The following is a 72,089-nucleotide window of genomic DNA, read 5'->3' on the forward strand; positions in this document are numbered from 1 at the left end:
AAAGTCATTTGACACTTGCCCATTTTTCATGCTTCCAGCATATCAACTTTGAGACCTAACTGTTCACTTGCTGCCTGATACATCCCACACCTTGATTATTGCCACTGCAATGTTATTCACTTCACCCATCAGTGGGTTTAATGTTATGGCTAATTGGTATAAAGCATGGATGATAATAACACAGTGCTGCCTCATCAGCTGTGACACCTGAAGGATATTAATGCCGTCTCCACAGAGGAGTATCAAGGCTATCTCCTTTGGAAACACATACATCTTATTGAGAGATCACGGAACAACTGGCTACAGGTACAGTATATCCTGATAATAAGGACATACAGGATGAGAGACAGGGGAAGGGATATGAAAATTCAAATAAGGGATACATCAAAACCCCAAGTAACTGGCTCTCTCTGCTGTGCTTAGCGCTGCTTGCTAATTATTAGAATTAATAATTAGGAAACTACATTACATTTACATTTTATGGCCCTTATCCAGAGCAACTTACAACTGAGCAGGGGAGGATTAAGGGCCTTGTTTAAGGGCCAAGCAGTGGCAGTTGGTGGTGGTGGGATTTTGTTTGATTCTTGCGAATAAAAGCACAAGGTATGATGTCATTTGTCACATCTTATCAAACAAGATTTGAGCACAGCTATTTATATCAACTATTCAAAATATGCTGTTATCAGAATTATATCACGTCCCACCAGTAATTATACATGCATGTATATATGTTATACAAGCTTTCTTGTAGTTTATAACCAAGCCTTTTGTTCTACACTGTAACTCATCTAGTTGTTGAGCAGTGAGATTCATTTGTTGATCCACTTCAGCATAGCTACAGTAATGCTGTTAGATGATTCTATTGGCTTTAATCAGCAGCATCTACTCCAACAAGCCTCTCTGTAGAGCAGTTGCCATCCTTCACATGGTGCTTGCTGATTTAGCAGAATGTCAGGACCTCCCCAACTCGAAAAAGTTCATCAGATTAAAAAAGAAACACATAAAATAATGTATGATTAATAATTAATAAGTGCCACAGCGAGACCCATTCAACCCTTTTGCTTCTTAATAATTAATTTCTGCAATTAAGCAACTTAGTGTGAGCTGAGTGTAAGAGCTCATGCAATATTCATAACAATTCATATGCAGTATATTCCTTATGGAGGAAATTCTTTCCACAGCAGGATTCAATATAAAGACATTTTTATTTGGTTTATTTCATTTCCTCAAACAGTGGGTGGGAGCGTTTCTGTGTCCTCTATGTGTACAGTGACACATTATGCCTCTGATGTAATTTCTGTGAAGTAATCGAAAATGAGCATTAAAGTGTGTGATATGCAACAAAAGGGAAACATTGTAAAGGCGGATCCTTACATCTATAAGTAGGAGAAACGGAGGAGAAAAAGAAGTCTATGCATATTTTGTGATAAATTATACATGATGTTCATCCCAGCCTAGGAAGCTGTGGATGGGGCCTAGAGAAAATGGGACATCACTGATACTGTGGACACACTCACACATTTAGCTTTCATCTTCGTACATGATTCGAACAGAGCAAACTGGCGATCAAAGCTAATGTGCCACTGGGCAGTGACAACTTCACAAAGCCCATAATGAGAGCAGCAGCCAATACAGACAGTTCAGTTTCTTCTGTCAGTAATGGCAGAAACTCCATCCAGTGGATTTTGTACATAATGTTCTCCATATCTGAAGCTTTTGGAGCAAACCCAAAGCTCTTTAATCAGCTCCTGTTTCTCAGTTTCTCCAGCTCCTGTGTTTATTCTCTAAAGACTTTTGGGAAAAATTTTCAAATTAGTGCTCTAATTTATTTGTCAATATGCGTGATCCTGCATTTTGGAGGTTTCGTGGTTCCTCAACTGTGCGTGCTCTAAGAATTGATTTCATGTAGAATTTGACTTTAGTAGTGAGAAAGACTTGTCATTTGTATGTATACATTTGGTATACTGTGATGTATACTGTGATGTATAAAAATATGTTTTTTATATTGTCTACTGCTAACCTTTAATTTCTTCATCTTAAATAATTGTTTTATCCTGGTCATGGTTGAGGTAAATCTAAAGTCAATCCAAAACAGTGAGTGCTCGCCAGTACCACTTACTATTGGGTTGCCAGTCCTTCACAGAACTTCATGCGTGCACACATTCAAAGGTATGGGTAATGAGCTTATTGTCCTTTCTGCATTTTTGGACAATAGGAGAAAACTGGTGAAACCCAGTGGAACAGAGGTACCCCACATAAATGAGAAAAACATGCAAAACCCACATTAACCCAAGCTCAGGGTCAAACCCAAGACCATAGATCTGTGAGGCATTAATTTCAAGGTGACCACTTGCTTTGCTTTTCTCAGAAATGAATAAAGATTAATGGATCAATGATTAAAACATGCAATGTTTCTGTACTGTAAAGTTATTAATGGGTTATTGGGTGCAGACAATAAATTACTAGAAGAAAATTAAAGCTTTAAATAAAAGCAGGAGATGTTGCGCTAATCAAATGTCTAAATGCCTTGGTTTCACCAATGGACTTCATATAAGCAGCCTTTTATTAATAGCACATAATTTACAGATTCATATTTTAGAGACTACACAGATGAGTCATAAACAAAACAGAATAACAGCTATAAATCATGCACTGTCACCCTTTCACCAATGCTAAGCAGGACGATTCATCATATGTTCGTTTGATGAAGAAATCATTAAGCATTGCATTACAGCAGAAGCAACATAATACTCGATATGCACAGTCACAATTTAGGGTCTCATCCTAGGAATAAAAAGCTTTTTTGTTTTGTTTTTTTTATTCCAAACTAATCACAATATTTTACAATTAGACTGTCAAGCAGTCATAACACATAAGAGGATCCCTGTTTCATGTCAATAGTTTTTAAAGCAACATGCACAAATCCAATATTAATGCACAAAAATAACTGTGTGACCTGGCCACAGTCAAAATGCCTTAAGAGACATGGATGGAGGCCATCCAGTGATCCTACCTAATGTCGAAAAAGACCAGCATATTGTTTTCATGCAAGGATTTAAGACATTAAACCACAGACAATGAGTTCAACACAGAGGAATGAAGATAGTCTTAATACGTGGCTTATGCTAGAGTATATACCTCCAAAATGATTGATAAAAAAATCTGATTTCCATGCTGACATACAGTTAGCATGGCAATCTTTAAAAAAAAAAAAAAAAAAAAAAAAAACAACATTTATAGAATTATAATGGTAAACTATACAAGATACATAGCAATGTGAAGTTAAATATGCCATCAAAGCAGGGCTCTCAATAGCCAGAGAGTAAGTCCAAAAATTGCATGCTTCAACCCTTCCAGGTGCGTGACAACCCAAAAGTCTCTCCAATCGAGCTGAAATATACGAGAGGATGAAAGAAATATGGCTAATAGCCGTTCTGAAATACAAAAACCAGGCAAGATGTAGTAGCATGCTGTGAGCTTTATATGACTCTTATATGATTGCCAACGTCCATCTGAGACAGAGCGGAACTGCCTCACTTATGCTACCCTGTGGAATTCAGCATGGACAATAGCCATGGGCAGAGCTAATAACATTTTTTTCTACACACAGTTGTAACTTATTAGGAATAAATTGCTAATACAAGATGCAAGATATAAAGCTTAGCAGCGGTTTGCACCATCATACGGAGGAACTGGTCTATTAGTAATGAGATCCGAGCTAGGAAATTCACTTTAATGAAGCAATCCACAATTTCTCAATGGTGTCTCATTATACAAAATGGATAGTCAGACCAAACAGGAGATATATTATAATAACTACACATTTTAGACACAAGAGGAAGTAGGTTTCATGTGTAGCCTGGATGTATCTGGATGAATTAAACACACGCACAGTAGAGATTCAATAGGTACTAGATAGTATCTATAATGACTGGTAGCTTTTCACATTTCACCCATTAAATTAGGGTTTGGAGACATGCAAAAAGACATACAAAGGTCATGCACGGCGTATTAGTGGTCTTTTTATAGCTTTATCTTAGTCGGCTGCTTGAATCTACCCTTGACATCTGTGAGCATATTCCATACAGCATAGAGGACATGTCTTTGCTACTAATTTACAAACATAAATCAGAACCTAATTTTCTGAAAGAAATCTAAGTGCATTTTGTATTGCGTGTTCCTCATTCAGTCTCAAGTTACACTTTAAAAGCAGCTTGTGAAACAACACATTTTTATGCAAATTTTAACTACAGTACGAATCAGTACACTATAGATAGATAGATACAATGTTGCAACAATTATATATATGTTGCGATTAATATGTATATATCATAATATTATATATGTTGCAATTAATAGTTTTTTGCTTTTTATAGTTAGTATTTACATTTTCCTTTTTAATGAATAAGCAACAAACACAGCAAAATTCTCAAATCTGTTTTGTGCCACCTTAAAATAGTGTTTGTTCTCACTACAATCATATCAGGAGCGCTTTAAACTAAAAAATAATTATGTGTTTAGATCATATTTATTGGAAAGTATTGAGCTGAGGGGAAAGGGAAATAAACAACCAAAAATCTTATCAAGGGAGAACACATAGTATATAGCTTAAGTGTCTGTGAAACATGAAGCATAGATAGATGGGCTTTAGTGTCCTAAGTGGGTCAATGGTCCATTGAGGAAATCTGTGCATCTCTGTCTGATTAATGACTATCCTCTTCTTAATAAACAGTAATTGAATGGTAGTAGCTGTATCTACTTTGGGTGAGTGGGGATGAGTGGGAGTTCCCATTTCTGAGGTTGATTATAGTTGACCTTGTGTGGAAAAGGGCTAGACTAATCTGGGAAACTGTGGTGAGGGAAAAAAAAAGATAAATGAGCAGATATTGTATTGGCAGAGAAAGAGATGATCAATGGGGTAATCAATATGTATTTGATTTTTTTTTATCACAAAACACCATGGAAGAGGATGGTGATTGATCAAACTTGAGTTGCCACTTTGCCACTGGCATATCTAACAATATTAATTAAGAATTAATTAACCGTTTAGTAGATTGATAAATCAGCTAGTGCTGTAACAATCATTACTCTCTTACAGGATAGATAAAAATTGTGTGATATTCTTGAATTATAGCAGTACACATCGTATATTCATTGTAGAAGGTTAAGAAACATATATAAATCCATGGGGGGTTTTTTGTTTGTTTTTTTAACCGGACAACAGAAGTGAAAAGCACTAAAATTCAAACTCCAAGCATCAACCATAACTTAATATTAAATTATGTATTATCGTATATGGGTTAGCCTTTAATCAGAATAGAATCAGAATACTTTATTGGTCCCATATGGAAATTCCTGGGGTGCATTTTCCCACAGTAAAATTAAAGTAACGTAAATAAAATATGCATATTAAGTTACATAATATATATTTGTGAAATGAAAGGACATGTGTAGCAGCAGTGAAACAAATAGCAAAAAAGCCAGACTACAATGATAGTTATACATGTTATTGTACAGGTAACAATTATTTATTATTACTATTGCACTAAAATTATTGCACACAACTGTCCAAGATATTGGCATTATTTTAGCATGGCATGAACATCTATTGCTATAACTATATCAGTGTCACCTACATCCATATCGTGGACCAGCTGTTTAACACTGAGAGAGGAGTTATATAGTTTAATGGCTACAGGTTGAAATGATCTCCTGTGGTGCTTTGTCTCCACTCTCAGTCTGCTTCCCCAGCATGCTGCAGCATAAAGGAGAGCACTGGCAACAACAGTCTCAATAAACATCCCCAGCATCGTCCTGCAGATGGTAAAGGACCTCGGCCTCCTCAAAGAAAAATGGTGACTTTATTAACCTAGAATGGACTAAGAACACTGAAGGACTTTACAGGAACGTTGAGTACTTCAGTGTTCTTAGTCCATTCTAGTTTATTGTCTATGTACACCCCCCAGGTATTTGTTGTCCTCCACCATCTCCACCATCTCCACACTGACACCTTGAATGGAGACAGGATTCAGAATTGCCTTCCTCTTTCCCAGGTCTACAATCAGCTTCTTTATCTTGGCCAAATTTAGCTGCAGAAAATGTCCTCACACAATGTGACAAAATTCTCCAACACTGTCCTGTTATCCTTCTCTTTACAGTCACTGATACCTCCCTTTACTGCAGAGTCATCTGAGAACTTCTGAAGATGGAAAGACACTGTCTGGCAGTTGAAAATGGTGGTGTAAACAATGAAGAGGAAGGCAGAGAGCACTGTCCCATGTGGGGCCCCAGTATTACTGTTTACTTTTCCTAACACAGTCATGTAGTCTACCTGCATTAACCTGCATCCTGTAACAATAGGGACTTTATTACCCATAATGCACAGGAGAGCACGGAGTGATGATGTATGTGGTGGGGACAGAAGAAGAAAAAAGTATGTTCACCATGTGAGTTGGACATGACGGTGTACTGTGTGTTTATTAAGCAAGCACATCGATTATAATACATGGTGTCAGAAGTGAACCCCACATCCCTGTCAGCTTTTACCCAGACATGCCGGCCTGATGGTGTCAAAAGCACTGGAAAATTTAAAGAACATGATCCTCATAGTTTCCGTTGGTTTACCCAGGTGTGAGTATGAACGGTGTAGCAGATAGATAATGAGGTCTTCAACTCCCAGCCGAGACTGGGAGTTAGATAGATTTTGGAAAAAAGAATGAATAGAAAATGTATTTTCTATGAACATTACATATTCATTTGATGTGGTTTTGATATGTGAATTTCTTTTCTGCTTTATACAGTTTTAAAGGGGGATTATATAAGTTCCTATTAGGTCAAACTGGCCTGGTCATCTTCCACTGAGATTTTATTAACAAGCCATTTCTGCACACAAAACTGCCCATCAGAACTGTACCCTTTTTCCCTGTTCAGGTGTTTAATGTAAACATCTGAAAACTTGCAAACTAAATGCATTTATTAAGCTTTTGAATTGAATGAACATATGTACAGATGTTCATAATAAAATGGCAAATAAGTGTATATATGGGTACAACTTTTTTGTAAAGACTGCATTTTTGTAATAACAAGATCATAGCAATGCAACTTTATTTGGAGCTACCAATAGTTTGTAATAAACAATCAACTGTCCTTCTTCTCACATGTCGCTAATGTGGCTCGTTCCTGTAGATTTTTTCTCTACAACATTCGAAGGATTCAACCATTTCTGTCCACACAGGCTGCCCAGATGCTTCTTCAGTCTCTTGTCATTTTGAGACTTGACTACTGCAGCTCTCTGCTGGCAGTTCTTCCTCTGAACGCTATTCGTTCACTGCAAATGATCCAAACACAGCTGCATGACTTGTGTTCAATCTGCCCAAGTTCTCCCACACCACCCCACTGCTGCGCTCCCTTCACTGGCTTCCAGTAGCTGCACATATCAGATTCAAAACACTGATGCTTGCCTACAAGGCCAAAAATGACTTACCTCAGAGACTTCATCACACCTTGCACTGCACCACGCTATCCGAGATCCTCCAGCACTGCTCGACTGGTACCACCTTCTCTCAAAATGAGAGGTAAGTATACTTTAAGGCTTTTATCTGTTCTGGCACCGAGGTGGTGGAATGAACTTCCCCTAGATGTCCGTACAGCAGAGTCCCTGGCTATCTTTAAGCGATGGTTGAAGACCTACCTCTTCCTGAAACACTTAAATTAGCACTTTGCAAGTTTACTTTGTAGAATTCAAGAGTAATATTTATATTAAGTTTGTAATTTAGCGTACCAGTGTAGATTTATTCATTGCTAGAGACTCAAAGCACTTTTGTACGTTGCTCTGGACAAGGGCGTCTGCTAAATTCCGCAAATGTAAATGTAAATGTTATAAAGTACACTACAGTATGTCAGGCAAGCATTCACCCACAAGGACTTTATGCTAATGCCACAATGTACATATTACTGTCAAACTGCTGAAACATTGATCTATAGTCATATATCATGATACCGGATGTTCATAGAGGCACCAATATTGTTCAAGTCAATATGTGGGCATGGGGAATACACGCCTTCAACAAGAAAATATTTATTAAGCATTGCAGAATGCCAAGCAAACACATGTAATGGTTATTATTCCACACTCCCTATGTGTGCTCCCTACTCGATTAGTACTTGCATGTCTGTAATGGATTGAATGAGTAGGACCATTGCAGGCATCTAAAGGCCAACTCCATCTGCTATTAAATCAAATATTGTTTTGAGTTGCAATGATGAGTCGGCCAATTAGCTGGCTTAGGAGTGAAGGGAATTGCCACTATTATACCCTTGCCATTCAGCAGATCTATAGCACCACAGATTCAGCCATCTGCGAATGTGACTAAATGTGATAAGTAATGAATATGACTATTGATGAGGCCTTTAACAAGGTAATAACCATGGTCCCTGGTCAATAATTATTTCAATACGAATATCTTTGTTATAAGAATGCAGACCACAGCAAAAATTACCAACTTAAACAATACCCCGTAGTGTAATTGTCGTTGTCTGGAATTATAGTTTTCATTAAACAGAATGCTACAGGTTATTGATTGTTTAAATAAGACTCAATATTCCCTCTATTTCAATGTGTTGTGAAATTGCATAGCATTGTAATATTCACTGTTGTATATGTTTATTAAATTGTAAAAGTCATGCCATGGAAATACACTGGACAAAATTTCCAATCCAGGATAAATGTAGAACCCAGGATTACATGAATACAACAGAGTACGAAGGATTGTAGATAGATGTATTTCGCACTATATAGAATACAACTACAAAAATATAACCACTTTAATTAGTTTGCCCCAGACTTGACAGAGCGGTGAACATTTTTTCCCAACTCGACTCCAGCCTTTTAACTTACCCGTATTTTAAAGCATTAACATTAAAATCTTCACATGGCTAGTGCACTTTGTATGTAGTGTTTATCTTAAACAAGCTGTACAGTATGATGTGCATTTTTATGGTATCTATACTTTCAGCATGATCTTAAGTGTGGCACCTACACCAGATCTCTCAGTTAGAAGGTAGTAAAATATTATAGTCCTATTGCTTTGTATGTATGAACATTCAGTTTGTGTATATTGCATAAAGCAAGGTCACAAATGTGCAGAATTGATAGGTAGATATGTAGATTCAGCTACTATATGATGAAATCCTCTTCAACCTCGTGCAGCAACTAATTTCTTCCTTTTGTCTTTGGCGTAGAAAATGTTGTCCTCTGAGAAGGATAATTAATCACCGTTACGTTTGGGGTCTGTGGATTCTGCCATTCTATGCTATCTCACCTTCTTTTATTCCTGCAGAGGTAAATGTGATCAATGCCCCTGTCAAACTGATTATTTGTGTAGAACCTAAACAAGGAGAGTGGCTATTGAAACATTTGTTTCCCTTATGATGCTCCTGAGAAGTTCATTTGAAAGTCAATGTCCAAGGTGTCATGTTAAATTTTCTAAAAGGTCAAGATTCCAGTCTTTGCTAAATTAAATAGGACAAGGTACTGTAGGAATCTGTAGCAGTAAGGAAAAATGTCTGTTCAATAAGATGATTGACTAGAATAAGCCTTCAAGTAGCAAGCACTGAATTGATTCATTTTCACTAGAGTTAAGACTGAATTGACAAATATGTTTAAAAATACACGTAGGTCTGTTTACAGCACCTGCAGTAATACAAAACGACGTTTGGATCACTACACATGTTTTGGTGGAGGCTCACAAAAGGTATGTTGGTGGGATTTAAATTTTTTTTTCAGACATTTCCTTTTTCCTTGTCAGGGGTCCAGTAAGGACCTATTTCCTGGAATTACCCTAGTAACAGGGCACTAAACATATACATATTCTTACGCTCATTCATACAGGATGTTGACAAAGGAAGAACATGCAAAAGTACACCCAGACAATAACCTGAATGCAGGATCAAATTGCGATAGCGAAGAGTGATGAATTGCCAATGCTACTGCATGCTTACTGTGACCCCAGAACTATTCATTTAAACCAGTTTTGTATTCATTTACATTTACACTTACAACTTACAACTAATAAGTTGAAAGTTAAGGGCCTTGCTCAAGGGCCCAGCAGTGGCAACTTTGTGGTTCTGGGATTTAAACCTTAAACATTTGTCCAATTTCTTAACCACTGAGCTACTCTACCTCATGTAGTCATATTTATCTTATCATTAATATACCTATATTCATTGTGTGATCTTATCAGATATTAACATAAGAATGTCATGTCATATATGGGCATTATGACTATTCTCATTGTGGAGTATAATGTATTTGATTAAACGTCAGTTAAATTGTTAACTATAGCTGTACTCAAATGTACAATATAAGGCAATCCTTTTTTGTTTTTGTGGTGCACAGAAAAAGTATAATTTGGTACCTTTGTGTCAGAGAATGCATTCAGTTCATGTTCTTTTTTTTTTCTTTTCTGAAATGCCATCTACATTCTTCACTGCTCCTGACATTCAAAGGTAAGACGATCTCTTCTAATGATAGGCTGCTTCGATATTTACTCCTCCTCCAACTGGTAACGTCAACAGCACTCACAAACATGGCATACTTTATTACCCCTCTGCAGCTGCAACTGCTGTACTTAACAGGAGGCCTTTGCTTTTTTTCTCTTTCACTTTGTGCCATTAGCGATGGCATTATGAGAATGTGCTGCCACATGGGATGATCATGTGTCCAGAGCACGAGCTGGAGGAGAAAAGGAGCGCTTTTATAATCCTTACTGCAGACATCCCTGCCGGCACTAATGTGAGCTTGGGGTGGTTGAGAGAAATTCAACTCCATCACCAGGACTGCTGGCTCTGCTCTTATGCGTGAAATGATGGCAGGTTCGAAGCGGCTGCAATTACACACTGAATGACCTCATAGGATTTGGGCGAGGTGATGCAAAGAAATGCTTATGATATTTTCTGTATGTCATTAGTGCTGTCAAACAGATTAAACAACTGCAAGGTCATCCCTTAAAAATAAAAAATAAAAAAATGTATTGATATGTCCTGTTATCAAAGTGCTTATATAAATTGTTAGAATTATACGTATACGTATATAGAGTGAGTATTAGACTTGATGCTCATTTGTCAGTCAGCTCCCTATTGAACTGTGTAGAGGCTTTTTAGATTGAAAGTGCAGATAAGAAAGTGGATTAATTAGACTTTTTGTCTTTGAAGGAAAAATATTTTGTATTTTGTTCACAGCGCTGCTGAGAATGTATAAAAAAAATATATATATATATATATATATATATATATATATATATATATATATATATATATATATATACACACACACACACACATGCATGTATGTATATATATATATATATATATATATATATATATATATATATATATATATATATATATATATATATATACATATATACATATATATATATATATATATATATATATATATATATATATATATATTTATTATCTGTCTTATCTGTCTTTCAAAAGTAGTTACTGTCAATAAACAAATCAATTATTACTTTACATTTGCAGTTAGATCTGGCAATTTTGTCTTATTCCCTTTTTTATATTTTATTATGTTTATTAGATGTTTTTCATATGGAGGCATTGCCTTTTTACAGCTCCATGTTTCTGAGTTAAATCCTGAGTTTAGCTTTACTGTCTGCGTTTCATACAGAAGGAGATTATTACAGTGTATTCTCTCCTCTGCATGCCTGTTTCTGTTTTTTCTAGTATTCTTGGAGATTTTCCACATGTCAAAATGATGCTGTACTCTAAGTTGCCCCTAGTTGTGAATAAGTTTCAGAATCTGTGTGCAGAGTGTATTCCTTCCTGGCACCTACTGTTACCAACACACCCCATGATGATCCTATCAACTTTTATTACTGTTTTTAATAATACATCTGTCACATTGTATGATATGAAAAGTGCCATATAAAAGTTTTGAAGCTTTGCACAAGTTTATATTTTAAAATCACATTAATTACATAACATAAGTAATCTATAGAGATCTGTCATCAGATTTACTGTAATTTCCACCATGTGTACCTTACGTACAAGGGAAGAGCCCTTCCCTACCCTTACCTACCTACCTACAAGAAATGCTTTCTCTCTCAATTTCTCTTCTTTCTCACAAACACACACACACATTCGCATAGAGTGAACCACTTTTTCCAAAATGTACAACATAAAACCCTAATTTTTATTCCTGCAAGAGGAGTTGGGATTTAAACTTTCACATTCACACTGTGCAGTAAAAAGTTTGAGGATTTTAAAACAGACCTGCTGTTTGGCTTTTTTTTCTAGAAATGATATAAAAATCTACATTTGACATCAGGACATTAATCAGCAAAAGTACAACATTTAAAAAAAAAGAACACATCAACCAAAGTTCACAAGCTTTATTCGCAGTGATTTCATCTACAATTTGTCCATTTCTAATCCAAAAAATACTGTCTTTTTGGAACTAAAACTGGTTATCCCTCTTTCTTCCTTCTTTCTTTTCTTTTGACCTCAATATTTCACATGCTGAAATTCTTTGTGGCTCTCCAGTGACTGATGCGGCATTGAATTTGTCTGGTTTTAATACATGCCGCACACAAGCTATCAATCACTAGAGGGTTCAGCAAACTGATCATTTATTAATGAAAAAAAGCAGCCATGAATTTCTAACTGCATTCGTCTAGTCATCTTATTTATCATACCAGATCAAACAAAGGGAGTCGAAATAGGCTTAAAAGGGGAGGCGGTTGTAGGGAATAACTTATTTGTAGGCAGACAGTGGAATGTTATTAATGAATAGAAAAAGAGTAGGGAACTTGAATGGAGGAAGCGAGAGAGAGCTCGGTAGGGAGAGGAGTTATTGGGAGAATGATGCTTTGACAGCAGGATGCATGTCTGCATTAATTCTCCCACAAAAGGCAATTTCCCTCCAACTGGCAGTGCATATCCACCATAGGTAGCAAGGTGAGCTCTTTTTGTCCCAAGTGAGGGGAAGAGAAGACTTAATGTATTATTTTTTTTCTGCGGCTCAGCTGCTGTTAGTTGACTCCATAGAGAGGCTGCTCTGGGGCACTTCACTGATCTTCGGCTTCCACTAGAATGCACTCCAGGCTGTGGAGTTTGCAAACCCACTAACACAGGGTCTGGGGAATAACTGAATATTTGGTTCCCTTTTCAATACTGAGCAAGAAAGAAATAAAACAACAACAGCCCAATGGATAATTCAACAGAAATATTGGGCTTATCTAAGTTCAGCAAGAGTTCATCAAACACTTCCTGAACAAACAGAACTGAACAAATACTGCACAAGGCACCTTTTTAGCCGCTTGTGTACACGGAAAAAAACTTCAAACCCACAAACCCACAACTAAAGTCATATACAGGTTGATACCATTTGTTTTATAAGCATTTGAGCAGCCTATTATTTATTGATTATAGATTTATCTGAACAATATCTTGGATGGATTTTCATCCAACACGAATCAGAGAAGATTATTTTTTTAAGTAGATTACTATGGTCTGAGCCCTGTAGGCTGCATGTGTCTTTCTGTCAAAACTGTCTAATCACAGCGAGGCTCAGACTGACAAAGCATCAGTTATTCTGCTTCAGCAGCAGAGCTACTTTTGGCAGTCTGTATGATGCAACAGATTTTAGGCATAGTATGCCAACTAGGATATAGGTAGGCAATCATAAACGGATTTCCTGTCGACAGAAAGACTTCATGGTGTTTATACTTCACTATTTAAACACAACCACACAATGTTATGTGGTACAGTAAATAATGTTCTTTATTCATCTTTTATCACTGCTTTGTTTTGATTAGGGGGGCAAGTGCACAGATTAGGAAGACCTCTCACACACACATACACACACACACATTCTATTTTCAGTAATGCGATATAGTAATGTCTGCACAAGGTCATAACTCAGAAATGCATGTCTTGATTGGAAATTTGGTTTCTACTTAGATAAACCGAGCAGACATGCCAATTCAGATTCACATATGTATACACACACATGCACCTAGAGGCTATTCAAAGAAGTTAATGTATTTGCTGGTATGTTTTCTGACATGAGAAGTAAACTGGAGAAACCAAAGTAAACCATCTAGAGCCACGGAAGCCCTGAAACCCTGAGCAATGGAACTTCGAGGTATTTAAATGTAGCACTATTAATATTCTTATATTTAAAAAGAAACATTAAACCTGAAATAAAATAATAGCAGAGAAATATAAACCAAATCAACTTGCTTGGGTAACATATTTAACAGTACTACATACAAAACCGCCCCCCTTTAAATGTAAAAAATAAGCGGGATGCAATAATTTGCTAGTCTCATAAACCCATACTTTATAAACAGTAAAAAATAGAATGCATATCAAACATTTAAACTGAGAAAATGTACCATTTTTGAGAAACATTTGAAGTTATTTTAAATTTGATTGCCCCAACACATCCTCAAAAAGTTGGGACAAGGCAATGTTTGCCACTGTGTAGCATCATGTCTTCTAACAAGAGTCTCTATACATTTGGGAACTTAGGCGACCAGTTCCTGGAGTTTTGGAAAGCTCAACATTCCTGGTCTTCTTTGTCATATTTTTTCATTTCATGAGTCACCAAATAATAAAAGGTCTGGACTGCAGGCAGGCCAGTTCAGCACCCAGACCATTCTATTATGAAGCCACACTAATGTAATAGATGCAGTTTGTGATGTAAGCATTGTCTTGCTGAAACATGCAAGGCCATTCCTGTAAATACTTTGTCTGGATGGAAGCATTTGCTGCTCTGAAACCTGTATATATGTTTCAGCATGGATGGTGCCTTTCCACATGTGCAAGCTGCCCATTCAATGGGCACTAATGCACTCCTGTACAACCAGAGATGCAGGCCTTTGAACTGAGTGCTGATAACAAGCCATGTATAAGCCTCCATCTTAGACTGGACGATGTAGTGTCTGTTTCTCTCAAAAAAAAATTATATTTGTCTGACCAAAGAACAGTTTTCCACTTTACCTCTGTCCATTTTATATTAGCTTTGGCCCAGAGAAGACTGTGTCATTTCTGCATCATGTTCACATATAGCTTCTTCTTAGCTTGATAGAGTTTGAACCTGTATTTGTGAATGCCACTGCAAACTGTGTTCTCAGAGAATGATGACAATGTTTCTGAGCCCATGCAGTGATTTTCATTATTAAATTTGATCTGTTTTTAATGCACTGTTTTTCGCACAATTTCTCCATATTCTTCGAATCATTCAATGATTTTATGTACTATTGATGATGATATATTTACAATCTTTATAGTTTTATGCTGAAGAACATTATTCTGTAATTGTTCCACAATTTGTAGAGAGAATGTTTTTGCAAATTGGTGAACTTTTGTCCACCTTTACATCTGAGACACTCTGATGCTCTAAAACACACCTTTAATACCCAGTCATCTTACAGGCCTGTTGTCAGTAGACCTAATTAGTTGCAAACTGTTCCTCCAGCTGTTTCTGTTTAGTAACACTTACTATTTAAGCCTTTTTCTTGCCCCGTCTCAAGGTTTTTTAAAAGTGTTGCAGCTATCAAATTTTATTATTTCTATTTCTTAAAATGGTACATTTCCTATGTTCTGTTGTGAATAAAATGTGTTTATGAGATTTGCAAATCATTGCATTCTGTTTTAAAGTACATATTTCCACAGCATACCAATTCTTTTAGACTTGGGGTTGTATAATTGCCTCGTGCAATCAATGTTTATGTTTTTAAGAACACATTCTTTACCCCTCAAAACCATGTCCGAAATCTCTTATTGTAATGCTGCTCTAAATCCAGTATATCACTTTTAAAATGCAGGATCAGGATTAGCGCAGGTAACAGCAGCTCCGGGGTCCCTAACCCTAACCCTAACCCTAACCCTAGAGTTCTCCTGCTGTATAACTGAGCCCTTCACTCTTCTTAGCCACACCAGCCTGGCAGGAGGCAGCCAGATGAGCATCAGCAGCAACCCACCCAAACTTAAACCTAAACCTACAGCTACCAAAAAACAGGAGGCTTGTGTTGACAAGTCTGAAAAGGTCAGGACATGCTCACTTGAATGCTATATCTTAATATTTCATTTCAGATTTTTTTACTTTTATCAAAATAACGAAAGATGAAGTTATAAATGTGTGAGAGATGTAGTCTCTGATTAATATGTACCTTCCCCTCTAGTGAATCTTTCACTAGTCCAATCATCCAAAATTTCTCATGCCAATGGAAAAATGCACACACTATGCTTATGCATTCATCTGCTTCCCCAGTGCATTCGCTCAGTCAGTGCCACTACACACTACACAACATTTAGTGTAAAAGAACTGAATAAACATATTTATACAGCCACACCATATGTGCTGTGCAAAAGAACCTGCATTCATAATACTAAGAAGCAAGAAAATCCATTTAGTAGTATTACAGCTAGGTGGCACACTGTTGATAACAGCTCAAATATCTCTCTGGGAACATGACATCATTGGATGATGTAAGGGGCTGGAGGAAGGGAGAAATGCACCGAAGGTGTCATTTAGTAGGGACAGACAGGACAAACAACACCTGAGACATTGTCTCCCTCTAGTGGATGCCAAAGCAATGCCAGTAGGTACAGGGGGCTGTAACGAACACGGGAATGAACTGGGACATACTATCGCAGTATCTTAATATCGTATGCATTTCAATCTGAGACAGTTTCTTCATGTCTAATGTGTAGATCTTACAATTAAATTGCATTCAGAAACAGTGACATCAAATAGTCACTCTTGGACGTGCAGTGTAATTATATGATTAGAAATGTTAAAATTCTATAGTGTTCAATTTCCTCAAGTAGATTAAATGAGGGATGAGAGGGTATTTATTAGGAAAACAGTGGATGGGACACAAGAACACATCAGTGTACCATGCATACATACACACACATAATCACACACTCATTGACACCTAAGAACAACCCCAGAGCACAGAGACAGTAATCCAAGCTCAAGCTTAAACTAGAAGTGTAAGGTGGCAATGTTACCCACTCATTAGAATAAAGAATAAGCTTAAAATTACAATTCATTAAACAGTGAATGTCTTTTCTATTCTGAATGAATGCAGGTAAACGCAGAAAGATAATGCAGCCAAACCATTGCGCTTAATGACAGTTTAATGAGACTTTGATGGCTCTTCCATCTTCATCCTACCAAAGATAATTTGCCACTTTCTCCAAATTATTTCCTCTTCTCAATCAAGTTGATGATGCATGAGAAGTCTATTAGAGAGCTACACCTATGAAGCGACCACAAGGGCTTTCTCGCCATTGCATCAAATGGCACACACGATGCCTTCATTTTTCATGCTTAGAATAAACAGATGTCACACATCGCTCTATGAAGTAGTCTCAAACCACACACTGCTGAGAGAGCACTATTTCTCCAAACTCCTGTTTGTGAGGTCTTATTTTTGTGCAGACTGTCCTAAAGCACAGAGTGCATACTTACACCCACAACTCTATCACAAACCAATTTATCCTCATTGTGTGGGAGTGAAGGAGGGATTCAGTGCGCTCCCTTGACAAGAGTGCTCAGCCCGAAAGCCTGGTTGCACTTGATCAAGTGGTGCATGCTTGGAGCTTTGGGACCGCCTGATCGAGATGGAGCTGAGAGGAACTCAATGCCTCCTAGAGACAGTGATTGATGAAGGGAATCTCCCTGTCTGTAAGTCCTACTGCCAGGGATTGGACAGATTGGAGATATTACTGAGATTCTGTGGAAGCAATACGTCTTTCATCTAACTGATGCTCCATACGCATGAACAGAATTCTTGTCAACGTATGCCTTTTCTTTCAAGTAAAAGGGTAAAAGGAAGTTGGATGCATCCTACGTTAGATTGTAGCAAACTGACAGTATACTTTTTCTTAGCATGTACCAAGCAGAATCACTAAAATGTTTGGAGCCATTTGAGTATTTCTTGTTTATTTTGGTCCTGTAAAAGTTGTAGATTTTATGTTACGAGCTTTCCTTTCATATTAAAGTGCATATCTACCTGCCTGGTTCCTTCAAATGTTTTTTGCTTATGGCATCTCCGGGAGATTTTCCTTGCGAATCTCACCTTTTGCTTGCTTTTTAGACATCTAAAGCTGCATTTGGAGTTCTGTACAGCTGCTTCATGTCAATGTCTATTGTATTGATCATGGCTTCCAGTAACCTCTTCAAACACCATTCCTTAGTAAATGAGAGTGCAGCATTGAGGAAACAGTATACTCATTGATAATGCTCTAGAAAACTAATTTTATTCTGGTTATTTAATATAGCATGTTGTAAGACTTTGCTATATTATGCTATATCATGAACACATTTTTAACCTCTTTGTAACAACAAACTAGTTTGGTGGGAAAAAATATGGCTTAATGCCACATCTTAATCCAGGTTCTGTTTTCCATCCTCTGACTCACACACTTCATTAAACTTGTTCATTAGCAATGAGTTGAATTCAATACATATGAAGGAATATTTACACCAACAATGCATGCACAATGCAGTGGTACCCAAAAACCAGGATTGAGAAACCCTGGAACCCTTCAAGTTTCAGTTTTACTGGTGAGAGGAGCAGCGCACATGGCATGAAGAGACTGCGTGCAGGCTGTGTTTGCTACATGAGACAGAGGGTAACATCTTTTGGAGACCGAGTATATTCTTTGAAATATTACGCCCCAAAGTGTAACAGAACTTTTAACTTAACCGTTTATATCGTTTGATTTTCTTTTTGAAGTTCAAGTTTATTTAATGTCACTGACTGTTCATAAGCCACCATCTCCGCCATCACGTGTAATCAAGGCCTAGCAGCTATTGCATTAGCAACGTGTGTGAACAGTGAATGCAGACGGGATCCAGTTGGACAACTGGAATTGTTGCGTTGTTGTTGCTGGAAAGATCGCAGGGTTACACGGTGCTTGAATCGTCCTGACTCTCCACGCTGAGGGAATTATTCACTACGCTAACAGTGAGTTGATTCTGTTCGCGGTTCATCTTGGTTTCCTTGGATGGATGTAAGTGATTGTTTTCCAAGTTTGTGCTTAAGAGGATTTCTTTAACCCGTCACACTGTGAATGTGCACCAACTGGGCCCCAACGAAACCACTACTAGTGTATGTGACTGGGTTGATGGTTCGTATAAATTGCATACAGGACTGAGTTTTTTCTGATAGACTGTGTAATATTGTGCACTTGGGCTTTTGTTATATTGTTTTTTTTATTTTTTATCTCTTTATATGTTTTGAGGTCTTTAACTTTACTTTTTATACCATTTTGATACCAGTATTTTATTTTCTAAATATTTCACACTCTACAGTTGTTTACTGGTTTCATACATTTTTGTTTAAACCACAGCAAAACTAAAATAACAGTAAAACTCCAGAATAGAAAAAAATAAATATGGTTTGTTAATTTACTAATTTGAATTTGTACTCTGGTGTTTCATTCATTGGGGTTTTTTTATTGCAATAAGAGACTGGTTTAAGTAGAAGAATACTACCGGCCAATTCACCATTCAACTGCCGGAATCCAGGTTTTCTGAGTTACGTTAAAAAATATAAAATTGTAACCTTTTGGGTTACAAATAGGGTTACAATTATTCTGCATATCACTTTTAATAGACATCCCTTAAACATGACTGAGATCTAGGATTATGTTTCTGTTTGTATAAGACAGGTAAATAATTCTCCATGCCCCTACAGCACCATGATGCTGCTTGTGCTCAACCTGCAAGAGATTTCCCTGTGCTATAAGACACTTTTCCTTTTAAATCCTCAGGTGATCATAAAACCTATACATCCTACTTGGGTACAGCATCAGCATGAAATCCGCAGTAAGTACACATTCTCAGCTGCCAAGTATATATTTTTTTTTCCAAAGTCAGTTAGAAATTATGAACATCAATAAAAATGACTTGATAAACATGATAAACTTCACACTAACCGAAAGCAAAGCATCCCTTGATAGAAAGTACAGCATGAATAATTATAACCATCACCACACAAGCACTACATTTACATTTAGGGCATTTGGCAGAGTCTTTATCCAGATTGACTTGCAAAGTGCTTTGAAGTCTCCATCAATAATACCAATCTAATTCTGGTTCATTATGACACATACTAAGAATACCATTTTTCTAAGCTTTTTTTTTTTTTTTTTTTTTTTTTCAAGAACTACACTTCTGTTTTGCCTTAGGTTTTGCCATTAAAACATTCCAACAGGGAGACACTGAAATTAAAACTTGCTTGATGGTGCACAACTCATTAATGTGTTTCCTCCAGTGTGCCAGGACAATTATTTTGCTGTGAACTTCAGGTCGCATCTGTGATGGCGACAAAATGAACAGCTCCCTGCTGAGCATCCGTTGGACATATTGAGCTGTCATTCATTTAGAGTTTTGACATATTTCTGCAACTTTAAATCTTTAATGGGCAAAGCTTGGATATTTGTGGTTCAGGCAATAAGCAGCTATAAAGACATAAAAAACCTTCATGCAGAATCAATCATAATTACAGAGAGAATAATCCCATGCTTAATTAACGATTTCACGTAAACTCAGGAGCAAATTCATAAAATGAAACTCTGAAACGTGAAAGAGGAAAAGCACCAAGACAACTAATGTCTTTACAACTTCATAAGAGAACAACAGGTGATGCACTACTGCAGACCGCATTTCATTATGTAAAAAACAGACGATAAGCAATACTTTCATTATGTTCAATATTATAAACAGCTGACAATTTTTAAACTTGAGGCTACACAGCGTTGTCAATAGACGTGTTCTTTCTTCTGAGCTACTCTTAGGCATAAAGTCAGTTGAGCTCTGTGACAGTCACACACAGCACTGTAATTCATTTACAGGAGCATATTGATCTGAAAAAGCGAGTCATTTATGAATGCGTGTTATGAATCTTTGTATAATGGCGCTCTGACAAACCAAATCATATTGAAACACTGTTATGGCTACCTGGTTCTGTAATCTGTTATGTTTACATTTTATACAAAAAATCATAATGCTGCAAGGCTTCAATGAAAGACCCTGAAACACTGCAGCTCCTTTGGAAATCAGCGCATTTCCCCTAATAGGATGATGCAATTTTAAAAGAACACAAAGTTACCAATAAAATAGTAATACCTGTTTTTGTTGTTGCTGTTCTCGAGTTAAGTTTAGGAGAGCATTATTGTGCCCCCTGCACTATTCTGTAATCTCTTTACAAGTTTCGTTTTTCTTTCTTCATGGTGTCTGTGTTCTATTTGCCAGCAGCTATCCAAAAGAAAAAGATGTTATAAACTCCTGGGGTTTAGCGGTTCAGTGGTTTTGATGGTTTTAGCTGATTTTACAGGAGCTATATTAAACATTTGAACATCTAACATTGTTGATTTAACTTAAAGCAAGCTTTACTTAAGGTCATACCCAGGGGAAGCAGAGCATAAATGAACTAGCAAGGCTAACTCTGCAAGTCTTTCGAATTTAAAAAGGCATCAGCCTATAGATATTTTTTTGTGGACACTATAGAATGTTGGAGTATAACAATGCCAGTGGTATGAAGAAGCAAGGCTGAGGCTGATTTTTTCTTTGAAGGTCAGAGTCTAGCTTCATGCAGCAATCAGTGACAAAGGTGTCAGGTGATTATGCAGAGGAAACAAAATATATTTCAGTTGCTGAGATGTCATTAGTAGTGATTGCATGTGAAATACATTCACAGGTGTAATGAAACGCCAATGCAGTGGATTATTTATTTACTTTCTTGAACTTCAACTCAAATTTGAACTCAAAATTCAAATCAAAATAAAAACATGATAGTCACATCACAGCCCCACACAATACAACATGCAGGGAAGATCTATAATAGAAAATATAACAATATATTAGGAATATAGAGATCATTGGCAGAAAAATTACTCAAATTTAGTTGAGAGTTTTAAAAAATGAAAGTTTTTGTTCATCACAAATCTATAACATTACAGAATTTTCCAAAAATAGTGAATAGAAATAAAATAAAGAAAATAATAAAAAAATATATTTTATCTAATACATAAAAAAGTTATTAAAAAAAAATAGTGTATATATAATCAAAGACAGTACTGGCTGTGTGTGTGTGTGTGTGTGTGTGTGTGTGTGTGTGTGTGTGTGTGTGTGTGTGTGTGTTAGTTAGAATTTGTAAAAGTAGTTTCAGTTGTGCTACATTCTTATGCCAATAATGGGACCTTGTTATATTATTTACTGTGCAAAAGTCAAGCTACTGAGAAATACACTAGCAGTGCTGTTTTATAAATAGTAATAGGCTTAATTAAGCTTTTGTTAACCTTTTTTGTTCTTTCTTCACTGTGTCTCTTCCTGTGTACCACCTGTCCTAAACACACAACTCGATGTACTTTTTCAGGCACTGTTCTGAAGACAGCTTCAAACTTTAGAGTTAATGCATTCAGACAGCTTTAAAAATAAAAGTGAGTCACTGCTCGATTTGTGAGAAAGAAGTATCACCATTTATGAATTTTCTGGCCTGATACCAAGGGAGCAATGATCATCCAATCATTTTATCTTTTTTTCCTCAAGAAATCATTTTATATTTCATTAACATTTGGAGATGCTTTCACCCTGTCGTCTAGCCATTACAATTTGGCCCTTGTCAAACTCGCTCAAATCCTTATGATTTTTTCCGCTTTTAACACATCAGCTTTGAGGACAGTATGTTCACTTGCGGCCTAATATATGCAGCATAAATAATATATAATATTATCTACAATAAATAATATCATGCCTAGATGAAGAGATAATCAGTGGTATTCACTTCACCGTTCATAATGTTTTAATGTTATGCCTGGTCTGTGTGTGTGTGTGTGTGTGTGTGTGTGTGTGTGTGTGTGTGTGTGTGTGTGTGTGTGTGTGTGTGTGTGTGTGTGTATGTATGTATGTATGTATGTATGTGTATATGTGTGTATATGTGTGTATATATATATATATATATATATATATATATATATATATATATATATATATATATATATATATATATATAGATAGATATATAGATATATAGATATATATATAAAATTAACTAACTAGGGCAATTAATAATAATAATAAGTAATAAAAAAAAAAGAGTTAAACATTGTATTTATTTCCTTACAGTTCATTTTAAAACAATATTAAAAGCTTTTAAATAATTATATTATAAATATCAATTGACATTGACTTTCTCACAAACCGTATGCAAAATTTCAGTAGGTGTAATTCATTTCAATCTAACTCCTAGTAATGAAATGCATAATTAACTGTGCCATAAACCTTTGAGTTTCTATGGCATGTTATTAATTAATTAAAATGTATATATTTGATGTGGGTCTAAGATTGCTTTTACACTGTATAATAGCATAATACTTTACGAGATTACTAATAACAGATATTGATAATAAAAAATGCATTAAATGCAATGTTAATTATAATTAACTGTGTTAATAATTAACAATACGCACGCCGCACTTTCCCTTCAGAATAGCTTTAATTCTTCTTGATTGTCACTATATTTTGAATGTCCTGAACGTGTACTAGGTTAATACCTGCTTTACAGTCTGAGCTCTAGAACTTCCTGTAAACAACCAATAATGTTTAAATCTGGTAATTAAGTCTCCAATGCAACGCTCTTGATTTAATGCTGGCGTTCAAGCAGTATCTATTTTGGAAATATATAGAAATATTGTATGTATATAAAAGTACATTAATTGTTATCAGTTTTACACAAATTAAATGTAATCACATGACAAAATGACATACATGAGATGGATCTCCCAATACATTTAACAGTTTACAGTAGACATTGTGGATTGAATGCATTTTAAAATAAAATCATTTCTTCAGGAAGCCCATAGTACTTTTTCATTGCTTGTGTTCAGATTTTTTTCACTTGCTTTGTAATAAAAAATTTTCAAAATGGCAGAATTCCAGCTTGGTGAACTCAGAATATGCTGTTTTTAGAGAATTATAGAGGTGTTTTGTAATTCTTTGGAATTTTGTAACTGTCGGTAAAGTATCTGTTTTTTTTAGACCACTATATGATGCAGCTTGTCCTTGTTTGATATATGATGCTGTGACTATTGAAAAAAATCTTGAAACATTTTCCAGCTTTTGGGATTGATGATTGAAACATCCACTATTTGACTTCTTTGTATTGTTGCTATGACACCTCACATATCAAAGTGCTAATTATCAGACATCTTTTAATACCTGATACATGTTGGAAATGAACGTAATGTAACTCATTTGCTCAGCAGGTTTTGTGATATGCTACAGAATACTCTTATCTCTATGCCTTGAAGTAACGAACCAGAGACTATCAATTCCTCTCTGGGAGGACTCGATTTTGGCACAATCTGATGATTTTCTTGCTCCAACACTTCTACTAAGCCTGGTAATTAATTGGTAAGTGGAACGAGGTGAGCAGGAAATGTGTCAAACCTCCATCTGCCTTTGGATTCCAATGAGATAAGCTGTGTTTAATGCTCTCCTGAAAATGAAATAATCTGTAGCTCTGACTTTATATGCCAACCTTATACACGCAAGACTATTCTAGATGTACCATTTATAAAGCCTGGAGCAGCTTATCTACATGTACTTTATTTCTATAGAAAAAAAAAAAACGCTGATGTCTGACGAATGTGATGATGAGAATTTATATCAGTGGTCATTATTCTACTACATGAATAGAAATTGAACCTTTACCAGGTATCAGTTCATGCATGCATGCACACACACACACACACACACACACTCACACACTCACACACTCCTTCCCACCTAGAGCCAGTTTACTACAGCCAAGCCACATACCAGCATGTTTAGCTATTTGAAAAAGATACAGGTAAACTAGGGGAACCTGAAAGAATTTTCCTTGAGTTTTCATTAAAGATTCACTGTATGTTGTTCTTCCCCAAACTGTTACCACGTCTTGGATTACAGTAGCATTACATTTTCCCTTCACTTCTAACTAGGAGAACCAAAACCTGTTCCAGCACAAAGCGAGCTCCATGAACATTTGGTTGACATGGGTTGGACTGGAAGATCTTGCGTGGCCTGCTATTGAACTCTGAATTCAACCCAACTGAACACAGACTGTATCACAGACCTCCTTAACCTACATCAGGATACCTGACTTTACTAATAACCATGTGCATGAATGAACACAAATCTCTGCATCCAAACTCCAAAAGAAGAGTGGAGGTTATAAAACCAGGAAATGGGGACTGAATGTGGAAAGGGATATTTAAAACACACAAATCTTATCAGTTGTAAATGTGAATAAAATGTGGCAATTCCTTTTAAATGTGATATAGTCATCAAACTAGTGTTTTAAAAATTTACAAACACTGTGTCTGTTGCTAAAGCTGCTGTTGTTGTTGTTGTTGTTGCTGCTGCTGCTGCTAGTAGGCCGCTAGAGGGCAGCATAGTAAAGTGCATGTCCGAGATATTTTAACAACTGATAGTTTTATTTATGGCTTACTATATACAAATGCAAAGTCGTACATAATAAAGAGCAATCTATAAAGTTCATAACAAATCAGAAATATGGGAAGTATTGTAAATTCTATAAGTGCAATCATAGACGCCACCACCCCCAAAAACATCTTGTACATATGTTACATTTTTAATATAACAAGTCTGCGCACTATTAGACTACTAGAAAAGAAACAGCGATGTAGCACCCCTCTTAGTCACTGTATGTGAAGCATAGCCATATCAGAATGAGTCTTTATTGGCAGCTCAGAAAAATCACACTCACTAAAAAAACCCACTACTTTCCAGAGTAGAGTTGCTCAGATTGGGTCTTTGTCAAACTCGCACACGAAGTACATGGTTAAAGAGCAGGCCACATCTACCCACTCCCCCGAAGAGACTAGCTCCACACAATCCTCGTCTTCATAAGCGTTATTGGGCTCTCCTTCCCTCCATTTAGTGAAGGTGCTCATAGGCGAGCGGTCCACGTAAATAAAATGTCCCTCGTGCTCTAGGTCATTGATGCCGATGTACACTCTGCTAAGGCCAGCTTCTGTTATGTAGCCAGCAATGGCTCTGTTTGCACCGGAATCTTTAGGCATAGCCAGGTGTCCACCTCTGCCTTGGCAGTAGATCTCAGCATCTCTGTAACGCTTCTCCTCCTTCACCAGCAGGTACACTTTACTGTCCATCTCTTTAATGCCAGCAACAGCTGCAGGGGAGGGCAGTGCTGAAAAGTGAGCACTGGTATTTCTGTAATCAAACTCCCAGTATATACAGAAATACATTGTGCAAGGAAAGTCCGAACAGTCACTGATTTATTTAGTCAAAACTGATGAAAATAAAACTTGACATTTGAATGTAATTTGTAAATATGTGAAGACTATCTATGGATGCAATCGATGCCATTCAAAGAAAAAACTGCATTTTGTTATTACAAAAAAAACACCTCTCTTTCATTAACGAGAAATAAATTTTTACTCTGAAATAAAAACTGTAATTACAATTTGGTCTGCATGGGCATCATACATGCATGAATCGAAATTAACTTCATGCTTTTTTGATACAATTCTCTAATATTAATAATTGTTCCTATAGCAATGAAATCCTTTTAATTATTAAATGAGTGTGAGTTTTTTAAAGCAGTGCTTTTTTGTAGTTGTATCAAAGCAGAGAGTTTGACTTGTGTACTCTGTATAATATCTTAGAAATGACTCTATACAGTATATAAAGCTTTGCTCTCGGGTTTAGTGCAAGGGCATACCTTTTTTAATGAACTTCAGTTCACTGGTTAACTGCGCCACGTGATTATCCATTTCACCAATCATCTTTCGCAAGGGACCGCACTCACAGGGGAGTCCTGGTGCAACACATCCGAAGCCACATCAGAAAATTCAGGCTGATGTAATTCAATAAATTACAATCATTATCCTGTCTGGTTTTTTTACCTGGGTCTCCATTTTCACCTTTGGGACCTGGATCTCCCATATCACCTTTTAAACCTATAAACAGGTTATAAGCATTTAAGACGTTCAAATGTATTTAAAACGAACCACTCTTTAAATTTGCTAGTCATCCCCACCTTTAAATCCAGAGGGGCCCATTTTTCCATAGCGTCCCATGATACCTTTTTGTCCTTTAAGTCCAGGAGGTCCTAAAAGATAAGTAAAGTATTTCATCATCAAAATGCCAGCATAAAACTTCTGATAAGATTAATTGTGTCTAAAATGCTATGAATATCTTATCCCCCATTTTTCACTGAATAATCACTTAATCTTCATTTAAGGCTCTGGTAAACATTTGTCATCATTACTGCATTCGAGCCTTTGCAGTACAGTGACCTTTTGAACTCATTGAACATTCTGCAGTTGTGCACTCCCTAAATGTCATGGAAGCCAGCAGAATCCTCTGGTCACATGGTCTACTGGGTCGAATTGCATTTAGTCTCTGGGTGGACTCAAGTTCTTTTACTAACTGTAATCCTTATATGCACTTGTTTTTCAATGATTTGCATACATTTGACATTTTCACTAACAGTAAATCATACAGTACCCATCTCTCCAGGTGGCCCCACTCTGCCAGGTCTCCCAGGCGCCCCTTTCTCCCCCTTCTCCCCTATTTCCCCTGAAAAACACATTAGAGTACTTCAGATCTAGTGACACTTTTTCCCAAAGCTACTGACATTATCCACAAACATTACCATCCTAGAAGTATATAATAGAATAATAATAGAATTTTAGCCTTAAAAAACAAACTGAAAACTGTATTCACGGTGCTGGTCATGTTTTAACATTTATGGTGTACCTTTAAGTCCTGGAACGAGGATTTGAACAGAGCAGGGCTCCTCTGTTATGTGCTGACCATAAGCTGACTCTAGTACCATTAATCCCAGCAGAATAACCAGCACACATGTCCCCAAGCTTTCTCCACTCATACTGGAAATGCTACTGTAGCTATAAAATGTGTTAGTAGTAATACACACACTGCAAATACATAATTAAACACAGACAATAACAAGTGCATGATTCAGGATACTCAATTGGTTACAGGTTTAAAGGTTTAGTGTGGCATGAAAGCTGATAACATTACCTTTTAGCCTGTATTCATTCACATTAACAGTGTCATTTCGACTGCTGAATGATGGATTGTGTCTCAGCCAGCAGTGGAAAAGCAAATAATCTTACTGAAAGATAATAGTATTTTTTCCATTAGTGTGCAAACAAAAGGCCATAGATGGAATAATAACCCCACTGCTGACTGGTCACAGAGAGGAACACCATATTTGCCAGACAAATATATAAAGCTCTGCAAAGCTTATGCCATTCCTCATGCTGTTATCCATCTCGTTTACAAGCAGACTAGTTATCGAACGTACATGAAATAAAAAGGTGGGACCTGAAAGTCCATTAGTTCCAACAGGAAACAAGTACTGATAATACAGGTTTTATCAAGTCTACTCTGTTCATTAAATATATATATATATATATATATACCTTGCATCACAGCAGAAGGACGCATAATGGGAGCAGACTTACCATGTGTGAGAAACTCAAGTCTAGTGTGTGTGCTGCACTGCCGTCTTCTCCGTCGACTGAAGCCTGGGCGATGCTTGGCATGTCTTTTTTCTCATGTCTGCAGCAAGAAACAAGCCAGAGAGCGAGTGTGTATAAACACACAGATAAGACTAGCTCTGCTTCACTTTTCTCTGATAAGAGCATGCAAAAGCAGTGGGTTCATTAGCAGTGCTCTTCTCAACAGATAGTCCTCAACTCAAACCCTGCCATCAAAAGCATTCTCTAAATTCATTTGATTTCACAAGACCAGCATGGAACTCGAGGTAGACGTGTTGTAAAGGGTCTAGCTTTACGTTAAATTTCTCTTAATGGGCATTATTTAATGTAGAACAACCTTTACTAATTTACCAGAAGAAACTAGAATTTATAAAGATTTTATTCTTTGTTTGGACTTATAAACAAATCCATAGTTCACTGCTTTTAATTAAGCATGCAATGACTAATATAAAGAAATACCTTATTAAATATGTTTGCAGTTTGGAAGTGGAAAAAACATTGTTTAAATACCTCGAGTAAACAGTGCAAAGTAATGGAGAGAGTGTTAGAGAAGTGAAGAAAAGAGTGCAGGCAGGGTGGAGTGGGTGGAGAAGAGTGACAGCAGGAGTGATGTGTGATAGAAGAGTATCTGCGAAAGTGAAAGGGAAGGTTTATAGGACTGTGGTGAGACCTGCGATGTTGTATAGTTTAGAGACAGTGGCATTGAGTAGTGGTGGAGCTGGAGGTAGCAGAGCTGAAGATGTTCAGATTTTCATTTGGAGTAATGAGGATGGATTAGAAATGAGTTTATTAGAGGGGCCATGCAGGTATTACGTTTTTAAGGCAGGATTTGTGAGATTGTTTGGTCTATGTAGAGGAGGGACATGGGGTATATCGGTAGAAGAATGCTGAGAATGGAGCCAGGCAGGAGGAAAAGAGCACATGGGTCTGGACAAGGTGTCTGCCAAAAGTTCAGATAATCTACTGAACAACTGCTCCATTTAGATGCTATTATTTCATTTGTGCCAGTTTAGTTAGATTTGTGGTCATGTTCTGAAAAAGCATTATTTCAGGCAGGTGTGCAGTACGTCAATTTCAGTTAATACATTACTTATAATTTATTTATGCAGAGGTTTATAATTTGTTAATGTTAATGGAACTGAAATATTAAATGTATGATTGGTCTTGTCATTACTAGCAAAGAAAAGCATGGTTGTAAGGGATTTTACATCCTATCTACTAGAAAGCGTTGATGATTGATAACAGGCTGCAGTGTGTGTTGTCTGCCACAGGGTGACACCAGATGTATGAACTAGGATCATCACTTTGTCCACATTTTCCGAACATCCACTGGGATCCACGTGCTCTGTATATTCCATTCACTAATCACTTATGGCCTCATAGTGGAAAAAAATGTGTTTGCTTACATCGAACTTTCTCAGTATCTCCAAGCTTCTCAGAGGTGGGTCTGGAGGCTCTGGCAACAGTGCAACGGTGATCTAGCATGAGGAAAAGTATCGTATTGATGAAGTAGCTGGTTAAATCAAATGCTGCCTACAGCATCACTGCACTGCATGGCATCATAATGCTGTCAGTGAAAACTTATGATAAGAAAGAAACATAGCAATGATTTATCTATTGGTATCACCATTAATACATCAAGATCAAAATGTAATAGAGCAAAGTCACAGGGTAATGATTAGATTAAGAATGACTTTTGTACGCAATCAATTCAACATATGCTTGGAAGGATGATGTACATATTCCCAGTCTATAATGTATAAATGCACAGTGTATTTACTGAATGATGCTTACCAGCTGTGTAAGCAGAGCAACTGACCACAGTTTCCCTTCCTCGGAAACATTATTGTATATAAGCACAACCACACACACACACACACACACACACACACACACACTCACAGTCAGTAACTGTATACCAGTATGGTAAGTGTATCAGATAGATTGTACATGCAAAGCCTAATTTCGATTGTTAAAGTATTCTTTCTAGTATTTGTAGTATTTTACATTGATTTCTCAAACTTATTGGTCAGTCAAAGCAAAAGTTGTTTGCCACAATGCAAACTGTGACATCTGAGTTAGATCTGTGAATATGATAGGTAAATATTATTGCAGCATAAAATGGAAGAACCTGTAATTTTCCTATATGCAAATGCAGGTCATGAAACACTGCTTGTTACCTGTTTGCTGTCCTTATGCTAGTTTAACCTGCTTAAACATTACACCAATAAAAGTAAACGCACTCTTTTCACGTTTGAACATAAGTATTAAGAGATCTTTTTTATGAACTTTATTGTAATAAATGATTCAAGGAGAGCGTTTTCCATTGTTACAAGCACGCAATGTGAACCCCTACTCCACACAAACTCTTGTGAAAACTGTGTTGTGGTCTCTCAACAGATTCTCATTAAACCCAATGTATGTATTTAAGTCAAATAAGAGCAGAACATGTTTGTTTTAATATATATTTATTAAAAAGATTTTACACATTTAAATATGTTGAAGAAAATGACAATACTGTGATAAAATATGGATACTTAAAGAAACAAATGTCAGTGAAGTAGCAAAGTAACTTTAATATGTGACTCAAAATGACTAGGCATTTCTACACGTCCCTGTTTATATATATATATATATATATATATATATATATATATATATATATATATATATATATATATATATATATATATATATATATATATATATATATAGTGCTGTGAAAATTAATGCATTAATAACATGTTAATGCAAATTAATTTGAATGGCACAAATTTTATTAAAGCATTTCTTTCTTTTTTTTTTTATAAAATTATAAATATATGTAAAAAAAAAAAAATATATATATATTTATATACATATATAAAAATTATAAACTCCAGCAAAAAAACTTTTTTAATCAATAAACAATTGTTTTACTGATATGAATCAAAATCAAGCACCAAAATCCCTCATGATGCACAGATCTGGCAGTTAAAACCATTTGAGTGGAAACATAGAAAAGGTTTTGTTTGGTGTCTTGATTTGCATACAGTGGAACCTTGGATTGCGAGTAACATGCGTTACGGATGCTTTTTAAAATTAAAATCTAACTTTACAAGCGATAAGCATTAGCCCTCCTCCTCTCCTCCCTCTTGTCTCCCCAGCACCAGCCACAACCCTTTTCAATGGTGCAGGTTATTTGTTTCACATACATTAGGGACAATAATTGTACATAAAATACTAATAAAAATTATTTTGATATTAATATTTTTGGGTGTGTTGAACAGATTATCTGTTATTTTAAAACATTGAGAATAATATTTTGTCTTTATGCTCAATGTTGAGTTTGGTTTCACTAATAGTAAACATACATTTGCATAAAGCACAGATATTTGTCTATGCTCATGCTGATTAGAGTAATAAATACTTAAAAAGTATTCATTTGAGGTTCATTTAGCACAGCTAAAAATGTGCAATCAATCATAAGACAATCATGTGATTTATTGTGATTAACAATTATAATCTTTGATATATTATAATATTGGCAGACACACTTATCCAGGGCAAATTTCTAGACTTTATCAAAAACATATTCACTTGCAAGGTCATGCAGTCAGGGACTAATAATTCCACCAAGAACATTCTGTGAAACTCAGTAGTTATATATTATTGCCATTAATTAAAAATATAGGCAAGCCAACACAAATTCATAAATTACGACAAATAAAACTAATCTTCCAATTACTGCATTCAAAATACTGCCAAATAAACGGCTGGTCTGTCTGTGCATAGCTGTAAGCTACAAACAAATGCCTCAGTTGACAGAAGATTAAGCACATGTCACTCTCATAAAAGGAAAGAATGTTTAAAGATTGGTAGAACGTTTTGCGGACTGAAAGCTGGCTTATAAATCAACTCCATTTGCCAAGTTATCTTCTTTAAATGCTGTGCAATACTTGCAGAAGACTGGCACCCAAAATGATTTTTCTACTTCTTCTCTTGACAAAACTTTATTGTAATTCTACCCTAGATTTTCACTTTTGTAGCTATTGTTACAATGGTAAACATTTACAACTGGCATAAAAGTAAGTCAAAATAATAGCCATTTTTTGTGTGGTTTTTTCCATCCCTTTCCAGCATTGTGCTTTGGCTTACACAGAATTTATTATACAAAGAGATTGATAAATGAAGCCCATTACATGCAAGTGGAACTGATTTGTGTAGCTGACCTATTCAAGCAGACAGACGGTGTGATGTGTTTATCATCAGTTATTAAAAAACATTCTCATGAATGTTGAAGCCGTGTTACAGACACAGACATGTTGTAAAATGTAATATTAGGTTGAATTGAATAAGACAGCAGCAAGATTATTGTTTAAATATCTTATAATGATGTTGCAGGTGATTAGATGACTATCAGAAGACTGGTGGCATTTATAATAACAAATGTTATTGAATCCTTATGGGGATTAGGATCCTTTTGTGCTACATTGTACCACATCAAACAATTAAACAACTAATATAGGAAAGGACTTTGAGAATGCTTTAAGGAAAGAGGTTGTGCTCCAATCAAGAATAACCTTATTATATTATTTTATTCATTACATTTTTAATGTTGTACAAATGCACAGTACTTTTTTAAGGAGCACTCTATTATACTGGGTGGAGTCTTTGCTCTCAAAACATCCCCGGTTTTTCATGCCACAGATTTGACAATATGAAACAATCCTTTGAAATTTTACTCCATGCCGAGATGATTGTATCACACAATCCCTGCAGATTTTTCAAGTACGCTTCCATGCTGCAATTTTTCCATTCTACAACCCATAGGAGTTGTGTTGGACTCTGATCCAGTGACTGGGAAGCCAATAGAAGAATGCTGTACTCGTTACCCATGTTAACGAACCCAGTTTGAAATGACTTGTGCGTATCAAGCTGCATGCAGTCATTAGAAGATGTTAAATTGCGGTCACGAATAGACACACATGGTAAGATACAATACTAAAATAATCTGTGGCATTCAAGGGATGATTGATTGGTATTAACAGGCCCAAAGTTGCCAAGAAAACATTCCACCTACACCATTCCACCACCTACACCAGCGTGTACTGATGACACAAGGCAAGTTGGGTTCATTGATTCATGCTGTTGGCACCAATTTCTGACCCTACCATCTGTGTGCCTCAGAGGAAATCAAGATTTAACTTAACTCTAATTGTAAATACAGGAACCAGAATTTTTGCCTTGTTTATGAATTTCACACTTATTCATTTAACTGATTTGTATCTACTGAATTGTATTTTTAATGGTTTATTATAATGCAATGAATAAACCTATGATTTAAATAAAACATTTTGTTCTTGTGTTTAGATTTACGATTATTTGTTTTTTTATTTTCTATGGGAAAATCTTAATCACAGTAAACATCAATGCTGAAGTTCATGGCCTGTTAATGGACATCAATAATGTAAGTTACGAGAACCTTAATGTCAAGCGTTACCAGTGCATTTAACTCAAAATATATAATCACAATGAGCGATGAGAGATAATTATGTGATCATCCAAGCAAATCTAATGGACCCAAAGCACTTAGAACTAGCATTTGCTGTAATGTAATGTAATATTGATTCGTTGGATTACACCATTAATTATTCAGTTATTTACTCATTTTAACACATACAGGTGTGTTCTAGATACAAAATGAGTGTGTGTGTGTGTGTGTGTGTGTGTGTGTGTGTGTGTGTGTGTGTGTGTGTGTGTGTGTGTGTGTGTGTGTGTGTGTGTGTGTGTGTGTGTGTCCAGATTTAAATTGACTGTCTTTATGAAATGTGTAATCCTATGTTGTACAAAATTAAGTAGGCTTATTTTTGTTTGTTACTTTTTTTTTTTAATGTATGCTATATGAAGCTACACAAAACTGAACCTGTGAAATAATTTCTTTTTTTGTAAAGTTAGGTTTAGGTTCAGGTTCAAGATCTAGTGTAAAATTAATATTATTATTATTATTATTATTATTATTATTATTATTATTATTATATATGCATGCATAAATACATACATACATACTACATTTACTGTATGTCCTTAAATATTTAAACATTGACAAAGTTTAGGTTATTTTATCCGCCTACCACAGTTTATTTGATTACAGAGGTGAACTAAAAATCAACATGACCTCAAACTGCAGACTCTCAGCTATACATTAAGAGTATTTACATCCAATCAGGTGCTCTTTGTGGGGATTATAGCACATTTTATATGTGGTACTTAACTTTTACTTTCTAAAGTAATTGGATAAACAGGCATAATCATAAATTCAATTGTCTTTTTAATACTTAAATGGAACGCTGCAGTCAATGTCTGAAGACTGAAACCCACAGTCATGCTCTGGTGAGTGTGTGCCATAACTCTGGTCCTAAGCCCTACTTGATCTTGGGCTGTTTTGCCTTTAGTTTGTTTTCAGAAAGTGAAATAAATGCTCGATTGGAATTAGGACAGGCGAGAGAATTGGCCATTGCAGGTCATTCTACTACTTTGCCTCAAAATTGGCAATTGTGCACAGTCACCCAGTCACCTCTCTGAACAATCTAACTTATCGAGGCTACAGCAGGACCTTTCTACTGTCCAAACAGAGTCATCAGTCTTTATTGATCCCCAGAGAAGCAGAAATAACACTGTGACTAGATGTTTAGCACAATCTCTGCTGAATTATATCACACTGCGAACTCTCTCTCTCTCTCTATCTCTCTCTCTCTCTCTCGTTCTCTCTCTCTCTCTCTCTCTCTCTCTCTCTCTGATTTCTGTCGATGCTGCAGTGAACTGCACTAAAGTCATGTCACGGATCAGTACCAACCCAAGAAAGACCACCAGACCGTAACTATTAAGCTTCTCTATGCACCGTCTTAAGTGTTGCCATGGTAGTTTAGCTAGGAATAGTGTTAAGTAGATCTACTCATTTTACCCATGTTACACAAAATCCAAATATCTGCCTACAATCTATGCATATGTAAGTTTCCACTTAAATTGACTCTAAATGAAATATCTGTCAGACCACCCTCAAATTATTATTGTTTTTTTATCTAGTGACCCAAACATTGTCTTATTAAGAGATTAGTTTGACTATGGACTATGACATGAACATGTCCCATTTAAACAGTGTTACTGTTTTATAATAATAAAAAGAAAAAGAAAATGAAGAAGAATACAACACTTTAATAAATAGAAATATTTTACCCACCTTACATTCTCTACAACAACCAACTGTCTAATTCAGTGGTTCTTAACCTGGGTTCGATCGAACCCCAGGGGTTCGGTGAGTCAGTCTCAGGGGTTCGGCGGAGGTTAAGACATACACCCGACTCATATGATTTGTGATGACACGCCCCGTTTAAGAAGGGTTCGGTGGATGCGCATATGAAACTGGTGGGGGTCAGTACCACCAACAAGGTTAAGAACCACTGGTCTTATTATTTAATATTTTATGTTTGTGATTCAGTTTCAATGTAGGTACATACAGTATGTATATTTTAGATTCATAAATACATATGTGGAGTTCATAATAAATATAAATATGGGTCCTAAAAATCACAAAATAAGTGTGCGTGTGTGTGTGTGTGTGTGTGTGCGTGCGTGCGTGTGTGTGTGTGTGTGTTTGAGCATGTTTCACTTGTTTGTTTCTTTGTAAGTGGATGTGATTATACACAGGATGGGTTTTCATATGGTTCAGACACCCTTGCAAAAATCCTCAGAATTTCAATGAACTTGTCCAATCTTTCTCAAATAGCATTGCATACCATTAGCCTCTACATGTTTGTTCACAATGTTATTTTCTTTGGAGAAAAATGTGAGCTTTCATTTAAATGCAGTGCTGTTTGTCTCCAGTCAAGTCACAAAAATCTGCAATCCAAGAAATCCTGTCTTTTCATGCACCATTTCTTTGTTGGAATTTGTTTTCCTGAGTCTGATAAAGGCTCATTATTTTATACATTAGTGAACCTTGCGAAAAAGAGGGGGGGTGGGGGATACATTTTCCCTACTGTGCAGACTGATGAATAAACACAAATTGCTTTGCAGCATACACAAAACACACCTGTTTGTGTGTGTGTGTGTGTGTGTGTGTGTGTGTGTGTGTGTGTGTGTGTGTGTGTGTGTGTGTGTGTGGGTGAAGACTCACAGTAGAGCAGGAAGGGCTCTGAGGTAATACATCTCAGTTCAAAACAGAGCTGCAAACAAACCTGTACTCTCATGACCCACCATAAAAACCTAATGAAAGAATTCAGGGGTTTTTTGTTTTTTTTGGGGGGGAGACAGGGGAAAGACACTGACAGAAAAAGATGAAGATCACTGTCTCTCCCAATGACTCAAGCATGATTGCTAACTTTAAAACAATTACATACCTTAGACAGCACCGATAAAGATGATCAATCATTTCTGATGGAAAAGATGCTAAACCAGTAAGATGAATCTACATTGTGGTCTATTGATACATATCCTGGAAATAAAAAAAGCATTTGGAACATTTGTTCTTTACACTAGGCATTAGTGGAAGGTGAGGGCTGTCAAACAGATCAATATAAAATCTCTCCCTTTACACAATTAGATAAGCAGCAACCCAGGGTGCTATCAACTCTCAAACTCCACCTTTCACATCGAAAAATGTCCTGTCTTCTCGTTCAGAAGTGATAATTTTAGCATGGGGGATTTGGACCTCAGCAACTGACCTAGAATCAGCTGCTTTCTGCTGCTCTGATTTAAGTGTCAAAACATTCAATGGTTCAACTGGAAGCTTGAGTTTACCCACATTATGACCTATTCAGAAATGTTAAATAAATACATTTCTGCTTTGTATGTTGAAATTGCATTACATTCAAATTACATTATTATATTATAAAATTACATCCTTTGTCCAAAAGCTAAAATAAAGATATTACATAATGGTAAAAAATAATGGAGTAAATTATCTTTTTTTATTATTATTATTATTATTGTACACAAGGAAGCTTTTGGGGTGAAAGTAATGAGGTCTAGTTTTGATAAGTGGCCAATGCAGTTTCATAAAAAGAGCAGCAGGGAACAAGAAACACTAATGGAACCCAGATAGAGACTCTTAAGTTATGTAGGTCACTTCCCTTGAGGTCGACTTTTACAATCACAAGAGGACAAACTACACTTTAAAGCAGTCATATATATATATATATATATATATATATATATATATATATATATATATATATATATATATATATATATATATATATATCTGCTTCTTTCTATGACATTATCACTTGGTGATGTTGGGTATTAATTACTTCAGGTATTAACTATGACAAGCTTTAAGTAGCTGCAGCCAGATTCATAGCCTGGGTGTAGATGATATGTGATCTGCCATTCTGCCTGGCTTGTAGCAGACTGAGAAAAAGATGAAGTAAATGGATTTGAAAATATGTTGAATGGCCTGCAGGGCTATAGGATTTCTCTCTTGAGCTATTGTCTGGTGAGGTGTTCAAAGAGCAAAAAGGACTCCCCACACTTGATAAAGTTTTTGGCTTGAAGCAAGGTCTGGACCTTGAACTGCTACAGAATTCAACTGGGATTGAAATGTTCCACTGCATTATAATAAGGATTAACAGTGTCCTCCTGAGAGCATATCAACAACTGTACACTATTAGATCTGAATACAAAATATTTTACAAGGCAGCAAACTGCTTGGAAAACACCAGCAATGAAGCTTGGGATGTTAACAGAATACAAATGCCTGTATATTTTCTTCACACGTTTTATGCTAAGAATCTTTCCAAAACTATGAGTAGCAATTGATCTTTAAATTTTTTTTAAATCTGGAAGTCTTGCAAATTTCATCTGATGCTCCAAGCAACAGATTTATCAAATATGATGAGGATCTGTCAATATATGAGCTCAAGAACCAGCATGTGCAACTGTTCTGTGGAGGTTAGCTAGTCTGCAGTAATGTAATTCCAATCTCTGAACAACGTTAGAGCTAGGAGCAGATCAGAGTTCCATCTGATCAGTTAAAGGATAAATCAGTTACAGCTCTCTCATGCTTGGGAGTTTTGCTCACTCTACAGAGTACTCTCCTCCCATTACTTCAGTCATAAGAGGATTAAATGTTGATGGATCACAATCTTACTGACAGAGGGCTCTATTGAGTCAAATGTAAAAAATATTACTCACAGGAAATTAGCATCAATCTTGTTGTATATGTATGTACAAATTCAGAGAACAGGCTAAACAAACAAGTATGTTTCAAGTGAAGTAAATGCAAAGCTTGTAGTATGAATTTGTTGTGTTTGGGCCAGTGGGGTTTTTTTTGTTGATTTTTGGAAGAAATGTGGACACTATATCTATATTTCCAGACATCATGGACATCTGAAAAAGGCTAGCATTGCCTTAAGATCTATAAAGATGCTAAGAAAGAGCTTTTTCCTCTGAGGCTGACTTCTGAAGGATTACAGAATTGACTGTAATAGCATGGCATTACACTGCACATAGTCACTTTCCTCTGCGCTGTTGTCTAAATAGCATGGATTCATTTGTCAATTATTTTCACCGAGATAGTTTTAAAAATACATGGAAACATAGTTGTACCAGTGATTTATTCACCACATTGTTTCTAATGCACTATTGTAAAAGATTCAGCAGAGCTCTGAGTGTAAACATCTTCTGTATGCATGCGTCCTTTAAATGCCTGCTCTAGTGCTTCTGACTAGTTTTGGAAACTTGAACCTCAACACACCATAATAAATGTGGGGTTTTTCTTTCTAAAATGCAATCCAGAGAATTTGCCATGGTGATGCCTATGTATGAATTTCAATTCAATTAAATTCATTTTTATTTGTATAGCGCTTTTAACAATGAACATTGTCTCAAAGCAGCTTTACACAGATAATGTGGTGATTAAAAGTAAATATGTTCTTTGTAAGTAAGTTTGTCCCTGATGAGCAATTGTGGCAAGGAAAAACTCCCCAAGATGGCATAAGGAAGAAACCTTGAGAGGAACCATACTCAAGAGGGAACCCATCCTCATCTGGGTTGCACCGAATGTCCATTTGAAGCAGATATACAATGTACAGTGATGGTGATCAGAAGCGAACTGTATTCCTGAGTCAGTGTAGCAGACTGTTGACATTGACTACAGTCCAATCCATCCTCAAAGCGCTCGTTCTTACTCCGGAATTTCATGGAACCACCCAAGGCGTTGATGAGAAACCGTCCCAAGCTGCACAGAGTGGCCTCCAGTCGAAGAGAACACTATCCAGAGGCAGGCCTGGACAAAGAGGGAAGATCCACGGAGGGGAGAGGGGCAGGAACAGTGGTCCCTGGAGCCTCAGGAGCATATTTAACGAGAGAGAGAGAGAGAGAGAGAGAGAGAGAGAGAGAGAGAGAGAGAGAGAGAATTTAACAATAGTTTAAATGAAAATAAACTATATACACCCTGAAACAACTAGTTTTCCTTTTATGCTCAGCATATATGATTTTTAAAGACTGTTTTGGGGAAAAAATCATACAGATACATTATGAAGCTAATAACATCTTGTTATTTGTCTTGTCGGCAGTCAATTTTTAACACCATTCATAAAAAGAATAAAAATGAGTCATATATGTTAAATATGCGGGGAAATGTTAAACCTTATTAACTAGCTTGCCTTTTAAATCAATGCTTTTAAAATCACTGGCACTTCCACAATGAATATTTAATGAATTCTCCCCTAGAAAGAATAAAATGATGAAGCCACTTCCTATAACGTTGGAGCCACTAGTATCTGGATCTCGTACACTCCTCCACACCGGACATTTTTAAGCTATATATAGGGCTTCCAATAGCTTAGGTTTTTAATAGTTTTATACCCTGTAATTAGTATGAAAACGTTAATTTTGTGTTCCTGGGAGCATTTCTGTGAATTTTGATTTGATTCTAAACTAGCTTAAATAGCATTTGGCACATTTCTTTTCTTTTTTGTTAATTCAAATGGCAATATATTAAAATGCTATTCATAGAATATTTTTGAGCTGAACATTTAAACCAGTTTTGATGTTATTGCATTATTCCTATTCTTTTAAATAAGTAGCAATTATTCTAGAGATAATGTTACACTAAAGATGTATTTGTGCCAGTCTGTGGTCTTTGATGTACCTGTGTTCCTCACATGGCATTCATATCCTATTTCTTTATCAACACCGAGCTATTACTACATAATTACAATCTTTTACATGAGTGTGTATAATGTGTTTGTATGCATAAAATGTCGTAAATAAAATGCAGTAATTCAAACCTAATTCAAGAATCTGCCTCAGTGTAACAGTTAACACCAACAATTATTATATTCATTATAAAAAGCTTTAGGGACACACTGTAGTCATTTGCATTTAAATCGTAAAAAATCACTACGAGTAAATACTGCTTCTTAAGCAGTTTATCAAATCGAGTTCTCTTCTAACGTCTGCTAACGTTTGAACCAACCATCCAGTTTTATTACTCTGAATCAGAAACCCATTCATGCACTGGTACTCTGACACAGACTTGTTGCATAATTAAATCCTTAAAAATAGTGCTTAGGTTGACAGCTGAAGGCTCTTTAAAATTGTTACAGATCTCACAACTCTTGCTGAACATCCATTTTATATATTTCAGCTATCCTAACAAGCTTTTGCATTAAAACATTTAGAGCGCAATCAGTGAGAGTCTTTAAAATTCATCCTCCTGGCAGGCAGAGAGCAGACAGCTTGCTATTTAGCCATTATTCAGCTCCATCTACCATGCAGACACAACAGCATTAATAAAGACAAACTGAGCAAACATCATTTTCTAATTTCAAACTGCACGTTATAAAGCTGATTTCTGAAGGTCATATCATTTTTTTTTATTTCTATTTAAGCCCCGTTAAATTACATTTGCATAGTTAGACAAACATGAGGAACCACTGAACTTGAAATCAATTAAGGGTTTTTCGCTATTTTAACTAATCAAATTATCTTTATTATCTAAAATATTTAGCAATGGGTCACTGAACTGTTAATGCGCATTCAGCTTATTCATAACTATTTAGATTAGAGTTATTGCTTCTGTGATCTTGCATTTACAATAAACACAGCAACTGTTTACATCTCTGATGAAATCATAACCGAGCAGAATCAGGCTTTTGTGCGTGTTTTCTGTACCTACGAGTTGAATGATGATTACATTTCTTTTTTCTTTTCATGATATCCATAGTTAGTTGCAACATTATTTAGCATACACACTACATAATAGGGTTTAATAGCCTATAATAAAAGTATAAATATGTGAATATATAGAGCTGAATGCTGACTGCGTAGTTTATTCCCTGACCTGCATGACATTCTCAGGAGAGAAGCATTCAGTCAGCCCAGATGGTGAGCTTCATTAACATTCAGTGTTGCCTTTTGAGTGTCTGACAGTTGACAGTGGACACTATAGCCTCTTAACACATGTCCAAGCAGGACAAGGTTTAGCCACAACCTAAAGCTGATTTATGACAACAAGTAGTTTAAATTATGGTAAAGAACTAATGTCTTTCTGGATATGTTGTTGCAACAAGCACAGGGATCTCCCTGTATGTGGATAAGGGACATCATAATTACCATAATGAACATTATAGTTCATTTACACATGATCAAAGTTTTTAACAATTAAAATAGATTGTTAGGAATTTTTCAAGAGAAATGTTTCAAGAGAAAATTGGTTCTGTATAAAAGAGATACAAAAAGAGTTGGTTCTGTATAAAAACTAATATTTTCAAAATGAACAAAAATATTCAAATGAAAATATTACTTTCCAAAAATCCTTGACTGATCTACAGTCAATACAGTTTACCCTAAATTGCATTACATCATTGTGAACAGTAAAGTTGTGAAAATCGTTACAAGCATTAAAGTTCATTATATCCTTAATGCTTATCTGTGTTGTCACTTTTATTTATCTGTTATCACCTTAATCCTGAAGAAATGTTGCTTCATTTAACTCTGTACTGCACCAAATACACGATATAGACAAAAGAATTAGGACACCTGACTTTTATGTCCTGTTATAGAGCTCTGAACTAAACTGTATTAAACAGCTTTTGAATGAATTGAAACGCTGACCGCACCCCAGGCCTCCTCCTCCTACATCAGTACCTGACTTCACTTACACCCTTGTGGCTGAATGAGCACAAAACTCGACAAGTACACTCTTAAATCTAGTAGATCATCTTTCCAGAACCATGGAGGTTATTATAACAGCAAATGGGAAATGAGACGTGCAAAAAATTTATGGTTGAAATGACAGTAAAGCCACCTAACTTGATTAGTATATATTTTCTTGTATACATTGGGGAACCTTATTCACAGGTTTGCATATTGCACAACCAGATAAATGCCAACCTTTAAATGTTTAGTGAGAGTTCCTGTCTTATAACTTGCGCTGAGGCAGAGGGAGCTTCTATTTGAAATTAACATATGGCTTGCAAGCCAATGAACCTACAAACGGCTGAACAAATAGTAGTAAAATTTATATTACGTGTTCCAGAATGTACTGATGTGAGGGATATTGTGTTGGGGATGTTTGAAGGAACAGAGAGAGTGAAAAAAAAAAGATTTTAGTGTACATGTAACTTATGCAATAGATGTTAGTTCAACACAGATGAGACTTTGATCATTTCCTGTGTAAGTATTGTTATTGGGCTGAAGTACCAATTTGTAGATTTATATAATTATACTTTAATTATCACGTATTTATTGCAACACTGATCACTTGACAGCTGCAGAATGAGTATAAAATATGACACCAGTCACTGTGATCTAATGATGTATTTTGAAAAATGTATTCACTGGGTTAACAACAGTAGTTTAGTATGTTAATACGTTTCCAATAAATTCCTGATCAACTAAATTGGTCATTTTAAAGCAGAAAGTCATTAAATGCTGCAGTGAGAATCATCTCTTGATGGTTGCTTGCATTGATGTAGGGACGCTAAGACCCAGCAGTGTTTCCTCTCTCACACTGAGGTCTCCAGTCATCATCAGTTTTAAGTTCTCCATCAGAGACGGCAGCAGAGGGACAGGACGCGGACGTTCAGGTAGATCAGTGGCACACGTACACACACTTCAAGAAGAAGAAAAAAAAGGCAAAGCAAAATCACATTCTGAAAGTACATCAGGAAGAACATTGGCCATGGATTCTGTGTTGTTGTATTTGCGCAACTTTTTGGTGTTTTGTTACTTATTTTTGCAGTAACCTTTTTTTTCTTTGGACTTGCATGATTTTTTAAGTCAGTTCCATAAAAAAAGAATGACTCAAAAATTAATTGACTGATCATTTCCGTTTTGAAGAGGTAAGAGATTCAAGACCTTGGAGGTACAACGCAAGCATGCTTTGTTGTAAAAGAGTTTTGCGCTGATATGAGAGGAAAATATAGAAAGCACCGGTCCGTGTGCCTTTTCTACCTGCTATGGAGAACTTCAGCCCGCCTGCCACCAATTATGACTTGGAACCCAATGTTTCCACCAATGCGTCAGATGCGTCCAAAAGCGCCGCAAAAGAGGCGAGTGTGGCTTTCCAGGCGACTGCAGGCTCGGTGCTGGGTGCCATTACGCTCGCCACGACTCTCTCCAACGCGTTCGTGATCGCCACCATCTCCCGCTCGAGGAAGCTGCACACGCCGGCCAACTTCCTAATCGCGTCCCTGGCGCTCACCGACCTGCTCGTGTCCGTGTTGGTGATGCCCGTGAGCGCGCTCTACACGGTGAGCCGGACGTGGACGCTGGGTCAAGTCGTGTGCGACATCTGGCTGTCATCGGACATCACCTGTTGCACAGCGTCCATACTTCACCTGTGCGTCATCGCTTTGGACCGCTACTGGGCCATCACGGACGCGGTGGAGTACGCGAAAAGGCGCACGACAAGCCGCGCGGCTGCCATGGTGGCCACCGCTTGGGTGATCGCCATCTCCATCAGCCTGCCTCCGTTCTTCTGGCGCCAGGTGAAAGTCGGAGAGATGACGAGCTGCGAGGTGAACAAGGACCACATCTTTTACACCATCTACTCCACCTTCGGCGCGTTCTACATCCCGACGCTTTTACTCATCGCTCTATACGGCAGGATCTACGTGGAGGCGAGGCGAAGGATCTTAAGACAGTCGCCCAAAAAGTTTGGGAAGAGACTCACCTCGGCGCAGTTAGTCTCCAACTCACCGGGATCGACGTCTGTGACATCGGCGAGGCAGGACGACGTGGGCTCGGCGATCAGCGACAGCCAGGTGAAAATCACCGTTTCCGACTCGCTTTTGGAGAAAAAGCGCATTTCTGCGGCCAGGGAAAGAAAAGCCACGAAAACCCTGGGCATCATTTTAGGAGCGTATATAGTTTGCTGGCTACCGTTTTTCATCTACACCCTGCTGGTGCCCTTGTGCCCTTCATGCCATGCGTACCCAGAGTTATTCGACTTCTTTACGTGGCTCGGCTACCTCAACTCCCTCATCAATCCCATCATATACACCATGGCCAACGATGACTTTAAAAAGGCTTTCCAAAAGCTCGTAAGCTTTCGATGTTGCGTGTCCTGTTGTAAAAAGAGACATTTGGGCTAAAAAAAAAGAACCTCTAATAGAGATCAGCATTCACAAAGACAGAGTCATTATGTCCAATCATCCTGCGCCAAAACAGTACCCGACAAAGCATGCAGCAGTATTGTGTGTGTCAGTGTTACATTGTGGTTGGTTATTTTGCATTAAAATATATCAATTCATGCTAAATACCTATTATATCATTGCTGTTAAGCAACGGCAAACATTTGAAATGAAATAAATCACTGAAAGCTGAATCATTGGTGCAGCTATAATACAGTGTATTTTTTTCCCCCTTCCATTATTTCATCCATCCTGGTTTCGCTGTGTCCTTTCCTTGATTCATTCGAAAAAGCAGAACAGTTGAAAAAATTCTGAGCTATTTAATGCAAAAGAACAATATTAGACAATTCACATTAAGGATCAAGTACGCTTTTCTAGCATTTACTCAGATGCCATACAATCAATAGACATCTGTGAGTGAGAAATGTATTTTTCAATTCATTTAAAAAAATTTTCCCACCAGGACACAGTGCTTTTTATACACGTGAGGATCCAGCTTGCCCTGTGTGTATTGAATTAAAATGACAGCATATCACTTGATTCAATAAGGTCATATTATCCCAGACAGTCTTCAACAATATAATATCATATCACGAGTCTACTAACCACTGGCTTTAATCAAAACATCCCAGAACATAGATGCAATTTGTATGCGATGCATTCATCAGGGAAGTAATCCATACATAATTACTGCATACATAAAATGGCTGATCGTTGTGTGCAAAAAAATGAAGCGTCTTGGTACTGAAGAAAATCATTGTTTATTTTGTTTATGAAACCTGACATTGGATAAATATTTTGCTCCATTTATTTACTATAGATTCACTTAGCTGGCTGTGAAACCTCACTTGGCAAGTGACAACACAGGTTAAGTGAAGTCGCAGGCCTGCCAAACCCAAATGGAAATCGACCGAAAAACCCTTGGTGTAATAGCCGTTATTTAAGTCTTTCCTTAAAGCGTTTTTGATGTGGATTTAAAAAAAAAAGGTTACAAAGCTCAAGTTTCAGACTTCTGCTCAGAGCACAGCAAGCAGTTCTACTTTCACAATCGCACACAAATCTAAAGAGCTCTATAAAGCTTTCTGCCGTAATAGAATTCAAATACCAACAATCAAAAAGGCTAAGCATTAAACTGGAGTAATGCCTCCTATTGTCTTCCACAAAGATACCATTTTGAAATAATAAAGGTATTTATGTAATTGGTATGGAAACAGGGATTGTTCTTTAAGAGCTTTGACCTTTGACCAGTGAAAAGATGGGCTGATGCAACCAGTGTGGCCTAACCATTACTACTTTCCCTGGATAAGCTATTAGTCATGCTTTACACTCAAGACTGACACTGACACTTGGTGTTTGTGTGTGTGTGTGTGTGTGTGTGTGTGTGTGTGTGTGTTGCAGGGTTGCAAACTAGTGGCGAGGTGTTAAAAAAATGCCAGCAATGCTGCAACAATTTCCCACACACACACACACACACACACACAAACACCAAGTGTCAGTGTTACCGCTGTGCTGTTGAAAATTGTGCTTGTCTATTATATATTATCAGATCACTAAAGATCCCTTGTATGTGGTAGTATATAATAAAATGTCTAATGAATGTATTGCTATCTTTAATGCCTTTTGAAAACAAAAGAAACAAAAAACATTCTTGAATTTGTCATTTCAATGAGACTGACTGCTACTGTCTTTACGTTCATTATGTCAACAACAGTGCTTTAGTCAATTATCCAATATAAACACTTTTTTCATTGGGATTTCCATTTGGGTTGGTTTGAGTAGCACATTCAGAGACACACTCCTCTTCGTTATTCTCCTTGCTACTATAAACTAAAAGGCCCTGAAAGGATACGCAAACTATATTAATGGAGCAGAACCATGACAGGTTAAAATCAACATGGAAATGGCACAAAGGCATGTGAGGTCTTATATCTAAAGTATATGTAAATTAGCTTCTTATTGTGGACTCTTTAAAATCCAAGAAAACCCAAAAGTGGAACTATTGCTATTTGGATACGCTTCCTTTAGCATACTTATTTTTTGGAACGCTAAATTAGTTCCAATAAAAACAACTTCACATAATTTTTGGAAAAATTGCTGGAAGGTAAAATCATCCAAGTGAGGCTTGTCACTAAAATATTTTAATTATATGAATTTTTCCCATGCAATATTTACGTACCTGATTTGAATGTATAAGCAGGTATGTCTCTGTGCCCTATGCCAATTTCAAAGTAATCTAATCTAAACTAATCTAAAAAAAAAAAATTCTCAGAAATATCTCCTGTTAAGATGCCACTGTGTCTGTAATATCATTACAGTTACTAGCAGATACACAGGACATTTGTCCCAATTGCACAGAATATTTAACAAAATGTGTAACTGTGTTTCTGTAAATGCCATTCCCTTGTCAAGCCAGACATTTTTTGCTGTAGGGTGTTTAGAGCTCTTGTATTCAACATTCTGCAATTTGTCTCGGACTGCCACGATTCAGAACACAAGCTGCACTTTTACAGTTTAAATGACCAGTCATTTCCAGTCTGTTTACCTCAGGGTTTTCATCAGTTTAATGACCACATTTATGCCTGTCCTGCAGCTCTATACACAATATATATATAGTATCTGCTCACAAGAAATGCTCATGTGCAAAATGTTCACTTCACAATTCAGCTGCAGTTCATTGATATCATTGATTGATTGGATTCTTATAGTATCTAATATCTTAAAAATGCAATGCTACTTATAATTAGAAGTCCAGTTCACAAAAACATAAAGGTAAAATAAAAGTTTCTGAGTTTTTGGTTCTTTTTTCTTTTTTCATTATATTTTGAGATATCAGTAACATTTGTTGTCTCTACAGAGTGTCCAAATTTTGTTCAAATTTTGTTAATTTGTAGCTTTTGAATTACACCAGCCAATACCTCTGAGTGTATTATATTGTGCACCACAGTTTAAAAAGATGGTTAGCACTACATCTCCTGAAGAAACTATCACTGCTTAACCCCTGTACACAACTATTTAGTACACAATCAACAATCTCCACTTTGCACCCTTTTTGGTCTCCATGTGCTGTACGTTCTGTCATCATTTAGGCTTTCTTAACAACTTAATACACATCACAACGTACTGCCAAGTTAAATATCTACAGAGGAACAAATGAACCATGTAGAAATTTACATACCCAGTTACAAGAAAAAAAAAAAAACAGCCAAAAAAAAGTTTAATCATGTGAATAAATTTGCCCAGTGTGGCACAGTCGTTCAGTAGCCTCCCAGCTCCAGTTTGAATCCTAAGCTTGGGTTCCTGTCTGAGCTACAAAATATCACATATTCACAATCTATTATCTCCTATTTTAACATTCCACTAAACCAAATGTAAAATTATTAAACCTATTTCTAGACTTGCTTTATACTAATTCTAAGCTCTTGTTTTGAAAAGCAATGTTGGTTAATTATTAAAAAATTATCAAAATAATTTTCCAATCGAACATGAATATTTCACACTTAAAAGAGTACAAATGTCTAGAAGTAGGTTTAATAATTTCAGTGGTTTATTGTAATCTTATAATAGAAAAGACAATGTGACTATATTTAAGATGTATTACTTGATATTATGTAATATTTTGCACACAGTGTGTGGTGTCTTGCATGGTCTCCCGGTGGTTTCCTCAAAGTTCTCTAATTTCTTCCCACCTACAATCTTGCCAAATTGCCTGTAAGTGTGAATAGATGTGTGACTATATACATGCATGGTGCGCTGTGATGAGCTGTTGGCCTATCCAGGGTGTGAACTTAATGTATTGCAAGTGGAATATGTTTTTCCCCTTGTGCCACTAAAACCTTCAAAGGCATGGACTTTACAAGACTCCTGAAAGGGTGATGTGGTATCTAGTACCAGGATGTTAGCAGCAGATTCTGAAAGTTGCAAGGTGGGGCTTTCATGGATCAAACTTGTTAGTTCAGCACATTTCAATGAAGCTTTATCAGAATGAGATCTGGGGAATTTGAAGGCAAAGTCAACACCTTTGTCATGCTCCTCAAACCATTCCTGAACAATTTTGGCAGTGTGACAGGGAGCATTATCCTGCTGAAAGAGGCCATTAGAGGATACCTTTGCTATGAAGGGGTTAATTTGGTCTGCAACAGGTTTGTGTCAAACTAGCATCTACATAAATACCAAGGCAAAATGTTTCCCAGTCGAACATTGCCTAGAGCATCACACTGGCTTGCCTTTTTCCAATAGTGTATCATGGTGTAATTTTGGGGGTAAGTGACACACACACCCAATTACACACAATCTGAAAGAAAAGATAATTTATCAGACCAGGCTACCGCCTTTTGCTGCTTCATGACCAAGTTCTGATCCTAAAGTGCTCATTGTAGGCACTTTCAACAGTAGATATGGGTCAGCACAGGCACTTTGACTGGTCTGCGTCTACGTAACTCCACACACAGCAAGCTGTAAAGGACTGTGTTCTGACACCATTCTATCACAGCCAAAGCTCTTCCATAGATATTCAGCTCCAAGGTTTTAATGTTGGTTGGCTGATTGGTATATATTTTCAGTGACTTGGATTTTACGCCATCAAACAAAACATTCAAGCACACTATTTACCGCTGGTATCCCAAAAAAGAGGAGACATAATAATAATGTTTGCTTCTCAATATCATGCCATTTCTTCATGCTGCAGGTTCTGTTAGTGACACTGATTTGCTCCACTTGTCTGTCACCTTCTGTTGTTCCAGACAGGTTCTTTTTCAGCACCTCTGGTGTTAATCACCAGTTATCAGAGCAGAGCCTGCTATCTTGTTTCATTTTCCACACAGTACTGCTGCTCTGTGACTCTCAGCACAGCAGCTCACGGCTCTGTGCTGTGTGACAGGTTGTTAAACTCAAGGCCAATTCTTAGGGATTAGCAAATCTACATAAACAGCTCTCACCAGACATCCCATTCAAATGTCATAAGTTTAAAACAATGCAAACAAATTAAACAAGTCCTGAAAATGGCTTTATGTAAATGTTTTTTATTAATATGAATATAGTGGAATTTCTTAGTCCCAGAGCACTGTTCTTTCTCAAAGGACAATACAATAGAAATGAAACTTGGATATATTTTAGAGTAGTCAGTGTGCAGTTTGTATAGCAGTACAGATTTACTGTCCTCTGAAACATACAGCTATTATTTTCAAAAATAGAATATAGAAAATCAGAATTGTTGTTCTCCACAAAGTCAAGTCAAGTCAAGTTTATTTCTATAGCACTTTTCACAACAGACATTGTCTCAAAGCAGCTTTACAGAAATCAACAGTTAAGGTGAACGGTGTGCATTTATCCCTGATGAGCAGCCATGGTGACTGTGGCAAGGAAAAACTCCCTTAGATGTTATGAAGAAGAAACCTTGAGAGGAACCAAACTCAAAAGGGGAACCCATCCTCATTTGGGTGACATCAAGAGTTTGATTATAAATCTTTCAACAATACAGAACACTGGAGAGTGAGAACTAACATGAGTACTGGAGTATAAGATTATAAGTGCTGTTCTTTCTACAGTCTTATACAGTCTTTATGGTTATAAAACTAGGAGCTACTGAGCTCAACATTTGTGATCATCAGATTTTCCATGCCAGAGCCTTTAAACACTCCAAAAGGTCCAATGTCAAAACTCCACGCATGTAGTGGGATCCAATTGGCACTGGTACGTCCCTAGATCATAGGGGATGTTTGCGAGTTCGGCATCTACTTCATCAAAGGTCCATAATCTTCATGAGGTGGGACGTGACTGGAGCTGGCCAAACCTCAGGATGCCCCGGGATGGATAGAGAAAAAGAAGCAGTGGAGAGAAATTAGCGTAGCTGTTGTTCATGATATTAACAGCACAAGTTGATAATGTGCATGTGATCAGATGTTCTGGAGCACAAGGTTATGAAGTTGATGTGTGTTATGTGTAGGCTTTGCTAAAAAGATAAGTTTTTAATCTGCACTTAAACTGGGAGAGTGTGTCTAAGTTCGAACACTGTCAGGAAGACTATTCCAAAGTTTAGGAGCTAAATGTGAGAATGCTCTACCGCCTTTAGTGAACTTTGCTATTCAAGGAACTACTAGAAGTCCGGAGTCTAAAGATGGCAGAGGCTTTAAGAAGATCGATAACATTCTGAAACTGAGTTGCAGCACATTGGTCAGGGTCATACAGAGGTTTTCCAAGACTGATTCCACTCGGAACTGGTTTCCTCAGTACCCGTATGTAGAACGATTGTTGTTAAAAAAATGTTCCTTGCCACAATTTTTTGAGACCTGTTGCAGCTATCAAATTCAAAATTTGCCTATTTTCTTTTCTTAAAGTGGTGAATTACCTCAGTTTCAACATTTAATATATTTTCTATCTTCTATTGTGAATAAAACATGGCTGTATTAGATTTGCCAATCATTAGATTCTGGTTTTCCTACATTTTACATGGCATGCCAGATTTCTGGGATTTGTGGTTGTAGGCATTTCACTAGGGAAACTGTTAAATAAGAGATTCAGATATTTCTAATATTTCTCTATATATAAATATAATATTTAGGCTTGGCCCATTCAGCAGTCAATCAATAATAATATGTTTAATAATGATATATTTTTTTTATATATAATAAGAGGATATCTGAACACTTTTACACTTACAAAATAAAAACAAAAGTATTGGGATATCTTACCTTTACAGCCATATGTGGTTCTTTCTCAAACTTTTACAAAAAATTTGGAGGCACACAATTTAATGACCTACTGAACACCTTTGGTATCGATTTAACACTGACTGCACCCCATGCTTCCTCTCCTACATCAGCAACTGAAAAGTCAAAAGGTTCTTACAACAACATATGGCCACTAAATGTGGAATAGTGCTGTACTGTATGGTCAGGTGTGCACAAGCATTTGTCTATGTTGTCTAGCATTAAAACCTTAATCTTTAGACTCAACTGATCTCTGTTCACTCTCACAGTTGAGGCCAAACGTTTACAAAACACCTAGGCTTAGGATATAAAATCTTTTTACCACATGTGTTTTTTGGAAGTATAAGATCATTTGAAAATAGTTTGTTTGCAAATTAAGCAAGGAGTCTGATTTACAACCTGTATATCAGTGCTGAAATAATCTTAATTAGATCTGTTCTATATAAAAATGTAAAGTGTATTAAGCACCATTTCACGGATGCAATGATTATATAAGGGTCAGTGCATGACAGGTGGGTTTGAATGAGATTTGATTTGCAATTTACAATCGAATTGCACTTAGCTATTTAAAATCTTTAGGCAGACTAATTGGAATAATCTTTGTTAAATTGGCTTCTTAACCAATGTATTTTTTCCAAGGCAAGTCTATTATCTATATCAAACAAAAAAAAATCAGGTTTGGGTAGAATATATTGATGTTTTAAAGAGGTCGACATATATTATAAACAAAAAGAAATTTAGCATAAACCCATTTTGATTAAGGCTTGAATTAAGCCACAGAATCCGAGGCTGATACAATAATGCTGTGAGTATGAACATCAGGCTGCTTGAGTGTGACACTCCTGAGGGCAGTGTAAAGACATTCTCTTCTGGACAAAGTGAACATTATAACACAGCACACTTAAAGCATTGTTCCACTGTCAATAGCAGTATAAGTAATTGTTTAATTGGTAGAACCTATAAGAAGGACTGAAATTACTGAATTCTGACTGACAAGAATGTAATTGTATGTTGTTACGTAATCCTCTTTAGAATCTCATTAGTGACAAAGACTGTCATTTACAGTTTTCATTATGCAATAAAGAATGGACCGAACTTTTCGAATCTGAGAGACAAATGAAAGACTTTTTTCCCCCATTTTTTTGGTCTTCTTTTATTCTTACCTAGTATTGACATCTAATTTAAATGACTGGTTAAAGGACTTATTACAAAATGAATTCAATACGCTGTTGTCTTTATAAAGCCCTATAGAGTGAATACTTTCCATCTAAAAGAATTGAAATAACAATGATCACTTACTGGTGTCGACTAGAATAGGGAGCATTATACACAATTACTGTTCCGGCTGCTAGAGCTGTCTATTAAACTATACAATTCATTTTTATTTTCCGAACTATCTATCTATCTATTTATTATTTGAAATACATTTTAGACAAATGTTGAAAATGTATTTATTAAAGTAGTCCCAGTATATGCAAGTCTATTAATATTGGTAAGTATTAGCAAAAAATACACTAATAATTGCATTTAATATCCATATTCAGATTTTCTTACTATTAGTTCAGTCAGTATTGTCTCTCTCTCTCTCTCTCTCTCTCTCTCTCTCAGGATTTCCTCCATCAGAATTATTTACCCTACTGATGCTTTGATTGGCCAGTGCTTTGGAATAACAGACGAGATCAAACAACAAGTCTGAACAGCAGCAAAACAATTCAAGGTCAATGAAGAGCTTTTATATGACTTGTGAATGCAAATGATACTGCTACATAAACTGAGCTTGACGTGTTCCAGACTGTTTCATAATTGTGCCAGATAGATAGAAGAAAAAAAATCACCAAAGCTGACATGCATTTTAGAGTGGCATCCTAATAGGCTTTGCCATTTTGATAAACAAATCAGGCCCAGGAGTAGCCACGTTGTTCTAGGTGTTGAACCTCCTACTGTGGCATGGAATTCAAACAATCCTGTGCTGGAAGAGGGGATTTGAAAATGAGCTAATGCACTTATGTTGCCATGGGTTTTGTTCTTGGGTATTATGCTTTCTTGGGTTAGAGCTGTTGCTTTTACGTTGGCTAAGGCCTTTAACTCTATTCATTAATGCTAGCTAATGAGCACTGGGAACAACGGGCAAAAAAAATTACATGCGTGGTACAATCTACATGCTGACCAGCACATCAGGGTGAGCACACCATTATATCGACCTTTATTTGTTATGTGAAATTATGAGCATGGAAAATGATAGGGTCTAGTAGGAAAGAGTTTTATTGCTAATCAGCTTATGTCTGGACATAAACAAGAAAATGACCCCTTCAGTTCCTAGGATTTTCCCAGGACCAGACTTATATATTCCTCACTCTCATAATGACATTTTCCCAGTATTTCAATGCAGTCAATGAGTAATTCTTAGAATGGGGGTCAAATGAGGTCAAATTGCATTATTAAAGTAATGCTCTGTTACATTTTTACCATGGCATATACAAATTTGATATGTCATGAAGTAATGCATTGTTCTATATTCATTGTAGGCTGTATCATCTAATGTAATAGAAAGGTACAAGGTAATTTATGAATGTAAAATATGGAGCCATAAAGTATTAAAAGTCTGTGAATGCCACATCAAATATGATCAAAATGATCAGGAATGCTTTTGCTTTATAGAAGTATGCAGCATAGGCTTGTTGATAAGAGCATCAAGTAAAAAAACAGCACACACATACACATACACACACACACACACACACACACACTAAAATCAATCCTTTTTTTAGAAAGAGACAGCACATTGTCACATGACACAGAGATCTCACCTCCTCTTGCCAGTTTGGGAGTTTGCCATAAAGTGGAATGTTTGTTGAATGGACTGTTTTGAAGAGAGTACCAGAAAGAGGACGACAGACAAAACAAGCGAGACACTGGTCTGAAGGGTCGGTGTTTATATGAAGAGGATGCGATTAAGAGGATGAATTTCTACCACATGCAAGCCAAAGTAATTAAGAACGAGTGAGTTGTGCACAGATGACTTCCAAACAAGAATCTACATTTTTTAACTTCTCATCCATTTTTTCACAAATGGCTACATCACACAGACACATTGCAGACTGTGCCACCGCTGCTGCCCTTGAGGATCAAATATTCATCTGGGAATTTGCACTCATCAATCAGCTTTCCTTCAATCATCACCATAACTTGTGCATGACCAAAACATAAATTCTGGATTTAAGACACTTCACCACATGTATTATTCTTAATATAACTGGCTTTGATTCTAAAAGAAAATACAGACCTGCATGATGGCCTTGAAAAGAAGACTATTCCTCACCTTGTTCTTGTTTACCCTCCAAGCCAGCAGAATCAAAGGTAAGCTAGCAGTCAGGAGGAAGGTGTAAAGCTGTTTGCAGAATGGTGTTTGCTTGGCTTATTTGCACCCTTTCGCAATCTTTAATAGAGGCTCGGGAACTGTGCTCCCAGTCCATAAAAGATATAGTGCTAAGCTTTTAAAACATTTATTACATATTTAACTGTTATCACCCTTCCTGTGCCTAACCATATAGCATTCTCCCATTTCCTTTCTGTGTTCTTTCGAGGTAAAATATATATTTGTGTTTTGATCATTGCAATGATTTAAACTCTGCTTTTGGCTCTTTTCACAGACCTGCCATCTCACATAGTGAAAGTCAAGGCATATAGCTTAATTTATATGCTGACCCCCATGGTCCTGTCCTGACATTCAGTCTTCTCCTAACTACATACCTTTACAATTATTCTCAGTGTAAATACTGGATAATTCATAAACATTACTGAATAATGTGCTTAAAGATATATGAATAATTTAATGATTGTATAGTGTTTATGTTTATGGTGTTTAACATTATTATACAGAAGTTGTAAAATGCATTTTAACGTAAATAAAAGCTTTTCAATACAAACATAATAATCGCATTAGTGATTCACAGAAGTGACCCTTATACTAAACATTTGGTCTACAATATTAGCCTTACATTTGCATTATAAGCAGCTTAAAATTAATTTTTGCACTTTGCTCGTCTTTAAGTCAGAATCATACGGTATGGTGCAATAACTTTTATACAGCATTTCAAACTAATTTCTTGTGATTGAATGGTTTTGCCATTATATTTGGGCATTCCATTCATTATCCCAGTAAAACAAAAGGCTATTTGTTGGTGGTTGTGTGGGACGTTAATCTTTTTTGGCTTGTAGCTGTACTATAGGCCCTTCAAAGCATTCCCAGGGATTAAGGACATTTATCACAAACGTGGATATTGCAAGGCTATTCAGCTAAAATTTGTAAAGATTCAGTTACATAAAATTCCAAAACAGTTTTTTTTTCTTTGAGCAGCAAAAATAAATCTATACTTCCATGAAAAGATTTTGTTAAACAAGCCATATCATCATTGCTAATTTTATCAGAAGGGCTAAATAAAATGGAAAATCTGGGATTGCTGTCTGTGAAAAATGATCTCTTTCTGACCTATTTTCAGCCCTGTAGCTAGTCTCTGGTTTGGCATAAATAATTTAATTAAATGTTAAATGCATGTAATTGGATAAGCTTAAGCAAAGACTTAGTTATAGAATCCATGATAGTTGATTTATAGAAAACTGAAATTTTTTATAGAACATTGTTGCTTCATGAATACCAATATTGTCTCAAACTTTGCAGGATCGCTAAAGGGTTTCTTTGTTCTACAAGTACATAGCTTATTCTGTTGGAACTTTAATAACTAATAATTAAAATTTGCTTAAATAACTACTTTAACAGTAGTAGTTCACCAGTTGATGGCCTTTGCTATAGCTTTAATAAGTTATAACAGATTTATTCAATGGTTGTACAACTTCAAGCCCTGGAAGCTACTACATGATCAGTTTCTGGTGTTTTTTATACTGTCAAATCCACTGCTACATTTACTAGCCTGCTGTTTTAGCCTTTAAAAGCAAAAACCCCATGAAAGCACAGATCTCATTATTCAGGTACTAACTGTCAGTAGCCTTTATGTAGGAAATTTAATTTTAAAATGACACTAATATGTCCGTAAACCGTCTCATACTAATGCTAGTAAGCGCAGACCTGAATGTGCGTTTTGATAAATAGGGCTTAATGTCTTTTAAAATGTCTCCTCTCCCAATGAAAATCTCAACATCTTCAGCTCTGCTTCCTCCAGCTCCACCTCCTGTCTTTTAGCCAATGCCACTGTTATTAAACCATACAACATCGCAGGTCTCACCACAGTCCTATAAACTTTCCCTTTTATTCTTGCAGATACCCTTCTATCACAAATCACTCCTGCCACTCTTCTCCAGCCACTCCATCTTGTCTGCACTCTTTTCTTCACTTCTCTAGCACTCTCTCCATTACTTTGCACTGTTGACCCCAGGTACCTAAACTCCTTCACCTTCATCACCTCGTCTCCCTGCAACCGCACCACTCCACTGGCCTCCCTCTCAATCATACACATGTACTCTGTCTTACTCCTACTGACCTTTATACCCCCTTCTTTCCAGTGCGTACCTCCACCTCTCCAGGCTCTTCTCAACCTACTTCCTACTCTTACCACAAATCACAATATCATCCGCAAACATCATAATCCATAGAGACTCCTGCCTGACCTCGTCCGTCAACCTGTCCACCACCACCGCAAACAAGAAAGGGCTCAGAGCCGATTCTTGATGCAGTCCAACCTCCACCTTAAACCAGTCTGTCATTCCAACTGCACATTTTACTGCTGTCACACTGTCCTCATACCTGTCCCGCACCACCCTCACATACTTCTCTGACACACCTGACTTCCTCATACAATACCATAACTCCTCTCTCGGCACCCTGTCATACGCTTTCTCTAAATCCACAAACACACAATGCAATTCCTTCTGTCCTTCTCTATACTTCTTCATTAACATGTGGTCACCTCTTCTCTCAGCCTGGCTTCCACAACTCTTTCCCATAACTTCATGGTGTGACTGATCAACTTGATTCACCTGTAGTTACTGCAGGTCTGCACATCTCCCTTATTCTTATAAACTGGTACCAGCAAACTCCTTCTCCATTCCTCAAACATCCTCTCACCTTCCAAAATCTTATTAAACAATCTTGTTTAAAACCCCACTGCCATCTCTCCTAAACATCTACATGCTTCTGCTGGAATGTCATCTGGTCCTACCGAATTTCCACTCTTCATCCTCTTAATTGCTGCTCTCACTTCCTCCTTGCTAATTCTATCTACTTCCTGTTTAACAATATCCACATCATCCAAATTTTCTCTTTCATTTTCCTCATTCATCAGCTGCTCAAAATACTCCCACCATCTTCTCAACACACTTTCCTCACTAGTCAACACATTTCTATCTTCATCCTTTATTGCTCTAACTTGCAGCACATACTTCCCAGCTTGGTCCCTGTCTGGCCAATTGGTATAAATCCTTTTCTCTTTTCTGTCTAACTTCACATACAGCTCCTCATATGCCTTTTTCTTGGCTTTTGCCACATCCCTCTTTACCTGCCGCCGCATCTCCTTGTAGTTCTTCCTACTTTTCTCATCTCTCTGCCGATTCCAATTGTATTTTGCTCTTTCTCTTATTCTCTCCTGCACTTACTCATTCCCCCACCACGTCTCTTTGTCTTCCTTTTTTTTTCCAGATGTCACATCAAGTACATTTATAGCTGTCTCCCTTATCACTTCTGCAGTAGTTGTCTAATCATTCAGCACCTCTTCACCACCACTGAGCCCTTGTTTGACCTCCTCCCTAAATCTTACACTACAGTCTTTCTCCTTCAGTTTCCACCATCTTGTTCTTTTTTCAGTCCTTACTCTCCTCCTCTTCTTCTTCACCTCCATAACCATCCTACAGACCACCATCCGATGCTGTCTAGCTACACTGTCCCCTGCCAACACCTTACAGTCTCCTTCAAGTTGTATCTCCTACATAGAACATAGTCCACCTGTGTGCACCTTCCTCTATTCTTATATGTCACCACGCTCCTCCTTTTTCTCAAAATATGTATTTTGAGAAAAAAAAAATATGTATGTTTCCATCTGTTTAGCAAAATCTACCACCATCTGCCCTTCCACATTCTTCTCCTTAAGTTCATACCTACCCATCACCTCCTTATCACCTCTGTTCATTTTACCTACATGGCCATTGAAGTCTGCCACCTTCTACTACATCTGACTCACTCCAGAATTTTTTCTTCTTCTCCATCTCAGAACTCACTTGTGGAGCATAGGCACTTATGACATTTATCATCACTTCTTCAACTTCCAGCTTCACGTTCATCACCCTATCAATTTCTATAGTATTGTCTCTTGAGAACATAAAATAAAATGGTTGCTAAAATGTGAATTGTGTACCCAGTTTACTGTAAACATAATTTTCCTCATGAGCAGTATAATTTTCCTCAGGAGCAGTACTATACTGTTTAGCATTACTAGTACATTACTAGTATTACACTTCTCAGAAACAATTTAACCCTAATTTATTAAAATAATAAAAATCTAGATCCTGTAGAATTCTACAATCATGAAGCTATGATGCTTATACTGAACATCTGTTTAGCACACTTAGACCTTTTACTTTATAGTATATAATATAGAAGTAATAAGTTATAATTCCGCTATCTGGTGTTACCCAGAAGACAATTTGATTGTGGTTCCTTACCAGTTTTCTTCTAAATGTCATCTCAGGGAGTATTTCCTCACCACTGTTGCCTTTGGCTTGCTCATTAATGATCTACATATAAATTGTTATACAAATTTCTTTAGAGCTCCTTTGTGACTAGTCTATTATCAAAAGCTATACAAATGTAACTGAACTGACATAAAAATAAGTCTTTCTCTTGTCTTCAGACTTCAGCAGGGACCATTTATCAGGGAACAGCAATGTCAAATACAGTCACGAAGCCTCACAAGCTGCCAGGCATCTGTCAGCTGTCCGAGATTCACTTATCCTGAACAGGCTTCGAGTGAAGAAATCAGCACTATTCAGTACTGGGGTCAAAGCATGTCCACAGCAGTACATGGCAGAGGTCATTGCCGGCCGCAAATCGTTCTACAAACTGAGAGGTTGGCCAACACACACTGCAAGCTATGAGAGGGACAAGGCAAATTTGTGTCCAACAGAGCATTACTTCATAAATCATATTAAGCGTGGCTGTTATTAAAAATCCTTCTGGGACAGAAAACTGCCAAAACCAAGACCAAAACTGCAGTTGAGAAGCAAAGAATATTTTTAATTAGTTGATCTTTGTCACATAGAAAATGTAACATTCTTGGTCAGATGCACTTTTAGTAAACAGTCAGGACAAATGCTGGAACATAACATCAAAAAGTTATTATTAGACAAATAGTCAAAACATCACAAGAATTCTGTAATTATTTTGTATGCTGATGGTATATTTTAAACTGTTACATTCCATGTATTTGATATCAATTAGTCTGCCAGGAAGCTGTATGGGAAGCCTTCCAGATTTTCCTGGACAGAGTGCCTGACACTACAGAGTTCCAGCAGTGGGTACATGCCTGCCAGACAAACCTACAGTGTGTGGAGGACTTGGCCCATAGTTTCAGCAGCACCCAAGAACACCTTAGCATGATGGCCAGGGTGAGGACATTCTAATAGATAACAAACGTACCAACATCTACGATATCTGATAGCAAAAAAGGGCTTAATGTCTTTGTATTATTTACAGAGATTGAGTGTTCAACATACCCAAGAGCAGTAAGTATGCAACATTTATAGATGTAGCTTTATATAATCTAGCTTTGTTCTTACACTCTTCAAATAATAAAATGTGGTTTGATAAGTGCAATATTTTGCTCAGCATCTGGAGTGTTTTAAATGTTGCAATTCAAAAATATTTTAAAACTTTCTTGTCATTCTATATAACTCTAATAATTCACCAAAAAGAACCAATTAAAGATGTTAGACATCTGATCAGAAGGTCATGAGTTAAAATACAAGGCCTTTAACCCTCATCTGTTTAGCTGCATAAAAGAGATCATTCCAAGTCACCCTGGATAATAGAATCTGTCAAATGATATAATGTAAATTATGAATAAAAGTATTAGGTGTAGACAGATGGAGAAAGGGGAGAGGAAGAGTGCAGGTAGTTCTGGGTAAGCCAAAAAGAGAAAAAGACAAACCCTTATTCAGTTTTAATCATATTTTAACCTGAGTCTCAGCCTCTGATGCTCTATGGCCCCTGAAACACTTCTCATAAGCATGCAGAATCTTGAAGGTTGCATGGATGACAGAAAAACTCCCTTTCAGAGTATTTTTAAAATGAAAGATTCTTTAATATCTTTATAGATGTCTTGATTTCTTTTCTTTTTTTTTCAGTGCCATGACCACATCTGCACCAGGCGAGGAATGTAAGCCCATGTTTTATTTATGATACATGATCTAACATTTCATATCTGTTCATGTTATTAATGAACTAAAAAAGAATAAAAATTTTAGGTTCGGAAAGTCACGAAGAGAAATTGATCATGGATTCAGAAAAGGTATGAAAAGGTTCACTTTTGCGCTGTATAGAATGTAAGTAAAACATACATTTTAAACAGCTTGATTTCTGATTGCCTGAAGCCCAAGGTCTCAGCTGTGCAGTACATAATAGAGTTCAGCGTGACTGTGAATAACCAAGGCTACAGTCAACTGCAGAGTGATCCTGGCAACTTGCAATATCAGGATACCCCCCACAGTCTTCATGAGCAGGTGAGGTCAAACTTTTCAGCATTTTGTACCCAAAGCAGGTCCCAAACTGTGAGTTGTGTTTTCCAATGATAACTTCCCGCAGTCATCTCCGGTATTCTACAGTAATTGGCTCATAATTCAATATGCTTTATTTCCGTCAAACACATTTTACAGTGTTTATGGGTTAATTGCTTGTATGTGTGATTTATTCTTCAGACTGCAAGGGCATGGTTTTGCTAAATCCAAAACAAGCTTGGGGATAGAAAGGAGCTCAAAGAAAAGAGGTCAAAAACCTGCAGGGAGTAAGGCAAACTAGAGATTTGTAGAAAAACATGTAGTGTCTATTTCTTATCTGGACAGCCAGTCTGCTGAAAAACAACACATTATGAGAGATTATGTAAAGTTTAATAAGCTTAGGGGCATGGTGATATTATTATAAATATTTTATAGTTTTGTATTTTTTCAATGCTACATTTCTGCATTAAAGATGAAGAGATCCTTTTTCTACCTTTGCAGATGCTACAAATTTTCAACAAACTTGCTGGTTTTAAGGAGATTCGACTGCTGGGAATTCAGTGAGTAGGATCTTCAGAGAAATTACTTTGCAATGAAAATGAAAATTGTTGATTAATAGTGCACTTTCTTTTCTTTTTGTGTCAGAGGATAGTTGCCCTACGCTTCAACTTTGCAGTGTTTATGAGCAAATTCTAATCTAGTTATAATAGATGCATGCTATTTCTGCAATAAACACTACTCCAACTGCAGTAAAGCTAAGTCTAGCAGACTTGACATTATTGTAAATATGTAGTCAGTGCAGCACATTATTGTGATATAGAGATGCATATTAAATCATTTGTTACAAAGTTGATAGTAACAGTATTGAATAATTTGATTGCATAAATAAATGAAGGAAGGAAGGAAGGAAGGAAGGAAGGAAGGAAGGAATGGAGGAATGGTGGAATGAACTAACAGCTTCTCCTTATACAAATGAGCAGTCCTGGAAGTGTTGCGGAGCACTATGCTGTGGTGTTTGAGAGAGCAGTGGACTCTACAGGAATGGGGCCCTCAGAAACTGCTGGAGAATCTGGCACAGAAATAGCCCTGAAGGACATGGTATTAAAGGCCCTGAGTGAAGATACATTTCTGCCTTTGGAAATTCATTCTCTCAGCATTGAACCAACTACACAAAATCATTTAAAAGACCCATCAACGGACAAACCAATACATCTACCTGCGGTTATTAGTGAGCAACTAGTAGTAGCCATCTCTGAAAAGACTGCTGAGTCAATTAACAACTCAGGGGAAGAAACATCTCCTAATGGAACTCAAGGGAGGGATAAGGAGGCAATAGAGAGCACATTTCCTACACAGGAAACATACAAGCATTTGCGCACTGTAACTACATCAGTGGATATTACAGAACCATCTCCACCTGAACCAAGTGGTGGCTCCAAGCTAAAGGAAGCTGAGGAACTAAATCAATTCACTAAGGCTGAAGGTAATGACCTGTTCATGTGTGAAATAAAATTCTTATACAACTTACAGGGCACAACAGTCTGGCTCTGTACACAATCTGATGTATGCTGAGAGCCACTTTGTTTTGTTTTGAAGGATATAAGAGGAACACTACTTTGGAGTCCCTATCAAAGTTGTCTGAAGTGGCACAGGCTCATGGAAATGAAATTGCTGCTATGCCCAACTCAATGAACTTGAACTCCATTAAAGCTGTAAGAGCTTCTACTTCAAATCAGTATTCAGAGGGTTTAGTTGATGTAACCGAAGCCTCATTTAAGCACAAAATATCAGTTATGCCATACTTTAACCCAACTGAGATGCCTAAAGCAGGGAACACAGAAGGTAGTACCACTAGAGCTTTGGATGTCATTTTCCAAACAACTCAACCCAGCGGTTTCATGCACAACTCTGAGGTACAGAGCACAAATGACTCAACAGAGTTATTAAGGTTTTCTTTAGTAACCAGGCTTGAAGACACCTTCCAGCATATTAAGTCAACATCAATCCCTCAAACAGTATCTTCTGTAAACTTACCCTCAGACCTACCTGGAAATTTCCTCAATAATTTCCAGGTCAATAAAGGCTTGCCATCAGAGACAGACAATTTCCAGTCCTCAGACCTTTCTCTAGACAAAGACGTTGCTGTGTTCTTTAGTATACGGATTGCCAACATGATCTTTTCAGAGGATCTTGTAAATAAAAGTTCACCTGGATATGCATCTCTGAAGAACACATTCCTTGAACTAGTAGGTAGTCTCCTTTTTTCAGATTTCATTGTCCATACACCTACATTTCTATTTTTTTTCAACTGCACAGTTGGTCTTTATTTTGGCAATGACCATAATAGATGCTAAATACCACTTTTTTTAAAAGTTTTTTTTATCAGTTTTTTTCAGGTACTTTTTACTCTGCTTTGCTGTCATTTGAAGAGTTTTCCATAGATCACTTTATTCATCCAAGATTAAATCCAAATTCTTGATAGCTGGAAAATATACCAAGCCAGGTCTTCAAGTTGTTGCTAGTGTATCATGTATTTTACTATAGTCCTTTATACCCCACTTTTTGTTCATATCTAAAAACACAGAAGCTAGATATTATATATTAAATATATATTTCATTGCAGAACTGGTGGATGATTAATTAGAAAAAAACAACATGTGGACTACGTCATGTGGTCATGACTAGATCCATAAACAGAAATATATTTGCAAAAATTACATCCACATTTTATCACATTTTCAGAGACAAATTTCTGAATCCAGAAGGACACAAACCCGAGAGTCTTCCAGTAAACAACGTGAGAAGAACCATCAGACATTAGCCTCAATACCGGTATCAGTAAACTTTAAGAGACATCTCATATATAGTATGATCTCATATTCACTAATACTAACAGCCCAACAACAAAACAAAACATTACATGCCTAATATAAAATATTGTCCTTTCCCTAACCTGCATTGTGCTTTCTTTTTGTTTAAAAACCTAAAGAGTATGTCTCTGTATTGCATTCAAGCACATATTGCACTCTTTCCATCAAATTTTGATTAAAGTGCAATGCTATTGTTTGTTTTGGGAGAAGACATAACAGAAAAGCCAGAGGCCAAGCCAATACTAAAGCATAGGAAATATATATTTAATTTATCTAATGACATTTTGAAGAATAGCCTTTATTTGTCACATGTAGATTACAGCACAGTGAAAATCTTTCTTCGCATATCCCAGCTGGGGTCAGAGAGCAGGGTCAGCCACAGATTTGATGATCACATCAAACGTTAAGAACATGTGATGTCTTACATTTCGATTGTGGCATGGTTATTGGTGTCAGATGGGCTGGTTTGAGTTTTTTTGAAACTGTTGATCTGGGGTTTTTACAACAGTTTTTATACTTTATAAAGAATAAAACTTTCTTTCGGCTTCTCCCATTAGGGGTCGCCACAGCGGATCATCCACATGTTCGATTTAGCACATGTTTTTACGCTGGATGCCCTTCCTAACGCAACCCTCCCCATTTAGGGGACCGGCACTAAGAGTGCTCTGGCTTGTGCAACCTTAATGGCTGGAGTTGGTTCCCTGACTGGGAATCGAACCTGGGCCGCATTGGTGAGAGCGCAGCATCCTAACCACTAGACCACCAGGGAACCTTTAACTATAGTAAAAAAAATGAGAAGTTGGCAGGAAGTATATGTGAAATTATATTATCACTCTTTTCATTAATGGTGAGCTGAAATGCTTTTTAGCATGTGAGTTTGAGGGGCTGCAGCCAAATAACTGAATAAAGCAAACAGGTGTTCTGGTAGAAAGGATCAGTTCATGTACTATATTCCCAAAAATGTATGGACAGATTTCTCAGACGTGCTTGTTGAAGTTCCTTTTTGTCTAGCCTTTTTTGCCTAGCCTTTACTTCAGGGACTGTATTTTGGAGGATATTTGTCCATTTGGCTATTAGGCATTAGAGCAGTAGTCAGTTATTGATGTTATACGAAAAATCCAAATCATCCCAATGTTTTAGTGGATGTAGAGGGGGTGAGGTCCAGATTCTGTGGCGATCGCTTGAGTTCTTTCACTCCAACCGTGGAAAACCTTGTCTTTATGGAGCTCTCTCTTTGTGCACAGGGTCATGCTTTCCGAATGAATTTCCAAAACAGAGAGTTAAATTGTGTGCTTCCAACTTTGTGCAAACAGTTTGTAGAAGGCCCACATATGGGTATGATGGTCAGGTTGACACAACATAAGCAAAGTTTATGCTTTTATATTTTAGATATACAACTACTATAATGTGTATATATATATATATATATATATATATATATATATATATATATATATATATATATATATATATATATTCAGGTCAGGTCCGGTGACTGTGGAGGCCAGGTCATCTGGCGCAGCACCCCATCACTCTCCTTCTTGGTCAAATAGCCCTTGATGCCTTCAGTGTGACTCTACAATTTTCATAGTCAAAAAAATAAAGAAAACTCTTTGAATGAGAAGGTGTGTCCAAACTTTTGGTCTGTACTGTATATATATATATATATATACATTGCCTAGTCTGGCAAAACTTGAAGGCCTGTGAAATATGAAAGAAATGGTTGCCATTTATGAAAAAACCTAGCAGTGTAACCTCTAAGAGTATATTTAATTTTCTCAAGCTTGATCAAAAGTGCTGTGTCTTTTAGCTATTGTGATTGAAAAAGTGGGACAGTGGACTTCCACTGTAGGAGAAGATAATGTCTGGCAACAAGGATATGAAACTAATAACTTTTTCTTTTGAATACAGTTTATTTTTAGATGCTTCATCTGGAAGTCCAAAAATAGCAATTAATGGGCAGGGTTGCAAATGTACTTCCAGTGTAGTAGAGACTGTATTTAAATACCTTGACCAAGAATTATACAGCTGTCGGCAAAAGAAAAACATATTTATGCTGTTTTGGGGGTTTCTAAAGTTTACCTTTGACTTCCAAAAAACATGGTATTAGATACACTAAAATGAACCCAAGTAGTGTGTGAATGTGTGTACATGCAGCTCTGCAATCCCCTCCAGGGTATATTTCACTTTGTGTGATCCCTGAATATGCTGCAAATCAGTTGTAACCAGACTGGGTCCTAATGAATTATATAACTGAATAAACAAAGATATAAATAAATGAACGAATGAATGAATGAATAAATGAATGAATGAATAATTCAATCAATCAATTAATCATTGGCATGCTTGGGTAAAAAACATTTTTTGATAATAGTTTTCAGAGCCATAAATAACCTAGGCAGGCTGTAAAGAATGGGGTGATCAGTATGGAGGTGCAGTTTGAAAGCAAATTCTCATGGTACACAAAGACTTGCTGAGTGAAGACTATAAAAATTCCCACTCCTTTTCTCACAACTTGGAAGAATTATTGGTTTACTTTTAGCATATTAGTGTTTATGAGTGTTTAAAATATGTATAATAGTTTCCTTGAAAAGAATTGATGAACAATATAGAGCCATGTTTTTTTCTCCTCACTTGATTTTATACCTTTTTTTTTGTTCTCATTTTGTGTGGCCAACTAATGTCCTGTTTCTGTTCTTCCTCACTAATTATAAATTACTAGCATTATAGCAAATCATGCTACATGCATTTGTACGTAATAATACTTAATGAGTATACTCGTAGATTTTTTAGTGGTATTTACAGTTTACTTGACTAGTTACATTCTTACCTAATTACAACTCCAAGAAAAAAACCTATTTAACTTCTTGCATTATTATTTAAACATTTAAAGTGTGTTACAAAAAATAAAGCAAGCCAGCAACTGTGTTTTTAATCAAATAAAATGGGCTCCTGTGTTTGTAATTTTTTTATTTTAGTTTACAGACTCCAATCCAGTTTTTTCTAGAGAAAAAGGATTATAGTGAATCCTCCCATTTAGTCATTTTCTGTGACCTTCTCATGCTACACAATATAGTAATGTTATACCTTTCCATGTACAGGGAAAGACTTTTAATGAGCACACTTGAAACGAGTTTATCAAAATGTTGCAAAATGAGGCATCTAAATTGCATAATTTACAAAAAATTTAGATTAACTAAGTTAATTAATTTGGTTGACAACCAATTTTGGTTGTTTGTTGTTCCAGTAGATATTGGATTGTGCTTGTGAAGATTTGTGCTCATTCTGCCACAAGAGCGTTAATAAAGTCAGGTACTAATATAGGATCAGGAGGCCTGGGTGCAGTCAGCATTCCAATTCATCCCATGAAAGGTGATAGCTCAGTGGTGAAGACATTGGACTCTGCATCAGAATGGCACAAGTACAAATTCCAGCAGTACCAAACTGTGTACCAAGCTACCAAATGTAAATCCCAATGGTATTCAATTGGGCTGAGGAGCTCTATAGCAGGCCACTCAAGATCTTAAACTCCAACCCATTTTAACAAATATTATCATGGAGCTGGATTTGTGTGCAGGGACCCTGTCATGTTGGAACAGGTTTGGATCTCCTAGTTGAAGAGATGGAAATACGTAAATTTACACCATCCTATACAAATGTGTGCCTCCAAGTTTGCGGTAACAGTTTGGGAAAGACTACATATTGCAGAAAATGTCAGGTGTCCCAATACTTTTGTGTATATAGTGTATTTAATTTCTCAGTGCTTGATTCATAATCAGAGTTGCAAATAAATACTGTAATGGCAATAAATCTACTTGACTTGATATACAGTTACAATTTCTGAGAAACAAATAGTCTCGAAAAAACAACAACTAAAATTAGTCTTTGGCTCTCTTTAGGCAGGAACGCAAACTCATTTGCACTGCATCTTCACTCCAACACCTCATTTTCACACAGAGAGAGCTGTAGACAGAATGATGCAGAAGAACTAATCATATGCAAACACCTACAGTAATTGCTTTCTTTTTATTTTTTTTACCAACTGACAAAAAAATTACACTTTATCTCCAAGCATGAAATAACTCATCAGACATATGCTAATTAACTTCTGTTTAGCTCATAGTTGAACCAAAATCAAATGATTCTTTGTTGCCATTTTAGGAAAATTACAGTGTGTAATATCTGAGTTTATAAACAGTTTATCCTTGAAGCCACTCACGGATTTGCTTCGTTAATTCCCTCCAGTTGCTCCAGTTTCTACAATCCAATCTAACTGGATTTAAGGAGTTGCATATCCTCAGCTTCAGAAACGGCAGCGTGGTAGTAAACAATGAGATGACGTTGTCCAAAAGAGTGATGGATAATGAAACTGACACCCAGTCAGGTAAGGATATAACAGATTTCAGCATTACCAATCCATCATATATGGGTAAAGACATCAATCTGCTTGGTCCTCTCCAGGTAAACACAATGATCCATGCAAGTATATGGATTGTAATGAGTTTTCTCACTGTGTGGTGAACACTCTGACCACTGAGGCTGAGTGTCTGTGTGACCCTGGCTATAGTACAGTGGACGGTCTGCCCTGTCAAAGCATCTGCAACCTCCAGCCCAACTACTGCCTCAATGGAGGATTATGTGAGAACATACCAGGACATGGAGCCAGCTGCAGGTACTCTGAAGGTTCTAAAAAGTCTTTAGAAAAGTAGTATTCTATGTACCTTTTTACTGTCTCGAGAAGTTCTAGTACCCTGAGATTCATTAATGACGATGTTGTATTTATTAGTTGAGATGAAATAATCAGTAGAACTGGATGTAAAATTGGATCAATCCAATCTGATGTCACCTGATATCATGATGGCCACTTGGATTTTAGCTTGGAAAACCTGGTTATTCAGTGCATGAAAATGGTTATAAAAGTTAGAAAAGTGGTTAAGAAAAAACATCTTTATCCAAGGTTGCTTCATCATACAATTAAAAATGTGTGAAATATCTATTTGTTGTTGTTCTGTGCAAAATGTAGTGCAACTACAAAAAAGCCATGGGAATTCAACTGTATATCAGAGGTGGTAGATTAAAAAAAGATTCTTATTTGCATAAGAATCGTCTTTCTATGACACTGAAAAGAATAGACTCATTTATTCTTAAAGAGAAAATCACTGTAATCATATGAGCTTGTTTTATTAATAGAATTTTCTTTTATTGTTAAATCTAATCACCACATGATCTCAAATGTAAATTTTAGTGCTTTATTCGAGTCACTACTTTAAATTATTTAAATAGATTTGTAGTTTATCATTTATTTTCATTCCTTTTCATTATTACTTTCATTATAGTTCCTCAAATTCAGTCATCTCTTTAGTAGCATTAATAATAAAGATTATCATGTTTTACATTTACTTTTAACTTGTTTGACTCTATCATATCTAACACTAAAACTGTTTTTAGATGTCCTGCAGGTAAATATTGGTTCTATGATGGAGAGCGCTGCAGTGAGCTGGTGTCTTTGCCAGTTGAGCCATTTATATTTGTCCTCTGTCTGATGGGAAGTCTCACAGTGGTGGGTGCTGTGATAGGCTTGTTAGTGTACATTAACAGGAAATGTATACAAACCAGAAAGACAGTGACACTGGTGTAAGAGCAAATTGTCCGTGTGTCTGTACTTCTTTTATTAAATTGGTATGGTCTGTTCCTCTTCTTTTATTTGAGTGTAAAATCCTTTTAATTGTACATTACAGGCATTCACACTCTCCCCTGCCTACTGAAAGAATTATGAGAGTGAATCCAGTTTTTGAGAATGATGATGGTGTCTTGACTCATGTGTCCAGCATCAGTTCACCCACAATCACTGACTCTGGCTCATCTCAACCCTCTGACCAGAGCTCATTTTACTCAGTGGAAAATATGCACCTGAGCATTGAGGTAAAGTCACAGCTTAAATAGTGTTTTAACTAAATAAATAGCTTTTACTAATATCCAACCTATTAGCTGCACTAATTACTGCATTTTTTTTTTTTATTTAAAAACATTTTAATTAGTGCATGGCTTGTTGAGATGCTGGTTTCATGCCATACAATCTCTATATAGTAGTTAAAATGCTCTAACCAGGTTTATGATTGTTGATTAATTGATTATATATTTTATCTACATTGATTGTTATGTGATGATGTAAATAAATACTAACGCTGCATAATATTCACTACAGGAACAAAAACCTGACTTTTCCTTTTTTCCATCTTTGGATGTGGTAGCATTAAATTGTTCCTTTGATTGAACACGGAGAGCCAAACCTGTTCCAGCATCGCAATGCCCATGTATACAAAGGGAGCTCCATGAAAATATGGTTTACATGAGTTGAAGTGAAAGATCCCATGAAAGTGGCCTGCTCACAGAAGTTCTGACCTTTGCGATGAATTGGAACACTGACTTTACCTCAGGCCTCTACACCCTACATCACTGCCTGACTTTACTAACACCCTTGTGGCTAAATGATCACAAATCTCCACAAGCACAATTCCAAATCTGATGGAACATCTTCCTAAAAAGGGCAAATGTTATAAAATAGAAAGATGAAGAATGGGATGTTAAAAAAACAACACATACAAATAGTATATATTAATCAATGTCCATATAGTGTAGCACTATATATTAATGTGAAAGTCATTTAGAGACTTAAACATCAAATACACTAATAGGCTGGAGAAATAATGTTGAGTTGTTTCTCAGAGGAAATTAGTGAAGCTTGATAAAACTTTTAAATAGGTTTGTGCAGTTTTGTTTAACCATTGACAGCAAAAAAATAAGCTTTTTCTGACTGCAAGTCAAAGTGAGCCTATTAGATATTCTTATGCTTGTAGGACTTTAATTAATGGCAAAATGAACAGGAAATGAAATATTACCCAACTGTTGTTACTTATCTAAAAAAGACACTTCCTGCATTATTACACTCCAGTGTACTGTATCTTTTTCTATTATTTTCAGTGCCATCGTGAGCGCTTTCAGATACAATGCAGGAGAGTGCATGTTTAAAATTGTTCTTTTGCTGCATTCAAAAATCATTGTCCTTAATCAAGCTGAGTGTTAAAAAGAACAGATCCTTTATTTGGCAAAACAAGAAATGCCATATTACATTTTAAGTGCATTCATTGCATCCATCTGTTCCCCACATCAACAAATGAAAACCAGCCGCTTTTGCAGCAGCATGTCATGTCTGCCTAGACATGCTTTTTGTTTTTATAGCCAGTATAATTACTTTCTGGCTTGTCTATTAACAGATATACCATAAAATTGTAATCATGACAGCCTATTATTATGTTCACAGATTCCCAGGCAGCTCTACACAACAAAATCTGAAAAATTATTATCAGAAATAGTTGGTTTCCACCACTGCATACCACATGTCCAGGTAAGCGCTCAGTTTTGGTATAAGTTCTCGGTTATTCACTTGTATACATTTGTGGAGTACAAAATGTGGCAAAAAAGAGGGGTAAACAATGTTTTTTAGGCAAAATGAATATATAAACCATTAAATCGCAACATTCAAATACATATTTAAATCAAATTGATATAGA

At 36.5% G+C, this 72,089-nt stretch overlaps 3 protein-coding genes across 7 annotated transcripts in view; 2 read left to right on the forward strand and 1 right to left on the reverse strand.

The window, feature by feature from the left end:
* Positions 1-25,506: 25,506 nt before the first annotated feature.
* colec11 (collectin sub-family member 11) lies at positions 25,507-28,692 on the reverse strand. 5 transcript variants are annotated; one of them, XM_046855888.1, is made up of 8 exons: positions 28,570-28,646; positions 28,124-28,217; positions 27,839-27,987; positions 27,587-27,658; positions 27,117-27,188; positions 26,983-27,036; positions 26,799-26,894; positions 25,507-26,264 (listed from the first exon to the last, which is right to left on the reverse strand). In XM_046855888.1, the coding sequence occupies exons 3-8, from the start codon at positions 27,966-27,968 to the stop codon at positions 25,855-25,857; spliced, it is 834 nt and encodes a 277-aa protein (XP_046711844.1). In that variant the 5' UTR covers positions 27,969-27,987; positions 28,124-28,217; positions 28,570-28,646; the 3' UTR covers positions 25,507-25,854. The 5 variants fall into 5 exon arrangements, with proteins under 5 accessions (XP_046711844.1, XP_046711845.1, XP_046711840.1 ...); XM_046855889.1 differs by lacking the exon at positions 28,124-28,217 and having other exon boundaries at positions 25,507-26,246; positions 28,570-28,692; XM_046855884.1 differs by lacking the exon at positions 28,124-28,217 and having other exon boundaries at positions 28,570-28,692.
* Positions 28,693-43,458: 14,766 nt separating this feature from the next.
* On the forward strand, positions 43,459-45,439 carry htr1b (5-hydroxytryptamine (serotonin) receptor 1B). Its single transcript, XM_046855923.1, has one exon. It carries the CDS (start codon positions 44,052-44,054, stop codon positions 45,186-45,188), a length of 1,137 nt encoding a protein of 378 aa, XP_046711879.1. The 5' UTR covers positions 43,459-44,051; the 3' UTR covers positions 45,189-45,439.
* A 9,277-nt stretch (positions 45,440-54,716) lies between these two features.
* impg1b (interphotoreceptor matrix proteoglycan 1b) overlaps positions 54,717-72,089 on the forward strand; it is a 20,073-nt gene continuing 2,700 nt past the window's right edge. The window contains exons 1-16 of the mRNA XM_046855522.1: positions 54,717-55,288; positions 59,788-60,003; positions 60,375-60,541; positions 60,630-60,658; positions 61,280-61,311; positions 61,400-61,443; positions 61,526-61,654; positions 62,150-62,208; positions 62,629-63,131; positions 63,245-63,894; positions 64,391-64,480; positions 68,764-68,902; positions 68,980-69,190; positions 69,967-70,152; positions 70,257-70,440; positions 71,840-71,923. Coding sequence (XP_046711478.1) covers positions 55,219-55,288; positions 59,788-60,003; positions 60,375-60,541; positions 60,630-60,658; positions 61,280-61,311; positions 61,400-61,443; positions 61,526-61,654; positions 62,150-62,208; positions 62,629-63,131; positions 63,245-63,894; positions 64,391-64,480; positions 68,764-68,902; positions 68,980-69,190; positions 69,967-70,152; positions 70,257-70,440; positions 71,840-71,923 — 2,793 coding nt within the window. The 5' untranslated portion in view covers positions 54,717-55,218. The remainder of the gene's footprint in view (positions 55,289-59,787; positions 60,004-60,374; positions 60,542-60,629; positions 60,659-61,279; positions 61,312-61,399; positions 61,444-61,525; positions 61,655-62,149; positions 62,209-62,628; positions 63,132-63,244; positions 63,895-64,390; positions 64,481-68,763; positions 68,903-68,979; positions 69,191-69,966; positions 70,153-70,256; positions 70,441-71,839; positions 71,924-72,089) is intronic.

The sequence above is a fragment of the Silurus meridionalis genome, chromosome 8, assembly GCF_014805685.1.
Source record: "Silurus meridionalis isolate SWU-2019-XX chromosome 8, ASM1480568v1, whole genome shotgun sequence".
Taxonomy (NCBI): domain Eukaryota; kingdom Metazoa; phylum Chordata; class Actinopteri; order Siluriformes; family Siluridae; genus Silurus; species Silurus meridionalis.

Bases quoted from the DNA above. Each gene is read 5' to 3' on its own strand.
- htr1b (XM_046855923.1), top strand. From the start codon at position 44,052: ATGGAGAACTTCAGCCCGCCTGCCACCAATTATGACTTGGAACCCAAT.
- colec11 (XM_046855884.1), bottom strand. From the start codon at position 27,968: ATGAGTGGAGAAAGCTTGGGGACATGTGTGCTGGTTATTCTGCTGGGA. The intron at 27,037-27,116 runs GTGGGGATGACT...ACCTGTTTATAG, and splicing joins GGGCCCCTCTGGATTTAAAG to GTTTAAAAGGTGATATGGGA. The intron at 26,265-26,798 runs GTATGCCCTTGC...CTCACTTTTCAG, and splicing joins ACTGAAGTTCATTAAAAAAG to CACTGCCCTCCCCTGCAGCT.